At 36.9% G+C, this 72,089-nt stretch overlaps 2 protein-coding genes and 2 long non-coding RNA genes across 4 annotated transcripts; all 4 read right to left on the reverse strand.

The window, feature by feature from the left end:
- Window positions 1–25,677: 25,677 nt before the first annotated feature.
- LOC113096428 (uncharacterized) lies at window positions 25,678–27,321 on the reverse strand. Its single transcript, XR_003288504.1, has 2 exons — window positions 27,040–27,321; window positions 25,678–25,806 (listed from the first exon to the last, which is right to left on the reverse strand). It is a non-coding gene; the product is annotated as an uncharacterized LOC113096428 (long non-coding RNA).
- Window positions 27,322–30,521: 3,200 nt separating this feature from the next.
- LOC113096426 (fucolectin-like) lies at window positions 30,522–31,959 on the reverse strand. Its single transcript, XM_026261811.1, has 4 exons — window positions 31,914–31,959; window positions 31,317–31,355; window positions 30,840–31,098; window positions 30,522–30,672 (listed from the first exon to the last, which is right to left on the reverse strand). The coding sequence occupies exons 1-4, from the start codon at window positions 31,945–31,947 to the stop codon at window positions 30,522–30,524; spliced, it is 483 nt and encodes a 160-aa protein (XP_026117596.1). The 5' UTR covers window positions 31,948–31,959.
- A 10,522-nt stretch (window positions 31,960–42,481) lies between these two features.
- On the reverse strand, window positions 42,482–56,824 carry LOC113096427 (uncharacterized). Its single transcript, XM_026261812.1, has 7 exons — window positions 56,595–56,824; window positions 47,525–47,670; window positions 43,423–43,702; window positions 43,182–43,321; window positions 42,763–42,854; window positions 42,596–42,692; window positions 42,482–42,486 (listed from the first exon to the last, which is right to left on the reverse strand). Exons 1-7 carry the CDS (start codon window positions 56,822–56,824, stop codon window positions 42,482–42,484), a joined length of 990 nt encoding a protein of 329 aa, XP_026117597.1.
- Window positions 56,825–65,839: 9,015 nt separating this feature from the next.
- On the reverse strand, window positions 65,840–66,451 carry LOC113096429 (uncharacterized). Its single transcript, XR_003288505.1, has 3 exons — window positions 66,379–66,451; window positions 65,953–66,044; window positions 65,840–65,882 (listed from the first exon to the last, which is right to left on the reverse strand). It is a non-coding gene; the product is annotated as an uncharacterized LOC113096429 (long non-coding RNA).
- Window positions 66,452–72,089: the final 5,638 nt, after the last annotated feature.

The following is a 72,089-nucleotide window of genomic DNA, read 5'->3' on the forward strand; positions in this document are numbered from 1 at the left end:
CAGTCTCCAGATCACACAGATGGCCAGTCTGCCCCTGATCTCAGATATACACAACAGAATTCTCAACACAATAATAATATGAGAGTCTTATTTCCAACAATTCTGCTCTCTTCTCCTCCATCTCGTTACATTCTGATATTTCAAAAGATGCTGGACTTCAGGTGATGAATCTGCAGGTGCCTCTTTTTACACCCAATTTGGGCGCAGTCAAGTGCAAGGAGAGAAAGACAAATATAAACAGAGACAAATACAATCACCAGATGTATCAGATGGAAATTCTTGTAACATCTATGCAAATCACCAAGAACAAAGTGTAGACATCTGTAAAAACATGATTTTGTTATGGGTCAAATTAGTGTTGTCACGATACCAGAATTATTGTTTCGATACGATACCTAGTCAAGAATTGCGATTTCGATACTTTTTCGATACTTTTACTGAAAAGGGAAAATACACTCTCAAATATCATTGGTGTGCTTTATTTTAAAACCGGGACAACATTCTAATCATATAACGCACTAATAAATGAACATATGGAAAGCAGATATATTAAACATTAGAACAAAATATGAAATATCAAAATATAAAAAATAAATTAGAGCAATGGCATTCAAGTGTAAAGAAAGAATCAATTTAGCAGCATTATCTCAGTTATTATAAGAAACATAAGAGTAATAAATGTATCTTGTCTCTGAACTTTGAATAAAAATATGAACAGCGATTATATTAAACAATGTTTCTGAACTCAGAAGATTAAAATGTCAAAATATAAATAATATCAATTTAAGCAATGGCATTCAAGTAAAAAAAAAAAATATTGTAACTTATTCTGTCAGTTGTGCAACCTTTTCTTTCAGAGGAGAAAACTCAGCCAGTGAGCTTTAATGACCATCATCTTTAGTGAGCGTCATGTTTTTCTACAGTTGTGGACCGGCGGCCACAACAGTATCACTTGTGAACAGCTCTGTGAACTGTTTCATCCTGTACTCAAGATTGTGACGGAGCATGTGATTTGTTGAATGTAGTGAACGAATCCGCCCTTCAATGAACGAGATCGAGAGATCTTCTCATTCATGAACGAGTTGAATGAACTGATACATCTCGTTTATGAACGAAATGAATGAGTATACAGGGTCAATGTATGTAGCATGTAAATCTCGATCAGCAATCAGCAGATACAAAGCACCGTTATAGGTGCTGTGCAGATACGCTCGCTTTCATATTTAGCATACAAAACATAACTCCACATTTAATCGCAGATTAATGTGAATATTATATATGAACTGTCTGACCAAACAATTAAAATGTTAATTATGCAAGAAAACCTCGTGCTTTGTTCATCTGAACAACTTATTTAAACTATTTAATGCATTTATACACACATTTTAGTAAAGCCAAATCAGTTTAGTAAAGCCACTAATGGAGCATCTCGCTGTAGTGTTTTTTTCTGCTTGCGTGAGGAGAAAAACAGTCGTCCATAGGGAGGCACTGGAAGTGTGCGTTGCACACACCAACATGAAATACGTCTATTACAAATCTGGAACACAGTCATTCTTTGAAGTACCGATACTAATAAATTTAAGAATCGTGACGTTTTTAATTTCCGAGAATCGCGATACTTTTGAAGTATCGGTGCACCGTGCAACACTAAGTCAAATGATGAATTAGACTGCATGTCATAATATCTTCTGTATGTTGACTAGGGTTGCCACCTTCAATACAGAAAAATAAGGGACACCCCTTGGGGCCACTATTCACTTGTTAAGTCTGATGTCACATAGCAGTGCTTCCGTGTCCAAACGCTCTATCTGTTACCATGAGACAACAACAAAAGGTGCTAATTTAAACTCACAATGTGATAGAATACTAGCGAAAAAGTTATAATCTTAACCTTTAACTCCATACCGAAGTCCCAGATAGCCAGACAATGAAAATATAAATATAAAAAAAATATCTAAAAATTATTTGTGTTTGGGACGCTGTGAGCGTGGAGACTGTAGTGTATACCGTAAGTTTGAAAGCGTTTAGCTTAAATTATTAATATGAATAAACAGTGCTCATAAACGGCTGCTGAGGTCATATTCTCAAGTGAAGCGAGTTGAGGCCTGGACCCGGAAACAGCGCTTCTTACGTCATAACTTAACCGAATAACCACAGGTCTGATGACATGCCAGTGGTGGTAAATCGCAACTTAAAACATGTTTTCATAAAAATATTAATTGCTAATGAACTTTAGTAATTGTATAAGGTGGCATGAACACATATTTTGGATAAAATATTTGTCATTTTTTGCAGACAGTAACACCATCCAAACAGTGAAACTACATAATAAATAACCGATCTATAAACATTTCTAAATTCATGTAAAACACACAATTTTTTAAATTATTATTAGTAAGTTAATGTTTTTATATAGTGTATTGTTAATTCTACAGTAGCCTGTTGAAGCCTATTGCAATCATTTAAATTAGTTAAGTTGTTTATTTGCTAACATTAACAAAGATTAATAAATACTGTAACAAATGTATTTCTTACTCATTGTTAGTTCATGTTAGTTAATATGCCAATGTTTAATAAATGAACCTTATTGTAAACCGCATGAATGTTGTTCTCCCGAGGCATGCTATCGCACATCTGACAAGCCACCGTGCGCAACAGAAACACTCAACGATAAATTGTGAAATTGGCTTGATACACATTTCCGCGGACACTTTCCAGCCAAGTATTCGATTCGTCCCACTTTCGTCAGTACTTTTGCATCCGCTTTCGTTTTAGCGCTGGAGGAGGGGGGTATCTGGAGCAGCCTCCGCCATTCTTTCAAATCGCTCTCTGCCAAGAGACCCGCCCTCCTCTGACTCTGATTGGCTGTGAACCTGAAACAAACCAATCAATCCACTGATGGCAGCGAGTATTACCCAATCGGGGCAGAATAGGACGAGTCTTCACAGAATGTCGTTGGGATGATTTGTATGGGATGCTGCATCGAAGCAACTCCGAAAATATGGGACAAACCCCGTCCCGTATTGATTCAAAATGGGACGCGATATTTTATTCTCAAATACGGGACGATTCCGTATTTTAAGGGACGGGTGGCCACCCTAATGTTGACTTGACTCTGTGTCAGAACAAAACTCAGCAGAGCTCCGGCCCTCGAGGAATTGAGTTTGACACCCCTGCTCTAGATGAACCCACAGACCTTTAGTTCATGATTTCCACTCCATCAGTCTGATCACTGATCATTTCCATGTTGTTTTGTGTGTATTGAAATGATCTCAGGCAGGATGTAAATCAAGAGCTCCACAGGAGTCCATCATCTGCTCAAAGCTCAAACCAAGTGTCGTCACTTCACACAGATCTCAGACTTTACTGTGTTTTGCCTCAAACATACATTAGTATTCACATTAGTGTTCAGAAAAAAATGAACTGGAATGTTTTCTTTCAACATTATTTTCTTTCACATGACTGATATTTTCTTTTGTGAGGTCAATCGCACATCATTCAAAATATGTTTAGGTCTAAACTGAAGATTTATGTTTTTGAATTACAGTTTTAACATTAAATTATACACGTATTTGCCGTAAAGTTTTTATCTCTAAAAAACGACAACAACGTGGTATTGTTTATTATTAACTATTTATATATATTTGATCCAGTTAAATATTATGCAAAAAAAATATGAGTTAAAACTATTGTGTTTAAAACATGTTCATTTTATTAGTACGATTACAGAAATGTGACCTGTTTCATGTATGACCAACAAATATGCATTACATTAAGTTTGTTAATTTGTTAAAACAGTACAATTCAAATGAAGGGTAATTTTATATGCAATTCAAATACATAAATCTGTGCAACTTCATTAAAATTTTGATTGTTTTTTATAGTTTTATTAGTTCATACTATAACTAAAAAGCATAATTCTCATGCCAGCTTGTGCTTGTCTAATCATTTGTAGAACTATACTGAGGTTCTTCTCATGTCATCATTATCTTGTGTTGGAGTACTTCTCATTGGTACAGGTGTGTTTTTCATCCTACAATCAATTTCAGATGTAAAAGAGAACTCTTTTGAAGATATCCCAAGCATTTTTGCAGCTCATAATTAAAAAACATTGAGAGAAATTCAGTTGAAGAGCTGTTAGCATCAGTACAGTGTTAGATCCTGATTATGCATCATTTTAATGCATTTCAGAATTTCTGCAGCTAGAGGATTTCCCTGTGAAACTGTGTCACTAAATGTGCCTTGACCTGTGACCTTTCAAACTGAAACTTGGAGCAATTACGTGTGGACCTGAGGTGATTGTTTAAAGCCTGTGATGATCAATGAAGTATCTGCTGACACAAACAGAATCGTTTTCAGAAACATTTTTCTCATTCTGGAGTGAAATTGCTGACACTGAATTTAATTTAAGGAAAAGGAAAAGGCATACATCTTGTGTTTCATGCATGTCACCAGCAGTCCTTTTCTCAGCTTGCTTCTTAACTATCAATAAAGGAAGTGAACATTATTTACATAGGCAAAATAATTTGAGCTAACTTTTACATCCAGTCCAATGATTTGCACAATCAGGTGCAAAAAAAAAAAAAAAAAAGTGTAGGGAAATGTTCACATGGATGGTGCGGCCAAATGAGGACAAGATCACAGGAACCTTGTGATCATGCTGCATTTGATTACCTGTGCCCTGAAGGACAAAACAGCTTATTCAAATTTGATCAGAGAACACTTGAGAATGTTTGCTGAATATTATGTCATGTAATAACTAATCAAAATATATTTGGTAAAATACAAATACTCATTTCTGCACCAAAAACATTTCCAAGAGCCTTCAATTTGTTGCCATGTAAAATCTCATTAATATAACTGCTGATGTAAAAAAGAACCTGAAGGAGCTTGTAATTTTTTTTTTTAATTCATGCAAAACCCTACACACGCACACACACACACACACACACACACACATACACAATATAATATGCTGTTATACTCCATATAGCTTCATATACTAGTCAGAAACTAAGCTTTTTTGCAGGCCTATCTAAAGGGTTAATGGTCCACCTAGTGATCAACTGTAAAAATAAAAAAATGTACCTCTTCCCAAAAGGGAAAACCACCAACCATCAATAATGCATGATTTTGTGGTGTCATGGCTTTGCAATAAAAAAAATTGTTATAATGGAAGTCAACGGGGCAAAAACAGGCACGAACAATAAATAAAGGAGAAAAAATTTAAATCTAATGCTGCACAAAAACTAACAATGCATCAAAGTCAATATTGCTACTAATCTTTGACATTTCCAAGACTATAAAAAGTAATAATAATAATAATAATAATTTCCAGCCGCAATAACTTTTATATTGAAAATAAGTTTTTCAAATCAGTGACATAATTTATGAACTTTGAAATTAAAGAGTTAAAATCTTGGAAACATTTGGTAGTTTTGATCAGAACTGAGGATGATTAATATATTTATGAATATATATTTATGAATAAATATATTTATGAATATATATATTTATGAATATATATATATATATATATATATATATATATATATATATATATATATATATAGGTGGATCTTAATGCTGTTAGCAATTCTTCAATAGAATGCTAGAAGTCTGATTTCAAATGGTCAATAATTTAAGAAATTTGTGGCAGATATTAGTGATAAACCTCAGGTCATTTGTATTCTAGAGTCATGGCTTAAGCCTCATTTGAACTTTGTGTTAAAGGGTACTCAGTAGTTAGAAGGGATAGGGAAATTGTTACTGGTGGCGGAGTGATAACGTTTATAAAATCTGAGGTAGTGTATAAGAAAGCTGATGTGGAGGAAGAATGCGAGTCAGTAGTAGTAGACATTTGGGCAGGAACACAAAAAGATTTGAATAATAGATTTTGAATAATAGAATCTTTGTAAATGATTAAATAATGAAGCTTTGTGGAGATTTTAACACACACAACACATAATAGGGTAGTAGCATATAAACAGATAATAACAGAAGAGAAGTGGAGGAATTTTTGGAAACAAATATTCTGGTATGTATAAATGATGGAAGTGCTACTCGGTTGGATCTATCCAAAATGAAATATTCTGTTTTCGATTTAACAATTATGTCAGACTGTCTAGCCAAAAGAAGTATGTGGAACACAATTGATCACAACATCATTTTCCAATTAATTGAGTTTGAAATATCTAAAATGGATATTAACTTAATTTGTTTAATAGAAGATGTAGAGTAATATAAATATATCTGTGAAAGTCTTTGTAATGTTGCAGAGAAAGCACTAGGAAAAAGTATAGGGAGAATAAAGAAGAAAAATGTACCTTGGTGGACTGTTGAGTGTAATGAGGTTATTAAAATAAGGAATCGATGTGTAAAGAGAGCAAGGAAATCATATTCATTTGATATTTTTATATTGTATGAGCACTGGCTTTAGTAAGGAAAGTTTTACGTGAGGCTAAAAGAAAGTACTTGAAAGAATACTGTGCAAAATAGGTAAAAATATAAATATTTGTGAAATATGGGAAATGATAAGGAAAATGGTGGGAATGCAAAAATCGAATAGAATTCCTGTTTTAGTAAGTGGAAATAATCATATTATTAGTAATAAAGAAAAGGCTGAGGTGTTGGCAGAAGCATTTGTAAAGGTGCATAGCAATAGCAATGTATCAGATGATATGAGGGAATTAAGAGAGAAAAGGGAAAGAGATAATCAAAACATGTTAGATAAAAAAAGAATTATCAGAAGGCACTATGGATGCTGTTTTACATTATATGAACTCAAGCAGGCCTTGGAAGGAGTTAGGCATACGTTACTTGGAAAACATGAAGTATATTCTGAAATGATAAAAAAATATTTTAGATAACAGATTAAATGTTATTTAAAGACTTTATTATGAAATATGGAGGTAAGGGAGACTTCCTAGCTTGTGGAAATTAGGTCTAGTGGTGCCAGTAGCTAAACCTGGGAAAGATAATTCTGTTCCAACAAATTATAGACCAATAGCTTTAACATCTAATCTTTGTAAAATAATGGAAAAAAATGGTTATATCGTGTTTATTGTATATTTTGGAAACTAGAAAGTTATTAAAAGCATTTCAGAGTGCGTTCAGGAAAGGACGCAGTACGATTGGATTATGAATTTCTTAAAAGAACGATAAATACAGATAGAGTAGGTAAAGAATACTCTGATACCTACATAATTGATAACGGAAATCTGCAAGATAACATTTGCAGTCCTGTACTTTTCAGTACTATGATAAATGGTACATTTGAGGAAATAGGATCAGAAATAGCAAGGTCATTATATGCAGATGATGGAGCCTTATGGGCAGTGTTTGGAAAAACGCTGTTTAAAAGAACGGCATTAGGTAACGACGTTATTTTTCAGTAATGGAGTAATCTAATTAATTACTTTTCCCGTCATTATAATGCCGTTAACATTACTAGACGTTAAATGCGGTGTGTTGCTATGCATTGAGTGAATAAACCAAACACACCCCTGGCTCACACAGCTAGTGAGGTTAATAACGAGATAAGCAATTATGATTGGCTAAGGCAGAGTCATGCGTTTCATGGTAGCCAATCAGAGCCAGTGTTTTTACACACATGCCAGGACATGCGCCAGCAGCGGTACACACACACGCAACGGCTAAATAGTGATGGGAAGTTCGATTCTTTTCCGCGAACCGGTTCTTTCGGACGGTTAGATCCAATAAACGAAAAAAAAAACGGTTCTGGAGTTCTTTTACACTCAACGTAATGACGTCATTGTTGATGACGTAATGGCGTCACATCTATCAAACATTCAAATATATAAAGTTAGTAATCACAACTTTAGTCAGTTAAAAACCTCATAATCATGAAAAGTTTACATTTGAGTTTTGCAACAAAACCCAAATACAGTAACAGTAATAATGTGCATATGAGGATTTAAGTCTTGAAGATATAAAGTAAATAAATTAGGTGTCATCACCGCAGAAACCATGATCCACTTACTAAACATAATCCATTGCGATGTATTTGTTATTAAATGAACTTACGTTTCGCCAGATTGCCCTTCATCCAAGCCCTGATTACCCACGCTCATAACATTAGCACAGAATCAGAATCAATCACCAAAATAATCACTTCGGTTCAGACATGCTGTTTGTCAGTTGGCTTCACGCTGAATCGCGCATGCACAGTATAATCAGCTCCTCAGTTTTAGAATCGGACGCGTCCGAAAGGAATGGTTTTCGGTTGAGTGTACTGATGATCCGAAAACCGATGCAACCGGTTCTTGACTCGAGAAAGAGAATCGCTCTTACCGGCACGTGCTGCAGTTCAGTATCATCAGCTGCTCTACTCGTGTTCATGTTCCATTTACTACAAACTCAGTTTGTGAATGTGTCATCATTAACTATAAATACAGTACAGATATCTCATAAATCATCCCTTATTCCTATTAAACACAGTCTTTAGAGTCTTAATTATTGTCCAACTTCCTTGACAACTCATCTGGCCTATACATAATACAATATACAGATTGGAAACATTCATCTAAAAAAAAAAAAAAAATCACAATGAAATATAGTTTTTTATCACACTTTTCGGCTCGGTGTTCATCTTCAGTTCAGTCTTCACAGCAGTTCAGTCAGTGTACTGTTTGAGTAAATGAATTAAAATTGAACGATTCGTTCACGAATCGGCCATCACTAACAGACATTCGCAGCAGCAGCAGAGATGGCGAGTCTGGAGCAATCTGAAGAAAAGTTGGCATTTTCAAGGTGGAGATATAAGCAATAGATATTGTTGAACGCTGGACTAACCAGTGGGGATTTCGTTTTTCAGTAGCAAAGAATTGTATTTTTTTTCTCAAAAAAAGAAGAAACTCCTGAAGTAAAATTAAAATTGTATGAGCAAACTTTTAAAAGCACATATCTATTATTAGATATTTAGGAGTATGGATGGACTCAAAGTTAACATTTGGAACATATATTCAAAAGGTAATTGATAAATGTAAAAAGGGGTTAATGTACAGTATTGAGATGTTTGGCAGGACTGGACTGGGTTGCCACAAGACACTCACTAAAGAGAGTATATTGTGCATTAATTAGATCATCGATTGATTATGGTAGGTTAATTTATGGATCAGCATCAAACGCTTTGCTAATAAAAACGGATACAATTCTAAGTCAAGCACTAAGAGTTTGCTGTGGAGCTGTTAGATCATCTCCTGTAGCATCACTGCAGGTAGAGATGGGAGAAATGCCTGTGGAATTAAGTGAGCTACAGCTTAGAATGCTATACAGATCAGTTTTTCAAATCATCTAGTTAAAAATGTTTTGGGAGACTGCTGGGAATATGAACAATAGAAAAGCAAACTCAGGAAACAGGTATTAAGAATGTTAATATTAGTCCTACAGTAGCATTGACAGTATCTCCACCTTGGTTTTTCTCAGTGCCTTCTGTGGATCTCCAGATATTTAAAAATATAAAGGGTAAACAAAATCAAGTTCCACTTTTTACAAATATATACAGATGATTCCAAAGACCCAGTAACTGGAAGAACAGCTGCAGCTATGTATATCCCTCTTTCTAAGTATAAACTGCCAAAAGAATCACTAATAATATATCTGTATATACTGAAGAGATGGTGGGAACTTGTTGACCTCTTCAAAAGTTGCACTGTGGCTTAAATTCAGGCACACACACACACACACACACACACACACACACAAACACACACACACACACACACAAAAGAACAAAAAAATAGGGCAAGTAATACACTAAATCGAAGTATCACAGAAGTTTGATATTTTTATTATTATTTTCAAAGATTCTCTGAGATGTAATAACATTTTTCAGAGAATCATGCTTATGAATCAACTTGTTTTTGTTCTTTCTATTTATGACGAATTATGTTCATACCAAATAATATTGCCTTTTAATGTAAAATGGTAATTTGTAACATTAATATTTAGCACAATTCTCAACTTCTACCAATAATTCAGTAAAACTAAACAGTTGATCCTTATTTTTCATCATTACAAAAGGACAAATGTAATCAGTGTTAACATTAACAATATAGAACCCAGTAGGCTACCTCTCGCTATTGTGTTTTGAATGGTCCGTCAAACCAGCAATGCACATCAGGCTGAATGAATTGTGTCATACGGAGGATTCTGAATCCATTTTTAATGGTCTAGTATTTATATGCATTGTGAGTTTTTATGCATTTTTTATTGTAATGCTCATATATGCAATATGATATATTTTTGAAAAGGTGAAACAAACCTTTCCAAAGCTTTGAATCATTTGAACCAATTTCTTCACAAAAGGATTCACTTTGAGGAGATCGGATGATGACAGAGTGGCTGCTGACACCTGATGCTCAAAACAAAGAAAATGTAACAAAACTGGCTGAAAAAAAAAAAAATGCTTTTACAAACCAATTGAAATGTTTCATTTAAAGTATAATATACTACATGCAACCACAAATCATCAAATGCCATTAAATATGAAGTATCTGTATAATATGTACTATAGGGCTTGCTTTGTGTTAATGAGAGTTTGGTTAATCAGGCTAAGACTATTAACTACAAATCTTTTTTTTCATTATATATGTATCATTAAAATGCCTACAAGTTTATAGAAATGATCTAGGATCAGTTAAAAACCATAAAGACATTGGTTCATGGGTTCATAGAGATTGCCCTAGTGCTGAACTATTGACATGACATAACAGTTGTGTTTAGGAATTGTGGTTAAAATCTTCACACTCAATCGTTTGAAATGGTTTTGTGTTTATTGGAAGCACAAGTATCATGCAGACGTATGGAAAAGTATAAACGGCATGCAAACAGCTTTTCAGAAGACTTGGAATATAGCTTTGCACAGATTGCATGGAATCTAACTCTCTGTTAACACAATCTGCTTTGTGTAAGGGAAATATGACGTCAATTCTGTACTTATCAAGGCATATTACACAGTCTGGTACTAAACACTTCAACTTTATTAATCAAGAGTGATATACAGAGAAGCTGTAGTGATTTATGTAGCGTCCCACTGTGGAGGTTTGTGATAACTTGAGTGAGAGAAATCTATATTAATTTAAATTCAGAAAATGAAGTTCTTGTAAAATATGCATGGTCATTTATTGACTTTTATATTTACTGTCTTTCTTTCTTTATTTATTCAGCACTTTTACACAACTTGTCATTGAACAAAGTGCTGTACAAACACATAAGCAATCATAAAAACATACATCATTAACAACACATATAAATAATGAAATAAACTCTCAGTTTGATAACCTAAAAATGTAACTACTATACCCCATTGAATGCTAGAGCTAGGAGGTATTCTTTAAGCTTATGTTTAATAACAGTAAATGTACGTTCCAATCTGATAGAAAGGGGTAGATCATTGCAGAGTTTAGGAGCTATCACTACTTCTCGGCTTTGTTCTTGTAGTCGTTAAAACCAGCTGGTCAGCTGACCTCAAGGACTGTTTTGGTTCATATCATTCGAAGAATCACTTTGGAAACTTTTGTTGCCCTCTGAAGACATCTGTGCATCCAGGTTATTGGATTCTTTGACATAGACCTGTAAAAGAAGCATGTTAAGGTTTAAATAATTATGCACCAAATAATAATTATAAACCTTAACCAAATAATGTTTTTCAAGAGCTGGGTTGTATAAATGTGTTTACCTTGCTCAGTGTCCCGTTGCACCTCTTGCTTTGGAGGTTTTGTCCAGGACAGTTTGACATTTTGGATGCCTCTTACTTCCAGAGCAGACTGCAACTAAACAACAACAACAACAAAACCAAAAACATTTTCATTCATATTTTCAGATAAGTTAATTGTACTTGTCAAACATGCTGTATTAGGATTACTTCTAAAGGGCATTTATGAAATGGATCTGCAAGCAGCTGACCTCTGATTTTAACAGTCTGAGGTTGTTCAGTAATTTATTCAGCAGATACTTTTATTCAAACAAGGAACACTATGAGTAAAACAAGAGTTAAATATAGTAAGTGACTCAGTTAATGGTTGTGGATTAGTTAGAAGAGATGTATTCAGTTGTTTCTGTAAACTTTAAATGGTCTCAGCAGATCAGGTGAAGCAGCTTGTTTCACCACAGAGGAACAGAGAGAGTGCTGCTCCAGATGACCTGGCCTCCACAGTCACCGGACCTGAACTCAGTCCAGATGCTTTAGGGGTGAGCTGGACCGCAGACAGAAGGCAAAAGGACCAACAAGTGCTAAGCATCTCTCGGGGAACTCCTTCAAGACTGTTGGAAGACCATTTCAGGTGACTACGACTACCTCTTGAAGCTCATCAAGAGAATGCCAAGAGTGTGCAAAGCAGTAATCAAAGCTAAAGGTGGCTACTTTGAAGAACCTACAATATGACATATTTTCAGTTGTTTCTCACTTTTTTGTTATGTATATTATTCCATATATAATTCCACATGTGTTAATTCATAGTTTTGATGCCTTCAGTGTGAATCTACAATTTTCATAGTCATGAAAATAAAGAAAACTCTTTGAATGAGAAGGTGTGTCCAAACTTTTGGTCTGTACTGTATGTGTATATATATATATATATATATATATATATATATATATATATATATATATATATATATACACACACACACACACACACACACACAAACACAATATAATATAAAACATTACATTAGAACATTTCTGTAATCTATAGCCTACCAGTCAACAGTTTTTGAACAGTAAGATTTTTTATGTTTTTAAAGAAGTCTCTTCTGCTCACCAAGCCTGCATTTATTTGATCCAAAGTACAGCAAACGTTTTTAAAGTTTTTACTATTTAAAATAACTATTTTCTATTTGAAAATATTTAAAAATGTAATTTATTCCTGTGATCAAAGGTGAATGTTCAGCATCATTACTCCAGTCTTCAGTGAAATCAAATCATTCTAATATGCTGATTTGCTGATTATCAATATTTAAAACATGAGTACTTTTTTTCAGCATTCTTTAATGAATAGAAGGATCCAAAGATAAGCATTTATGTAAAATAAAAAAGCCTTTGGAACATTATACAGTATATCATTCAAAATATATATATATAGATATATATATATATTTTAGAAAATAACTTATAGTTATGAATACTTTTATTTAGCAAGCTTTAAAATCTCAATAAATAACATTTTGAAATATATTCAAATAGAAAACAGTTATTTTCAATAGTCTAGTAAAAATATTTCAGTTTACTGTTTTGCTGTACTTTGGATCAAATAAATGCAGGCTTGGTGAACAGAAGAGACTTGACTGGAAGTGGATACTATAGGCAACTTTAATTATTCTCTAATTTCTAGCTTTTAATTTGCTTAGAAATCTATGTCAAACTGCTTGACAATAACAAATAATAATATATTTTTTAATATACTACAAACACTTATCACATAATAAGGCAGAATAGTTTCTATACTGTAATAAATCTATGTCAATTAGCACTGTTTTGTTGATATACTTTATTTATCACCTGCTGGAGATTACTTGAAAAACCATATATTGTCGCAATCGTATATTAATGTCTTCGTGTTTCCAAAAGTTTCAGTTATTCTCTCACACCAGCTCTTGAAAACATCTATGCAAACACATTTGACTGAAAAAGTGCGGGGGACGAATTTCCATGATATTAAAAGTGGGGGGGGGGGGGCACGTCCCCTGCGTAATCTACGCCCCTGAATTGGTGAGCTTGTACGTTCTAACCTGATGGAGGAGTTTGCTCTCGGGGCCAGCTAAATCAGAAGTGGAGGCAAATTTCATCCTCACAAAGGTTTTTCTCACTGAAAAGAAAAAAAAAAAAAACACGCAATAAGTAAACACAAGTCGTGGAACAAGATTTTTTTTTTTTCATTTATTAATTCACTTTTATTTATAGAGTACTTTACAACTACACCTGCAGACCAAAGTGCTGGACAATCAAGAAACACTTCATTAAAACACACATCTTAAAACAACACACATCCTATTAAACAACAAAGACTAGTCCAATCTCTCAAAGGCTAAAGACAAGAAGTAGTTTTTGACTTTAACCTTAAAAGCATTTAAAGATGAGACCTCTCTCAGTTCCTGAGGAATATTATTCCACAGCTTCCGCCCTGCAACAGCAAAGGTCTGATCCCCTTTTAACTTTAAATGAGTAGGAGGGACAGTAAGACATAACTTATTATTCAATCTTAGAGACTTAGGTACTTGACGAACAACAACGAGCTCAGACATGTAAGCAGGGGCCAACCCATGCTGCTGCATTCAGAACTAATTGCAAACATGAAATAGTGTTCTGGCAGGACTCCACATACAACACATTACAGTAGTCCAGATACAAAACAATGGCATTAATAACCTTATCTAACCTTCTCTTTAAAAGATAAATAAATGAGATTCTGGACTCCTGTAAAGATGGACATCAAACTTAAATGAAATAAAGCCTGTGAGACATAGAACTGGGTCCATTTAGAGTTATACTGTTGTAAAGGATAACTTTGCTTCTAAATGTATGTGTACTTATGTTGAAGTAGTTATTGTGTATGTCTTCTACATGTACAACACAAAGACATATTTGTAACTCATAGCCTATATATTGTATGTATTTATTAATTTATTTATAGGGTGCTTTCCCGCCTGGCCCATTGTTTCGGAACCTGGCACGTTCCCCCCTTAGCTCAGTTCGTTTGGGCATACAATATGTGAATACGGCAATCATGCTCGGATCCGCGCCAAAACAATTGGTCCAAGATAGCCTGAATGAGGTGTTCTCAACTTGATGAAAACAAACTCTGGAGCAGTTCGGTTGCAGAGAGAAAGCAATCCAATCCAACGGACCAACGAACCAGGTTGTATTACAATGTATAAAGTGTAACTACAGTGAAACACAGTAGATGATGTCTTTGTTGAGCATGTCTTCGCTATTCAAAATCAAAGTGCGCCTTTTCCTTTTAGAATGCCGTCTTATTGCTCTTCGTAGTAGGTGCACTTTTTACAACGTTTTCCAGACAAATCCTAAACTCCTGCTCAAACTGATAAACTAAAAATGTATATAACGACAGCCATACACCCACACACACACAATATATATATATATATATATATATATATATATATATATATATATATATATATATATATACACACACACATCAATAAGCCTTTTAAGCTGTTGTAGTTCCATCAAAGCTGGTTCCATCCTGATGGATGAAGGCTGATTTATACTTCTGCATCAGACATACGCCGTAGCCTTAATGGCGTAGGCTAAGCGTCAGTTTTCATACTTCTGCATTGTTGTCCACGTCGACGTTATGTACACATGCAGACCGCTAGTCTGCAGTGTTCACGGGCATGTCGCTGGTGTAACCTGCAATACCATGACAAAGGCCAAAGAAGAAGCGGCTCTTCAGAGAAGCATTATAGCCGTGCCGGTGTTCTGTCAATTTGTCCTACGCTGTCAGATTTTCCTACCTCACACTAAAACAGTGGGTAGTACAATTCGACAGCGAAAAATGCTACTGTAAAGTTATGGTTTACACCTACCACAACCTAAACCTACCCTTAAAGTACTGCTAATACAGTTATTATGTGTTATATTCGCAGTTGTAGATAGAAGGGATACAGCTACAGGAAACCAACAATAAATATTCTTTTCTACCAATTAGATTGCATTTTTATTAAAGTCTACACCTACCCCAACCCTGAAAACTACCCTTACAGTAATGCAGATACATTAAATATCTTTGTTTAGCATGAGAAAAAGGATGTGATATTTATGTGCATATGCGCATTAAACCCGGGTAGGAAAATCTGACGGGTAAGATAAAATGTCAGCACACCGGCAGCAACTAAATATCAAATCATTATTTAAAACTACAAAAAGAGGACAATAACAGAACAGGAGAAGATATGGCATTCTTTCAATCTCCACATCAGATCAACATTGTACAGTATTGTTCAAAATAATAGCAGTACAATGTGACTAACCAGAATAATCAAGGTTTTTCGTATATTTTTTTATTGCTACGTGGCAAACAAGTTACCAGTAGGTTCAGTAGATTCTCAGAAAACAAATGAGACCCAGCATTCATGATATGCACGCTCTTAAGGCTGTGCAATTGGGCAATTAGTTGAATTAGTTGAAAGGGGTGTGTTCAGAAAAATAGCAGTGTGGCATTCAATCACTGAGGTCATCAATTTTGTGAAGAAACAGGTGTGAATCAGGTGTCCCCTATTTAAGGATGAAGCCAACACTTGTTGAACATGCATTTGAAAGCTGAGGAAAATGGGTCGTTCAAGACATTGTTCAGAAGAACAGCGTACTTTGATTAAAAAGTTGATTAGAGAGGGGAAAACCTATAAAGAGGTGCAAAAAATGATAGGCTGTTCAGCTAAAATGATCTCCAATGCCTTAAAATGGAGAGCAAAACCAGAGAGACGTGGAAGAAAACGGAAGACAACCATCAAAATGGATAGAAGAATAACCAGAATGGCAAAGGCTCAGCCAATGATCACCTCCAGGATGATCAAAGACAGTCTGGAGTTACCTGTAAGTACTGTGACAGTTAGAAGACGTCTGTGTGAAGCTAATCTATTTTCAAGAATCCCCCGCAAAGTCCCTCTGTTAAAAAAAAGGCATGTGCAGAAGAGGTTACAATTTGCCAAAGAACACATCAACTGGCCTAAAGAGAAATGGAGGAACATTTTGTGGACTGATGAGAGTAAAATTGTTCTTTTTGGGTCCAAGGGCCACAGGCAGTTTGTGAGACGACCCCCAAACTCTGAATTCAAGCCACAGTACACAGTGAAGACAGTGAAGCATGGAGGTGCAAGCATCATGATATGGGCATGTTTCTCCTACAATGGTGTTGGGTCTATTTATCGCATACCAGGGATCATGGATCAGTTTGCATATGTTAAAATACTTGAAGAGGTCATGTTGCCCTATGCTGAAGAGGACATGCCCTTGAAATTGTTGTTTCAACAAGACAATGACCCAAAACACACTAGTAAACGGGCAAAGTCTTGGTTCCAAACCAACAAAATTAATGTTATGGAGTGGCCAGCCCAATCTCCAGACCTTAATCCAATTGAGAACTTGTGGGGTGATATCAAAAATGCTGTTTCTGAAGCAAAACCAAGAAATGTGAATGAATTGTGGAATGTTGTTAAAGAATCATGGAGTGGAATAACAGCTGAGAGGTGCCACAAGTTGGTTGACTCCATGCCACACAGATGTCAAGCAGTTTTAAAAAACTGTGGTCATACAACTAAATATTAGTTTAGTGATTCACAGGATTGCTAAATCCCAGAAAAAAAAAATGTTTGTACAAAATAGTTTTGAGTTTGTACAGTCAAAGGTAGACACTGCTATTTTTTTGAACACACCCCTTTCAACTAATTGCCCAATTGCACAGCCTTAAGAGCGTGCATATCATGAATGCTGGGTCTTGTTTGTTTTCTGACAATCTACTGAACCTACTGGTAACTTGTTTGCCACGTAGCAATAAAAAATATACTAAAAACCTTGATTATTCTGGTTAGTCACATTGTACTGCTATTATTTTGAACAATACTGTAGGTCGCAGACAATTAGTGATATTTATGATATTAATTTAATTAATAAATTAAAAGTCACTTGTTATTTTGGAGAGTAGCACATCCGGCTATGCCATACTACACAAAGCCTACAGCGTAGGTTCAACGCAGAAGTATAAATCAGCCTTGACAGCTATGAGAGGAATTCTGGAAAATAAACCATGGAACTTTGACCAGAAGACAGTTTCCTCGCCCATGACATGTATTAACAGATTTCGTCCATTTAGAAACTTTGATCTGAGAAAACAAACTGCAACAAAAATAAAAAGCAACATTGAAATAATTTTAATTCCTACAGTATTTTGGAACAAAGCCATCGATCTACAGGCATGAAAGCACCCTTATATTCATAGTGATTTACCTGGAAAACCCCCATAGACTTCAACCTCACAGAGCGTGAGAATCTTCTCATCTCCAGGAATTACAATGTTCACGTAACGTCCCTCCATATCGGGACACACGTAGCTGTAGGACACTCCTAATGAAATATTAGCAATCACAGCACATCTAGAGAGAGTCAAAGAGATGATGGAAACTTGTCAAACATTTCAAACCTATTTAATGTAGAGTGAAATAAAGAACCACGTGGCTTTCTGAGCAAGTCTGAAAAACATTAGTAAAGGAGATAATATCTACTTAGAAAAATGAACTAAAAATAAATATGTCTGTAGTCCAGTACAGAATATACACAATGCAACAGCAGGGGTGCATTGTTAAGCAATGGAAACAAAAATAACTGCACTGACCGCGCTCATAAGACATTTTACATAATTCTCTCAAACCACTTATGTATTTGTATATCACAACAGCATTTTCATGCCACGTAATGCTACTTCTAATAATACGATTAAGATAATTAGTAATAAAATAAATACTATTGAATAATGTTTTGTGAATAAAGTAAAAATGAGGTTAATAAAACAAGCTATTTGTTATTTTTATTTTAATATGTGTGCTAAGCACACTTCACATCAACTCATCACCTCTTAAAACAGTTATGTTTATGGCTAAACAGAGTAAATTTCTCACATGGGATTGTTGTTGCCATTTTCTTCGAGGGAGTTTCCGATGTGAATCTCTGCTCCGTTGAGTCGTTGTGAACAGCAGTCAGCTCTGCCTGTGATGGTCACGCTGCTGATATAGTAATTATCCAACAGATCCAGCCTCCACCATGGATCCGTTTGTGATTGTGTATGAGTACAAAATGATGCTGTTCCCGGGGCATATTTTATTCCATCGACAGCACGATCAGCCCGAAAGTATTCAAGCAGAGAGGACTGAACAGCATGACCCCTTATTTTCACACTATCTGGAAAGTGATCAAGCTCTGTGTGAGTTTACATTTAAGTAAGTTAGCATAAAATTAAGCAAGCAGACATACACTACCAATCAAAAGTTTGGAATAATTCAGATCTTCTAATCTCTCTCTCTCTCTCTCTCTCTCTCTCTCTCTCTCTCTCTCTCTCTATATATATATATATATATATATATATATATATATATATATATATATATTCAAGGCTGAGTCAAAGCTGCATTTATTTCATCAAAAATTCAGTAAAAACAGGAAATATATTTCCACAAAATATGAGGCAGTTCAACTGATTTCAACATTGATGATGATCAGAAATCTTTCAGCAAATCAAGAGATTTCATTATTGTAAACTATTTTATTACGTCCTGTGGCATACTTTTTGTGTATCTTGGGATATGGTCATGTTTTTTTTTCTCTCCTTACTCTCTCTCTCTCTCTCTCTCTCTCTCTCTTTCTCTGTCAAGCAGCACTCCACATTCGCAGCTGATTGCTATTAGCGACAGAGTGGTTTCCCAGTTACACAGCATGCAACAGATATAAAGCAGCAAAGGGACACAACTCAGTAGTAATCCCTCCACTATCCCAGAGATGTTGTTTTATAGGCTGTTGAGCAACTTGTGAAATGTAAACTTAAAGTGTGATTGCAATTAGGGCTGTGCAGCAAAGCCTTTATCTGTATCAATCAGACAGGCTGCATTTACACTTGGCATTTGTGATCAAGCCGATCGGATCATTCAGTCAATCAGAACTCTGTACGTTTACACTTGGCAACATCAACTGACTTATTTTTTTTGACTGACTTATGACTACAGTTTTTTTTACTGGATAACTGATCGGATCTGTCTTTCCGCACAATATTACAAAATAAAATAAAAAATTGCAGAGTACTGTATATCACATACTCGGAATTGGTGATCTCCATTTAACCCATCCAGGCGCACACACACAGCAGTTAGTAGGGAACACTTACACACCGTGAACACGCAGCCGGAGCAGTGGGCAGCTATATATCCAGCACCTGGGGAGCAGCTGGAGGTTCAATGCCTTGCTCAAGGGCACTTCAGCCATGGGTATTGAGGGTGGAAGAGAGCGCTGTTCATTCACTCCCTCCCACCTACAACTCCTGCCAGCACCGAGACTCAAACCAGCAGCCTACGGGTTTCAAGTCCAACTCTAACCATTGAACCACTGCCCCAGTAAGTCTTCAGAGAATGGCCAGGTGCAAAGTCAACCTGAAGTGGCGGGTTTTCTTTTTAAAAGCATTTTCAGTCGCAGGGCATTTTACAAATCAAAGATAAGTGTAGGAGTCTCACTAGTCTCCACGGGTGTTCTCAGTCTTTTTTTCTGATGATTTCAATGCGTCCTCAACTACTTCTGGAGCAGGACATGCTGATCAGATAACATTTATAAACTCCTTGTTTACACTTTTCTTTTCAATGTGTTTCTGGAGAACATACAGATACAGGTTGCATGTTAATGGCAAGTGTAAAACGGAAATCTGAACGCTGTACAGTTACTTTATAAAACAATTAGACTATTCGATTTAGACTGTTCTTTTTGCGATTAGACTATTTTTACTTGTGACATACAATTATTTTATGATTATAGCATTTCTCTGAAGGGAATGAGACGCTGCGTCCGAAACGCTATGGCATGGACCGCCCGGCTGCGTTGCAGATATCCTGTATATACACACCTGACAACAAGGCCTTGGAGGCTGCCATACTTCTGTTCAACTGAGCCTTGACTCCCAATGGTGAGGGGAGATCATAGGACTCAAGGTTTTAGGATAGCATCTTGATCAACCACTTAGCATAAGCTTCTTCTGGCCGGAGGCCTCAGCCTCAGTGCACCACAGAGGAAACATATAACCAGAGGGTGTCTGTCCACTGAATGGTCACCAAGAGGGGTGCAGTAGACTGTAATGGCCGCCACATAGACCCTCAGGGTGGATTGGGTCAAACCTGGAGAGAGAGGGGTCTGCAGGAACTCCAGAACTGTCCCAACTGCAAAAATAACTGGGTCGTGCTGACAGTCTTCGCACCAGGAGGTGAAAGGTTTCCACCTCAAGGTGTACAGTTTCCTCATGGATGGAGTTCTGGATTGAAGGATGATCTCAGCAACCTCGGTTGAGAAACCAAAAGCTACGAGATGTGCCCCCTCAGGGGGCCACTCCCATAACTTCCATAGCTCCAGGCAGGGATGGAATATCGTGTCCTCCGCCTGTGAGAGGACACCCCTCCTGATGGTAATCTCCCATGGAGCGCCGTCGAGGAGAGAAATCAGATCCGAGAAACATACTCGGCCAACCCAGAACGGGGCTACTAATTGAAGATGGACCCTGTCCCAGCATACTCTCAGTGGAACTCCTGGGAGCAGAGCGATCAGGGGAAAAATGCACAGACGAAGCCTCGGCCAAGTCTGCACCATGGCATCTAGCCCCAGTGGAGCTGGATGAGTCAGATAAAACCAAAGGGGACAGTGCAATGTTTCTGAGTCACAAACAGATCCACCTGACTAAATATTCTCCATATCTGTTTCACCACCTCGGGGTGCTTCCATTCCCCGGGCCTCTTCATCTTCAGGCAGTTGATATGCTATGTCAGATGGCGGCCACTCCACAGACCGTGGGCAGGGTGGCAACTCATGACCGCACCCCAGCCGGTGAGAGACGCATCTGTCGCTAGCATTATGCGGCGACATATTGCCCTTCCAGTGTCAGCATCCCAAAGTCTTGTTGCTTCTTCTTTTGACTTGTAGACTCCTGCCAAAATGAGCAACCCAATGTAGGCTTGCAAGTCAGTCACATCGAAGTCTTTCCCCATACACACGCCTACCCTCTAAGTTTATAATTTCAAGTACATTCTTTTCAATTGATGTCTGATGAAAAGATAAAATGCTGATTTTATATCTTGGACATTGCTGACAGCATATCTAGTGGGCCCTGGAACCATTTTCATGACATTAGCAGCACTAAGTCTACCCTGTTGTTCAGTTGGTGAGCGGGACCATGATAACTTTCCATTTTTGTAAGGTAATGGGTTTGTGGGTGGTTGACAAACAACAGTAGGGTCAACATTAGAAGTCTCATTCTCATCTGAGGAGGATGCGTCATAATCAGGATCCTCAATATTATCATTAGTCTCAGACACATTCTCCTCTGTCACCTTCACTGTCAAAAACCTGTGACAAAACCTCATCGACAGAAAATCTTTGCTTAGATTTCATTTTCAAATGAGAGAGATGGAGAACATAGAGAGCACACAGAGCACAAAAAGAAATGGTTTATAATGCTTCTGTTCATGCTTTTATTATGTTTGCACAAATACACAGATACACGATACACAAATATTAAAATATCTTCTAATTAAAACAGTAAGGGTTCCTACACAGTTTAGAAATATGGAAATTGATTTAAGTAATTTCCAGGAAGTGCAGGGAAAAAGGCAATTTTAACACGGCTATTTTATTTGCGCCTATTTCATTCTTAGAGTTTACACTCATTTACCTCACACACTTGTTATTGTGTAGTAATTTTAGAGGTTTATGTAAATTAACATGTTTCCTTTGACTTACCAGTTCCTGCACAGTTTAGTAATTTGCAGGTCTTAAAGTATGAAAACATGACTGAATTAATTCAAGGCACACATTTTCATAACATAACTATGTCTCTTTAAAGCGAGTCTTTTTTTAACTGTATAATGACATGGGTATGACACAGGAATTACAAAGAGAGGGAGACTTATAAGGACATAACCCATGTCCCCATTTTTCAAAATGCTTATAAATCATACAGAATAAGTTTTGCAAAATGCAGAAAGTTTCCTGTGAGTGTTAGGGTTAGGTGTAGGTTTGGTGTAGGGCCATAGAATAGGTAAGGTAAGGTAATTTATTTATAAAGCACAATTAAAAACAACAGGTAGTTGACCAATGTGCTGTACAATTTGAAAACATACAAACATACAATACTATACAAATATCTAGCTACTCTCATAAAACAAACAATAAACTTACTCAGCTATTTGATTTAGACAGGAAAGCCAGAGAAAAAAGATGAGTTCTTAAAAAAGATTTAAAAGATACCACTGTGGAGGCAGTTCTAATATGCAAAGGCAGACTATTCCAGAGTTTCGGTGCCAACACAAAAAAAAAAAAAAACGATCACCCCAAAGTTTGCGTCTAGACCTTGGGACAATTAACATTTTCTGGTCAGAGGACCTAAGTGATCTTGATGGAGAATATATCTGCAATAGATCTGAGAGATAGGATGGTGCCAGACCGTTTAGAGATTTAAAAACAAACAACAAAATCTTAAAATCAATTCTATAGCGGATAGGCAACCAATTTAAAGAAAATAAAATCGGAGTAATATGGCTCCGCTTCCAAGATCCTGTCAGCAATCTAGCTGCGGCATTTTGAATAATTTGCAAACGTCTCAAAGTCGACTGATTAATTCCTGCATACAAAGCATTACAGTAGTCTAAACGTGATGTCACAAAAGTGTGCATTACTCTCTCTAGATCCTCAAATGACAAACATGACTTGACTTTTGTCAGGGTTCTTAAATGAAAGAAGCTTGATCACACAACAGCGTTTACTTGTTTGTCAAATTTTAGGGAGTTATCAAAAATTACCCCCAAGTTTTTCACCATGGATTTACAATAAATAGATAAAGAACCTAGATCAACCCAGGGTCGCTCAGATACATTAGAGGGTGCAAACACAACAATCTCAGTTTTACCTTCGTTCTGATGCAGAAAATTTGCAGCCAGCCAAGTTTTCAAATCATTCAGACATGTTAAAAGAGGCCCTAATGAATGATTATCTTCTTTTTTTTACAGGCATATATATCTGTGTATCATCAGCGTAGCACTGAAATGATATTTTGTGTTTTTGAAAAATAGCACCAACTGGAAGCATATATAATGAAAACAAAATTGGTCCCAAAATGGACCCTTGAGGTATCCCACATTTAAGAGGGGCAGACGAGGATGTAAATTCCCCCATGGTAACTGAGAAACTTCTGTTTGTTAAAAACGATTTAAACCAATTTAAAACAACGCCCCGCACTCCTACCAACCTCTCTAGCCATGAGAGAAGAATCTCGTGGTCTATAGTATCAAATGCCGTGCTCAAATCAAGTAACACCAAAACTGCTGCCTTTCCAGAATCTACAGTCAATAAAACATCATTAAGAACTTTTAAAAGTGCAGATTCTGTACTATGTTGTTTCCTAAAGCCAGAATGAAATTCTTCAAAAAGCAAATTTTCATTTAAAAAAGATTCCAATTGAAAAAGAACTGCTTTCTCTAGTATCTTTGAGAGAAATGACAATTTTGAAATAGGTCTAAAATTACTTAACTCATTTGAGTTCAGACTAGTATTTTTAATTAAAGGCTGCACCATAGCATGTTTAAAAATATCAGGCACAGAACCTGATAACAAACAGCTATTTATTATATTTAAAACACTAGGACCAACTGTATCAAAAGCCTGTTTGATTATCTTTGATGAGACTATATCAAGTGGGGAGTCTGATGGCTTTAACTGATCTACTATTTTTTTCAAACTAGGAAGATCAAGAGCATCAAAGTGATCAAACACCGCAGGAACAGGTGGTATAGCTGTGATATCATAAGTAGCCCAAGGAATTTGAGACCTAATTTTTTCATTTTTTTCAACAAAGAAACTTTTTAAATTTTCACACATATCCATTGACATATCTGGCACAATTTCATTGGATGAATTTATAATAGAGTTTATAGTACTAAATAGTACTCTTGGTCTAAAATAGTTTCTCTCAATTATGTTGGAGAAATACTGTACCTTTGCTGCTATAATAGCACCTTGATATATTTGCAGAGAGTCTCTTAATATATCATAGGACACTTGGAGTCTGTCTTTCGGCCATTTACGCTCTGCCCTCCTACAGATTTGTCTGAGTGCACGTGTATTATCGTTTAACCAAGGTTCTATCTTAGTTTTTACACGCCTCGCCTTCAAGGGTACAATATTATCTAAAATAGTTATGCATACACAATTAAAAGAAAACAACAAAGACAAAGGATCTGAAAAGGATAAAAGTGGATCATTCACATTATAGTTATTTTCAAACATCGTGGCAAACTCGTTAATGACGCTAGTATTTATCCTACGACATAGGCGTACACTTGGAAGAGGTTTATCCAGGGTATCTACACATTTTTTAACAGCAAATTTAATAACTTTTTAAGACCTTTTTAAGTCCTCTAAAAGGAAAATTTAAGACTTTATCTAAAAAAAACAGGAAAATGTTCAGTCCGACAACACAGATTGATGTGTTGAAGCATTAGTGTGGCACAACTCACCACAGCCACGCTCAAGACAGGTCAGAGGGGCGCGAAAACTTTTATACCAAGTGCTGATTGACCTTACAACCTTGACATGGTTGACTATGTATAAACTATCAGCCTTTAAGGTACTTCAGGTAATTTCTAAATTCTGGCCCCTCATAGCAGTTTGAAAAAGACATGGAAGACAGCCCCAGGACATTACAAAAGCCCACGTATTCATCATACTTGATCTAAATTATGGGTAAATGTTGCTGCCTAATAGTCTTGAGTTGGGTTTGGGGGTTCTCCCCCAAGAAAATGTTGTTCAGGGTCTGATTCGTGTTTTCTATGTCATTTCAGACACAGATAAATGCAAGCACATTCAATAATCTATGCATAGACCTAATGAATGTCAGACAATTGTAGGAAAGATCAGGATCAGAAATTTATTGCATGTTCCAGTTGTAGGAGATCCATGACTTTCCAATTTACTGTGGGTCCATCCATTGACACAGAAAGCATGTTCCTTAAATTAAGTTCCTTGGTGCCCTCCTGAAATTATAAAAAAATAAAATCAAAACAAAGTCCACCTCAAGAATGATAACATTTTCATTCATGTTCACTCAGATTAGATAGTTTGTCTAAAGTAGTGATTCTCAAACTGTGGTCTGGGGACCACTGGAGATATGCCAGATTACCAAAGAGGTCTGTGAGCAAAAGTCATCCACCAAAAATGACTGACATGGACTGTGACGCCGTTGAACATTTCCAATTCGCTTCTCATGACTTGTTTTCTAATCATGCACATTATCAGCAGGAGAAGTTAGCCATGGTTTCAGAAGACTAAAATGGCCTGCATTTTTACATGCATTAGGGATGATCATTAAGCCAAATATGTCAAGATTGTTTTGTTTTTTTTATTGACTAAGTGGTCCTTGATTTGAAAGAAAAAATGTTTGAGAAACAAGTTAAGCCATAATAGTGAATGCTCACAAATTGGGCCTATGTGATAGGGTTCAGTGTCAACATAGTTAACCTAAAATTTAGAAGCACAAAACAGATATTTGGAGTCTAATTATGAACTGGGCTACATCATTTAATTCAATTCAATTTTAATTTTCACATAAAAAATATGCAAGAAGCATAATGCATATTGAATGCTTTATACAGTAAAGTTATGTACAGCACTGCCTTCCGTCCATAATGCAAAAGTCCTATGCATAGATGTCAACCACCCACAACATTTTTTTAACTGATTGGCTGGGACAATATATCGATGCATTTTGAATCGAGAAATTATTCTGGATCGATTCCAATTTTTCTGAATGCATCGCGATTCTCTCTCGAAAACGATTCTTAGTTTAGTTTTTAACAACAGATGCCACTGCGTTTAGATGCCTTACACACACCACTTGAACCTACTATAAAATAATAATTAATAAAGTTTGAAAACGTTGAAGCGAAGTACAAGGGTGTTTGCAGTGGGGCGTTTACATTAATCTCGCGTCATAAAAGCAATATATCAATTACATTCTCAGACTCTGCAGAACGCGCGAGCGCTCTTCGTCGTGAGCATTTGAGTGTTCGGTTAAAAACTAGCCTAGAGCGCCATCTGCAAAAACTAAGCTCAGAATCAATTCACAAAGTATTCTGAAAAAATGTAAATCAATCCAACAATTGTGACGCATCTATATATTGTCCCAAATATTCATTAAGAAATAACAAAAACACATGAAGCATTTTAACATATTCAAATAATTTTAAATGTTACTTTTAGAGTCTTACCTTAAAGTGCTCCAGCAAGTCTTTTGCCGTTGAGGGGCTCAAAAACTGAGAACCAAGATAGGGAGACCTGACAATCGTGGTCTTGTCCACAGCTTTATCGTCTTTGCCCATGCTTGCGATTTCGCAAAATGCCGTGGTGGCGAACCATCAACGCAACGCGTTCAGTAATCACTTACTCGTATGTCACCTATGGAATGATGCAGGTTGCACCGACGAAGTGCTGCCCCCAAATGTTGCGCTGGTCAAAGTGCGGTCGAAAAAATAAATAAAAATGACGAGTCGGACATGAAATGTAAGACATTCATATGGAAAATTCCAGGATTCAAGACATTTTCAGACCTTAAAAATCGAAAATTGTATTTAAGACATTTCAAGACTTTTTAAGGACCCGCGGGGACCCTGTTATCAGTCTGGCATGGAAGAGAAACCCCAAAAATAACTGGTTTGTGGTCAGAAAAGACAGCATCACAAACATCCACATAACATACAGAAATGCCATATGACAAAACTATATCCAGTGTGTGTCCATGCTCATGTGTAGGAACATTTACAGATTGCACAAGATTAAAACAGTCAATGAGATTTAAAAAATCTTTCACCAGAGGGTCCGCTGGACAACACACATGAATGTTAAAATCCCCCACAATTAGAAACTTATCAAATTTCAATAATATTTCCCCTAAAAATTCAGAAAACTCCTGAATAAAATCTTTGTTATATTTAGGAGGCTGATAAATCAGCCCACAAAACACTGGCTCATCCAATTTAAGATGAAAAGTTTGCAGTTCAAAACTGCACACACAAAAAAGAGTTCAGTTTCCACTAGACGACAATGAAAGCTGTTTTTGAATACAGTTGCTAGACCTCCACCCTTGGCTGTAGACTGAGGAGAATTGATAAATTTACAGTCTGAGGGAACAAGGTCTGCAAACGGACTTAAGTCACCAGTAGATAGCCACGTCTCAGTCACAAATAAAACATCCAGTGATTTCGATGTAAGGAAATCTCTCAAAATAAACATCTTATTGAAGAGAGATCTCGCATTAACCAGTGCCAATTTAATTAATAAAGAGTCACCTGCTGCTGACTGTGATGCATAACACAGTGGTCGAAGGTTTTGGAAATTTACACCCCTACCTTAACGGAGATATGGTGTCGTATGTATAAGTTGTTGATTGGTGATGATTGTCGGAACAATTTGCCGAAGCGATACATATGCTGTGAAAGAATCGATGATCGTCCCACAAGCCACAGCCACAACAGTCAAAATAAGACCTACACTCCATCAACAGTTTTGCCTTGAGTTTAACAGAACGCCCACCGTGTTTCCCACGTCTTCTTCTTCGCTTCTTCAGCGGAAAAGCGCAGGGGACTGAGAGCCGATACAGCGCCCGTGGCACAGCAGACAGATCTGGATGAGAGTATGAACACGATCCTCCTCGTTCTTTACCCGCCGATATGTTAATAAGCATTTGCCGATCATAAACCAAAATAAGTAACATCCTGGACCAGGAGTAAGACGAACAAAATAAACACAAATAGAACAGGTAGCAGACGGCCAGCCACACACAACAGCGCCATCTTGGATGCACTTAATCTATACAGTTTGTACAGTGTAAAAACCATCACGCCTATGGGATGAACACACTTTTCACAAAAACAAACATGTGTGTGTGTGCGTGCGTGCGTGTGTGTGTGTGTGCACAGAAAAAAGAAAATAAAAGAAACAAACATTCATGTCTCATATTGTAACCATGGGCGGAGTTTGGGGGGGGGGGGGGGGGGGGGGTTAGACCAGAGCCAATTAATGCCTGTCTTGTGCTTTGATAAATAAAAATAAATACAGAATTCATATTTTCTTATTTTATTTATTATCATATAATGTTTGTGGATATAATGAGTTAGTTTAGAATTAATTATTTTGAATTACTATATTGAAAAAGAAGCTTATTTTGGTGGACTTCAAAGTATCGCGGTAAGATACGTGAGTGGACTCTCTTCTCGTTCTGTTCCCGCTTTAGTCTACATGATAAATAAACAAAATGGACATTCGTCATTTTTTTAATAAACCCACTAGTAAAAGTGTGGAGTTTTCTAACTCTGGCACTTCAACCATCAATTCCACTGCTGCTACTGACACAGCAACCGAGGCCGGTGTAGCAGTCGATTCTGTTCCCCTCTGAATGTCTGTTTCCCATCGGGTTGCCAGGTCCATGTAATAAACCCAACAAAATAGTTAATCAAACATTTTCCCAAAGTAGCCTAAATTCCACGGATTTGGCAACATACCCGCATGCAAATGCACCAAACACACCTGGATGTAGGAAACCAAAAAGTGACAAATTTCTTGCTACACTGCAGCATAGTAAAATGATTCTCACACTCCCGTTTATGTTTTTTTTTTATTTTTATTATTCATCTTGCAGTTATTCCGTTATTTTTGTCTTATGTTTTTACATTTAAAGTTGAAAAACCTCTTGTCTTGAATTTATTTTCAAGTTTAAGATTTAGGATGGTATTTTGAATTATTTGACTTGCCGTACATCCAGTCACGCTTCTTGCGCACGCTAGTTCTGATCGTACGTATAGTAACTCTGCAACTACGCAAGAATTGTATTATGTTTGCGTAAAGGGAAACAGACATTCCGAGGGGAACAAAATCGACTGCTACACCGCATCTGCCGGTAGGTTCCCCCCCACGCACAAAAGTGAAACTCCGCCTATGATTGTAACCTCTAATGTTTTAATAATTGCCTTTTAAATATAGTAATAGTAGAATGTGTATGATGTAGTATTTTAGTTGACATTACTCTTGCCAAGTTCTGATATCTGAGAGATGCACGGAAAGGCAACCGCAATGCTGTAGATTAGCTTTTTTATTCATCGAGTTTACATTCGTTCATTCACTTCACACACTCATTGCGTAACCTTTGCATAATTGGCTTCTGATTCATTCATAATGCAGATTTATTCTGCTATGGCTTTAAATATATAGCCTAATAGTTTTGTTTGCAAAATTGGCCAAAAACAGACATACTGTAGCTACTTTTCTGTAAGTGTTGTATAAAATCAATTTAGCATTTGCGTATAAAATCAATTTAGCATTTGCACCCGTTCTATCTGGGGAGAAAAAAAAAACGGCACTGTGATACTGAACTCGCTGCATGCGTGTTGTCATTTTCCTTGATAAAATTCCATGTCCTCAAAAAACTATGTGCATTCTATAAGGTACATCATGAACGGAGTTGTTGCCTTGCATCATGTTTTTCACTAAATAACTGTAAGTGAGTGGGACTTGAAGCGGCACTGCTCAGACCGATCTAGAGAGCAGACGTTCCATATGCTTTTCAATCGCTGTCATCGTTGGACTTTTGTCATATTCTAAGCGGTCTGCTTCGAGTCGATCACTTCTCGTGTGGAATGACGTATCTAGTGTTCAATAACTAATTAGATTGATTAGATTTTCTTAGATTTTTTAGGTGTCAAGAAGTACCGTTTATGAAGACTTCAACTTCACACAGAGAGAGATTCTTTGAATCTCCAGGAATGACCACATTCACATAACGGCCTTGCATTCCACCGCATGAGTAGGAAACAGACTGACGTGCTGAAATACCAGAAATTTCTGCACATCTGGAGAGAGAGAGAGAATATGAAACAATCATTCTACATGAGCAAGAGTCTCATTCTCGTTTTTTTTAAATCCTTTTATATAACATTGCACAATATGTTCCTATTTTACAATTAAATAACTGTTTTAAATTGTTACATTTATATATGTAAAGGCAAATTGTTATCACTTGGAATTGTTGTTGCCGTTGTTCTCCAAGGACATTCCAATGCGAATCTCTGCTCCGTTGATTTGTTCAAAGCAGCAGTCCATCCTGTTAGTGATGATCACTTTTTCAATGATTTGTAGGTCCATCATATCCAGCCTCCACCATGGGTTCGTCTCGGTTTTAGTGTGTGTGCAGTAAAAATCTATATCATCAATTGCAGCGTCAGCCTTTAAGTAATATGTAGATGACTGTACAGCCTTTCCCTTGGTTGCAATATTCTCTAGAAAGGATAACAAGAAATGCAAATACCCATATTATTCTCTTTTATAATACATCTGCACTGGTATTTTTAACATTGCATTACAAAATAATCATACTGTACATAATAAGCATAACATTCTTAGAAATGTATTAGTAATCTAAAATGCGTTGGTTTCTTCAGAGAGCATGTCCTTATAATAAATGTATTAAGCTACAGATTAAAGAAACGTTAAGTACCTTTCAAGTTGTTTGTCATGGCGTGAATGGCAACGGTGCCTGTTTCAGAAATAAATAGAAAATGGTTATATATCTGGAACATTTTTTACAGTAAAGTTTATTATTAATTAACTGAATATTATTATAATTTTTTTTTTCTTTTTTTTTTTTACATGACACATCAATGTACAGATAGTAGTAGACCAACTTTTATAAATGAATACTCTAAACAAGATGACATAATCAGTTTAAGGTGCATCTGTGTAGATTTATCCAAATTTGTTATAGTATTAAAACCAAACCTACGCTCAGGGTTAATCATCAGCCCATGCAAAGAAATAATTTGCTTAAAACCTTATTTGAAAAAGAGATGATAAGATTAATCAAAAGAGGCACAAGCAAAGGATGCACTCTTATTTTATATAATAGAAAATCTGTTGTGTTAGAATATGGACTGAGCTGTCATAGTAATAAAAACGTTAATTACTCAGCTTCACAGTATTAGTTTATTTTTTTTAATATTTTTTTAAATAAAAATTATTTAAATTAACTGTAAGTGGTTACCAGTCAAGACTTTAAGAGAAAACATTGTCTATTATTAGTAAAAGAGATACTCACCAAGAAGTAAAAACAGGTTTATCAGGATCAACATCTCACTTTTAAGCAGGACTACACTCCTAATAAGAAAGATTATAATAATTCATCTTTAATTCCAGTCAGCATGACCAATGATGTAGAAAGGACGCAACCTACCTTTTGTTTACTCTTTCTTATTTTGTTGGCTTAATTGGTTCCATAAGATGTTTGTCTTTATCTCTTCTCTCATCAGCTTTCTCTTCATGTCTGTATTTTATACTCTTCATCCTTTAACTCCGCCCTCCGCCTTCTTGAATTAGCTCAAGTGAAATTGGCCATAGCAAAAAGTGTCATCACGAGGGACATCTATGCAAACATGGACGAGTATTAGTCTATAAGGCCATTTCAGATGCAAAAGGTGCTCATTTGTAAAGCAAAATGAGCTGGGACTGATGTAATTGCTTGGATTCTTATTGTTGGTCATCATTAGTTTGTTTTACGGCTATCAGATGGGGATGTGAGTAAAGTCCAGCATGAAAAAAGTAAAAGTTTGCATTTTAATTGACTGCTATTAGACACTGGAGCTTTAAGGTTTAATTTGCTCTGTTGTATGTACTGATTGGAAGAACAATGTTACACTAGACTTTTGAGGGGTTGGGACTTTTTATAGTATATTAACCTATATCTGTAACCTGTATCTCATTGCCCAGGGATGTGGTGGTCTCAACTTTTACACCATCTGTCCTTTCAATCCTGAGCATTTCAGAAAGATTGTGTTGGATACTTAACTACGGAGCCTGCTATGGCCCAATTCTTTGGTCTATCCAGTTCCAAGGAACTTTCAACCAAAACCACAGTATATGCACTTATATTTCTGTGCATGACCAGGCTTTCCGAGACATAAAAGGGTTGCTCTGAAAATGATGTGACTGTTCCACCTGAAGGCCAAACATTGTATATGAATGGTTGTTAGTGATAACATTTAGGTCAAAAATCATCCTATTGATTCGTAGATTGAGTGTTGTTAAAACATATCTGCAGCAACTTACCGGGAACGTTCTCATAACTAAAGTTCTTGCAGTAACGTTAGTTGAATGTTTTCTTAATATTATCTGCCATTGATAAACTTTCAAAAAATATTAACATAAATAAAAACTTATCCTTGCATTGTAAGTAGAAAGTTTTAAAAACTTTAAAAACTAATGTTGCCAAAATGATTCTTACATAATTGTGTATCCAATGTCAAAAAATGACATAAATTGCATTTTTTTAAGTAAAATTGTATGTGTGTGTGATGTGTGTGCGCCATGTTAATCAGACTAATCAATTTATACTATTATAATTATATTACTCTATTTTCGAACTCAATAGCTCTTGTTGTAGAATCGCTGCTGTCTCTTTATGAATTAATGGAATGTTAAAGCCAGACAATGCAAAGTGATAAACTGCAGTGAATACTAAGCGCTAAAGTAAAAAAAGCTAGTGCTAAAGCGCTAAACAAAAAAAAAAAAGAAATGTGTATATATATATATATATATTTTATAATAAAATGTTTAACTTTTATTAAAATATGATAATTTTATAAAATGCGGAAGCAAAATTTTATATATATTAAAAAAATATTCTGAAAGCAGTACATGATATCCCATAATATTTTAATATATATTTTATTATAGCCTATAATTTAATTAATGTCATATTTCTTTATATATATATATATATATTTTTTCATTATAAATATGATGATTATCTATAAGGTGAACACCCAGTTTGATGCTTTGTCTCAAAAAATAAAATAAAATAAGTCAATTTTAGCGATTCTCATTTGCTTCATAAATCTAGACCATTTTAAAAACATTAAACATACCATCATACCATACTATATTTATTAAAGGTAGTGTAATAGATATATTACCTGTGCCTCAGTGGGCAATAATAGTATTTTATTCAACATATATTCATTCACAATTTTCACAGTCTTGAATTTCCGTTATCACATTTTTATGTTTCAGGTTGATATACACAGTCTGTATTTAACTGACTCTTCAAATATTGCTCTTTTCCCTGAGCTAAACAGAGATTTTAGCAGCTTGGACCTAACTGACTGAGGGCATTATGAGCTTCATGGTGATGAACTTCAAGGCCGAGTAACAGCTTTGAATCAGAGTAGTTTCTCATTTGGTCAAAGGGCTTCGAGTTCACCATTATGTGTTGTCCTAGCTCACATGTGAAGGACAAAAACACTGGGGGAAAGACAAACATTAGCAGTGCATTTGTAATTTTGAGGATCTTATTATTGGAGGCCAAACTTCCAAATTCATGTGGTGGAAAGGGCTTCATTTAGACAGTGGCAGCACAGTAGGAGTCTGAGGTTTTGCAGTGAAATTATTATACATTTCCTGCAAATGAAAAAGCTTTTCAGCTACCCTTGTCAAAACATTTTTTTGAAAATTTGAATATTTTATTTTAAGGTTTGTCACACTCACTTCAATTGCGTTATTGCAACCCAAATTTATTTTCAAAAATAAGTTTTGATGTAAGGAGGGATAAGTGAAAATATTACATGTCGTAATCTTTCACAACATACATCTTTGAATTCAAAATGCGTATTACATGTGGAACCCCTCTCAGATACTCTTAATACATTATTATTATTATTATTTTTATTATTACAGCTGTCGAGATTATTGAATCGTGGAAGTGTTGATTATAGCATCATTTTTTCGATCTTTTCCCATCACATGAAAGTCTGCAGTGATGAGCATTGAGTGGACAGAGTCTGTTTATCGAGTGAATGCAGTCATCTTGTTATTATTGCAACACGTTTTCTCTCATAAAATGCTTTCACCACAACTAACAGCAAACACAATATCGACATGAATACAGTAAGAGCTTTGTTGTGCAGCATAACCGCATCCGTCATTATAACAGCAGTTTGGGCAAGTGTGCAGATATCCTCGCGATGTGTGATTGACAGCTCCGAACCATATAAAGGGAGCTTCTCTCATCGCTCTCTGTAGTTATATCACAATTTAAATAACAGATTTGTTTCAAGCTGTGCTACTAAGAGAAACAACGTGAAGTTGATTGTTTAGTCACTGGCTTGATTCACTGATGCATAAACTGTATTAAACAACTAAGAAAGAAAGTCTGTGTGAACTTGAATGATTGGCTACCCATAAGAAATCACTGATCACAGATCAGGCATTAATGAGCACTGTTACTCACTGTTTGTGACGGTGCTGTCGAATCCTAAAAGTCTGTTTGTAACGCCTGTGCTGACATTGTGACAGAATTATATGTAAATATTTGGGTGGGCAAAGCAGAGAAAGGGGAGGTAACCTTTCCCAGTATGACAACATGAGTGGAAGATTCCAGATCTGCCCGTCTGAGCTCTCGTTTTCTTAAAGGAGGAGCAGGACACCAAGGGCTTGGTGTACACCTATCGAAATTTCTAACCACCGGGCGACCATAAACCATAAAAGGTTAGGTGAACTAGTATTAATGTTAAAACACCTCATAAAGTGAAATGTTCATGCCATGAGACCTTTAAAGCCAGTCTTGAAAGAGACAAAAGCTGATACAGGCAATAAGAAGTGAAGCATCAGTATGAAGAATGGGTGAATTGTGGGATCCTGACACTAAAGTTTGGTTTCTCAATATATCTCCTATAATCATAGATGTTTCCTGTCACCGATTACAATTACGTTTCCCTCCAGTGCATGTACTCTAGTTTTCTGAGTAATATGACACATCGTGCTCTACTTTTTATCCTTAAACACTTTTTTCTCTATGGTCCTCGAGAGATTGTTCGGGAACACCATGTTGAGTATTAAAGGGTTAGTTCACAGAAACATGAAAATTATGTCATTAATATCTCACCCTCATGTTGTTCCAAACCAGTAAGACCTCCGTTTATCTTCTGAACACAGTTTAAGATATTTTAGATTTAGTCCGAGAGCTCTCAGTCCCTCCATTAAAGCTGTGTGTACGGTCTACTGTCCATGTCCAGAAAGATAAGAAAAACATCTTCAAAGTAGTCAAATGAATGTACTAATATAATTCTATAAAAGGTGACTTGGAAATTACTAAGCATTTTATTTTATTTTTTTGTTACAGTCTGATGGCTGAACAGAAAACAAACCTGATCATGGGAGCAGATGAAGAAAGATCGCAAACATGTGGAATCATCTGAAAGCCCACCACGTCCCGGCTTATAAAGATACAAAGAAAGAGTGCACGGATTTGAGATATCTTTGTTCAATAAATGTTTTATTTAAGCAACTGTTTGTATCACTTCTTATTACTTAGCTGTAATTAACACATGTTTTTAATTACATAAGGGTGAGGAAATTAAGAATTTTCTAGATTACATATAGATGACATTATACAGTATGATTTACAAAAAGTTGGGACACTGTACAGATTGTGAATAAAAATAAAATGCAAAGATGTGGAAGTTACAAATTTCAATATCGCAACAGAATATAACATAGATGCATATTATTGATGGATGCGATGTTTATGTTTTTCGACCCTGCTTGAAGAATTCATCTACAGGTCAACTGAGAGAAGGCCCACTTTTGGAAAAGTGTGAAAGCCCTTAGGAGCGCAAACTGTTCTTTTTCTGAATGCTGTTTGATATAGCATAGTGTTATGTAATAAAGGCTTGATTTATTCATTTATTTCATTTCATTTTCTTAACAATTAAGATGCTGCATGTGTTTATCAGGTCTAATCGAGGTGTGCGTATGTCCACCGACTTCCCCACAAAAAATTACGGCCCCTCTACATAAAACTGACATTACTGAGCTATATGCGTTTAAAAGTAGCATATTACAATGGTACAATGGCATTGCTCAGTTCAACGTGTTGGAAAATCGGGCATTTTGTTCCGTGTCAGCATCTAAGCTTATCTAATATCGTTATTCTCTAAGTTCTTTAAATTACATTTCGCTTGTCACACAACATGTAGTTAAGATGTTGACTCCTAAAATAAAGGCTCATCACCTATTAACAGTGTTCGTACCTTGAAGGCCACCCTTTGTGAACACCCTCCAGAAAGAATGAGAAGGCAGTTGATCCCTTGTTGTTTTAAGCAGCATCAAGTTATAGGATCTATGAAAATAGGGGTTCAGGAGAAATATTTTAATATTTTTTAAATAAAACTTTCACTTTAAATATGCATTTTAGTGACCAGTGTTGTAAGCAGTATCACAAATTTTGCCCAGTTTCTCAGACAAGGCTTAAGCCTAGTCCCAGATTAAAATGCATATTTTACCTGATATATTATATTTTTGGGCAACTTAATGGATTGTTAACAGTTTACGAGGCTGTTGTATAGCAAATGTCTTTGCTTGTGTTTGTGTGTTGTTTACAAGGCAAGGCAAGGCAAGTTTATTTATATAGCACATTTCGTACACAATGGTAATTCAAAGTGCTTTACATAAAAGAAAGTAAAATAAATATAAAGAAAAATAATCACAAAAATAAAACAAGCAATTTAAAAACTTGAAAAATTGACTTTTAAGACAGTTTAAAAATAAACATTGATTTAAAAAGAATTAAACAGTTAAAATAGAAAATGATTTTACATAAAATACAGTGAATACATAAAATATAGTGCAATCAGTTCGGACATTGCACCGTGCTCATTCAATAAATGCACAGCTAAACAGATGAGTTTTGAGTCTAGATTTAAATGTGACTAGTGTTTTAGCACATCTGATCTCTTCTGGAAGATGATTCCAACTGCGGGCAGCATAGTAACTAAAGGAGGACTCCCCTTGTTTTGTGTGAACCCTTGGTATTTCTAACTGACTCTATCCCAATGATCTGAGGGCTCTGTTTATATTCAGTGAACATATCTGTGTATTTCGGTCCTAGATCATTGAGTGATTTATAATCAAGTAAAAGTACTTTAAAATCAATTCTATGCGTAACTGGTGTGATATGCTCAGATTTTCTGGTTCTAGTCAGAATCCTGGCAGCAGTGTTCTGGATGAGCTGCAGTTGTCTAATGGTCTTTTTGGGAAGGCCGGTGAGGAGCCCATTACAATAGTCCACCCTGCTGGTGATAAAGGCATGAACAAGTTTCTCCAAGTCTTGACTGGAAACAAAACATCAAATTCTTGCAACGTTTTTTAGATGATAGTATACTGATTTAGTTACTGCTTTGACATGACTACTGAAACTAAGGTCCAAAATCATTATTAACTTGGTGAAATGTTTGCTGCTATAGTGCTTGTAACACGCTATCACAGTAAAGGTGGATCTTAATGAATTAGAATGTTGTGGAAAAGTTCATTTCAGTAATTGAACTCAAATTGTTAAAATCGTTTATTAAATAAATTCAATGCACACAGACTGAAGTAGTTTAAGGGCCATATTTTAATCATCTAAATGCAAAGTGTAAAGCGCACGCCGCAGGTGCACTCAGGGCGTGTCGAAATCCACTTTTGCTATTTTAACAACGGAAAAACGATTTGCGCACCCAGACGCATGATCTAAACGGGTTGTCCCTATTCTCTTAATGAGTAATGGGTGTTTTTTTGGGCGTAATATGCAATAAACCAATCAGAGTCTCATCTTCCATTCCCTTTAAGAGCCCGTTGCGCTTGTGCCATTACGGATTTACTATTTACACGGCGGAATTTGGCAAGCGCAAATGCATTTGCTAATTAAATGACGTGACGCTGGATGGGAAAATGTGAACGGCACCGGACTGAAACTAGCATTGCGCCGGGTGTATGATAGGGCCCTAAGTCTTTGGTTCTTTTAATTGTGATGCATTTGGCTAACATTTAACAAAAAACCACCAAATCACTGTCTCAACAAATTAGAATACATCATAATGCCAATAAAAAAATAAAATAAAACATTTGAATTGTTGACCTTCTGGAAAGTGTTCATTTACTGTACATGTACTTAATACTTGTTAGGGGCTACTTTTGTTTTAATTACTGCCTCAATTCAGCGTGGCATGGAGGTGATCAGTTTGCGGCACTGCTGAGGTGGTCTGGAAGCCCAAGTTTCTTTGACAGTGACCTTCAGCTCATCTGCAGGTCTGGTGAGTTTGTTGGCCAGTCAAGCATGCCAACACCATGGTCATTTAACCAACTTTTGGTGCTTTTGGCAGTGTGGGCAGGAGCCAAATCCTGTTGGAAAATGAAATCAGCATCTTCAAAATGCTGGTCAGCAGCTTGAAGTATGAAGTTCTCCAAAATGTCTTGGTAAACAGGTGCAGTGACTTTGGTTTTCAAAAAAACACAATAGAGCAATACCAGTAGATGACATTGCACCCCAAATCATCACAGACTGTGGAAACTTAACACTGGACTTTAAGCATAGCTTGGGCTATGAACTTCTCCACCCTTCCTTCAGACTCTAGGACTTTGGTTTCCAAATGAAACAAAACTTGCTCTCATCTGAAAAGTGGACTTTGGACCACTGGGCAACAGTCCAGTTCTTCTTCTCCTGAGCCCAGGTAAGACATATCTAACGTTGTCTGTGGTTCAGCAAATTCCTTGACACGTCTGTGTGTGGTGGCTCTTGATATCTGACCCCTGCCTCAGTCCATTCCTTGTGAAGTTCACTCCAATTCTTGAATCCAGTTTGCTTGACAATCCTCATAATGCTGCGGTTCTCTCGGTTGGTTGTGCATCTTTTTCTTCCACATTTTTTTTCTTCCACTAAACTTTCTGTTAACATGCTTGTGAAGGGTGTTGATGATTGTCTTCTGGACAACTGTCAGATTAGCAGTATTTCCCAGGATTCTGTAGCCTAGTGAACCAAACTGAGAGACCATTTTGAAGACTCAGGAAACCATTGCAGGTGTTTTGGGATGATTTAATGATTGGCATGTCACCATATTCTAATTTGTTGAGAGTGTGAATTGGTGAGTTTTTGTTAAATATGATCATATAATCATCACAGTTAAAAGAACCAAAGACTTAAACTACTTCAGTCTGTGTGCATTGAATTTATTTAATACACAAGTTTCACAATTTGAGTTGAATTACTAAAAATAACTTTTCCATGATATTCTAACTTATTGAGATGCATTTTTATACAGCTTCAGCAGCCCTTGTTGTTTAAAATGTGTATCTTGATTTGTTTAAGTCTCGATCAACTTGCATCACATGTTTGCATTGATTTTCAACCGACTCAACCAATAAGTACATTGTTACATTCCTATTACTCACAAAAGCAGCATAGGGAAACTTTAAACCAGAGGTGTCTAAACTCGGTCCTTGGTGTCCACTCTTCTGCAGAATTTAGCTACAACTTACCTTGAAATTTTTGTTATGCCTAATAAGACCTTAGTTAGCTGATTCAGATTAATTTAATTAAGGATGGAGCTAAACTCTGCTGGACAGTGACCCTCAGAGCAAGATTCGATACCCCTGCTTTAAACCATCACTTTTTTATTCAAAATATTTAATGTTTCTTAATTTATGCATATTGAAGTCTGTCTGTGTGTAGTGTACACAAATTTTTCCTGATTTTATAGGCCCATAGTAAGACACTTCATACACACAAGAAGGGCGAGCAAGCTGGCCTACTAATACCAACACTACGATCATTCACTGCAGGACACCTTTCTTTTTTAAAATGTTCAAGAAAAAAAGTAATTGACTGTAATTGACAATATATATATACACATATATATATATATATATATATATATATATATATATATATATATATATATATATATATTTTTTTTTTTTTTTTTTTTTTTAAGCTTTTGCTCAGCGGTTGTTTCTCATGAGATATGAGTATATTTTCAACTTTGTATGACAGTTTCTTGGCACATTTTTGCAATTGTTGTGCCCTGATTGTATACATATACTGGCATATACACATTAGCATGCACAGGCAGGTTCCGTACTGTTCTTTATATTTAAAATCTTTTTTATAAACGCTCCAAGAAAAAAACAAAAAAAAACAAATGAATGTTTCAAAGAGGTGTTATAAAATAAAGTTTACATTATCGTTACAAGAAATTTAATGTAAAAACTTTTGAACTTAAGTTGAAACAGCAAATATTGTAAAGTCAATTTAACTTCAATAAAGCACTTCAGCACTCGGCAAGATTTAAATGAGTTGAAATTATTTGTACTTTTAAGTTGATTTAATATCAAATTTTAAGGCTGCCACAAAACGTTAAAATTACTATTATTATTGAAACGGCTGGAAAATGTTTATCAAGACAAATGATTAAATAAATATCTAATAAATACCTACAAAAAAAAAGTCTTCTTTCCCTGACAACCCCTACACACAACAGGTGTTTGAACTCTCAGTGACATTTTCCCACAGTCACATGACATCGCACATGAATGAACAGCACTCTCTTCCACCCTCAATACTCATGACTGAAGTGCCCTTGAGCAGGGCACTAAACCCCAGCTGCTCCCCGGGTGCTGGATATATAGCTCACCACTGCTCCAGGTGTGTGTTCACTGCTGTGTGTGTGTGTGTACTTGTTTTCTATTCTGGTGGGGACTTAAACCTGAAAACACACAGACTCATGGGGACTCGTGTCACGGTGGGGACCTAAATTGAGGTCCCCACGGGTAAACAAGCTGATAAATTACACAGAATGAAGTTTCTTGAAAATCTAAAAATGCAGAAAGTTTCCTGTGAGGGTTAGGTTTAGGTGTAGGGTTGGTGCAGGGCGATAGAAAATACGGTCTGTACAATATAAAAAACATTACACCAATGGAGAGTCCCCACAAGGATAGCTGACCAGACATTTGTGTGTGTGTGTGTGTGTGTGTGTGTGTTCACTGCTCCAGGTGTGTCTTCACAGTGTGTTCACTTGTCACTGCTGTGTGTGTGCACTTGGATGGGTTAAATCCAGAGCACCAGTTCTGAGTATGGGTTACCATACGAGTCAAATGTCATGACCACTGCAAAATGATCAATTTCTCTGGATTTATTATTTATATGAATTGTTTCAGTATCCTGCAAACGATTGACATTTCTTCCAAATTTCAAATAAAACAAATATTGTAATTTAGAGAAATTATTTCAAGAGAAACAGACGATCCAAAAGTGAAAGCAGGTACAGAAACAGAAACTTTATTGCTCAAAGAGAACAAAGGCAGTCTGCCGTTCACGGTGGACTCAGAACTAGAAGAAACTCAGGGTAAACTACCCGTTTTAGACTTACATTCTACTCATTTACTAACTACTTTGTTTTCTTAATACCCTGCTCTATTTTTTTTTTCTATTTTATCAGATTTCCTTTTATTAATTATGTAATAATAATAATAATAAAAACCTTGCTACATGTATTGTGTTAAGCTAACTGAGATTTGTAGTAGCACTTGCATATCATTGCTCTCTTGTTGATTTTGATGGCTTTCATTGTCCTCATTTGTAAGTTGCTTTGGATAAAGGTTTCTGCTAAATGACTAAATGTAATGTACATGTGAATTAACTTGTCAGGCTAAGTCAGTAGAAGAAAGTCTAGGGTTGGCAGCCACATGCAAAGAAATAAAGAAACATCAAAGCTGATCCGAAGAGAGTTGTAAGTTTAGGTTTCCCCATCATCATCATCATCATCATCATCATCATCATCTTCTCTTTCTTACAGCACATTAAACTGCAAATAAAAGAGTTCATTAAATCATAAAAACATCACTTTCCAGTTCATTTGAATTCAAAATCAACATTACTTTCCAGTTTTCCAGTGTTTGTGTGAACACACTCACCTGGTGCAGCTTCCTTCCGCATCACTTCCTGTTCTGGCGGTTGAGTCCATTGCAGCGTCACGTCAGAAAACCCTCGTTGCACCAAAACAGACTGGAGCTGAAATGAGCAGATCTCTTAAAAGTGCTCTCAGTGAGCTCAGATATCTGTGTTTCCTGAGCTCTCTCACCTGTGACAGGAGCTGGACTCTCACCGCAGGATCAGACAGACTCCAACTGGACTTCAGTTTCATCTTCAGGAAAGTTCTCTTCAGTAAAGGACCTGAAAGGGCACATGAGAGTGAACATACAGAGAAAGAAGGGAATTTTGTGTAATTAGAGGTTGTGTAGTGATCCCCAAAAATCTAGAACAAAAGTAATCTAAACCAATACCAACAAAAAAGACCTAGACCTAGATTAAATTAAATACAGGTACAATACAATAAGACATGGTTTAGTGACAAATAAATGTGTTTCATGTAGTGAACTAATGAAAGCTGAGAGCATGCAACTGTTGTAGTTTCACATTTTCAACTAATAAATTGCATAAAAAATAATAATAAAGCTGTTAGTAGCCGTTTCCCAAAACATTAAATCTGTTTGATCACACCTTCTCCATAGACCTCCACCTCACACAGAGTAAGAATCCTTGAATCTCCAGGAATGATCAGATTCACGTATCGACCCTCCATATCGTTACAAATGTAGGTGGAGGAAACACCAGCTGGAATGCTAGAAATCACAGCGCATCTAAAGAGAATCAAAGAAAACATTATTTAGACTTCTAGTCTTTCTTTATGTGTGTTTTCAGGGATTTTTATGGATATTAAGCCACCGAAAGAGGATCTCACATGGGATTGTTGTTGCCGTTGTTCTCCAGAGAGTTTTCGATGCGAATCTCCGCTCCATTTATTCGTTCAGGACAGCAGTCTAGTCTGTTTGTGATTACGACACTACTTACTCTGTACACAGAACTCAGATCCACCCTCCACCAGGGGTTAGTCTGAACATTGGTTGAAGAACATGCTGATGACTGTTTTATGATTCCTGGATTGAAATCAATGGCCTGTTCACTGATCCAGCTGCCATTGGTTGACGACTGTTTGACGTTTCTTCCAGTTGCCAAATTACCTGGACGATGTCATAGTGTCAAGAAACGATTTTAGTCTGCATATTTGATACTCCTACAATTCATTTTGGGGGGAGATTTTCTTCAATCAGTCATCTAAAGGCGGGCGTACACGGTGCGATTTTTGCTGTCGTACGAGTTCGCATGCGATTTTTTTTTTTTCAATCGTGTGGAAATTGCATATTCTTGTATGGTTGCAGCTTGTATCATTTGCGATGAATTACGAGTAGAGTGGCTTACGAGCACTTCCCGACCTCCCGATCATTTTTAAACATGTCCAAAAAGTTTGTGAGCTATCGGTTTGAATTTGTGCCATTTGTGTGGTTGAACGAGCCGATTTGTTGATTTATCTGAAGTTGACCAATCACAAACTAGGAAAACCACAGAAGAAGAAAGACGAAGACGGCAGCGCCACAGCGAATGTCGACTATTTACCAGGAGGATAAACTCGCTGAAGTCTGACAACAGCAAGCGCTGTATGATGTTTCTAGCAACTTATTCCAATGCCTTTTTAGTTCTCTCTGGCTCTCTCTCTCACACACGCATATGTAGTTTACAGGGACTCTCCATAAACGTAACAGTATTCTATACTGTACATCCCCGTACACTACCTCTATCCATCACAGAAAATGCATGTTTAAAATTTCTATTAAACATCGTAAAATATTTTTTAAAGCCATTTGGTTTACGAGGGCACAGTAATTGTCCTCACAAACCATGTTTACATTTTAATACCTATTTCAGATATATAAACCATATACAAGAACACACACACACAGGGTAACCAACCATCCCAGTTTCCTATTGCTGAAAAATAACCTGTACGTGTAGGAAACAGTCATGGCTCGTATCAATATTTTATATGCAGTTATGAGAGAGGGAGAGCAGTTATATTAGGTGCTTTCGACTTGAAGGAGCGCTGCACAGAATGATCACCTGTATGACATCAAAGTACCGCGAGAGCGATTCGAATGCATTGGGTATGTGTGCTTTCTTAACACTCTCGCGGTACTTTATTGTCATACAGTGATTCTTCTGTGCGTGCAGCGGTGCTTCAAGTCGAATGAATCTATCGACTTTGTGCAATTGCTTCTGGAATTCGCAGGTTGTAAAATCGTGTCGTATATCAACTCGTCCGTACGATTTTCAGATAAACTCACTCGTGCCGTATGCATGGACCTACGATCTTCCAACCATCCGAATTTGCACCGTGTACACCTGCCTTAAGACAAAGTACTATCTACCTGAGTGCCTGCCTGCCACACATGCATTTAAATAACATTTAAAATCAGCAATCTAACACGACTGTCCCATAAATGATGTGATATGCTCAAATAACATTATAAAAGCTTTTATTCCAGGCTGGTCCAGTCAATGTGAATGTGTATCCTGTCTCAGGAGTAAAGACAGATGCAGTGACGTGACGATGCTTATTTATGTGGAACTATATTAAAAAACACTTTAATGAAATGAGAATTTGCATGGAAAGGGTTTAGACAAGGGCCCTTAATCACAATAATAATAATAATAATAATAATAATAATAAAATATATGGCTGAGAGTAACTCATAACTCTCCTATGTAAGATAAAACCTTAAAAATAATAAAATAATTGTATTACTCCTAAATTTTTGCTCTAATTCACATTGATCATTTGCTGAAGAAGGTTAAATCAAAACTAGGGTTTTTCTATCGTTTAAAAAATTGTTTTCCCTATGAGGCCCGAAAGAAGCTGGTTGAGAGTACTTTTTTAACAATAATTGATTATGGTGATCTTGTTTACATGCATGCAGCTTCCTCTGTACTAAGGAAATTGGACTCTGTCTATCATGCAGCGTTACGTTTTGAATACCGTACGCATCATTGTATTTTGTATAAATCTTTATCATGGTCCTCTTTGTATCATAGGAGAAATTTACACATGTATGTATTTATTCCAAAGGCACTCCTTGATAAATTACCATCTTACATTACAAACTTTTAAACTTTTATACTAATGGTTATGGTACCAGATCGCAGCTGCATCTTTGTTTAAAAGTCCCAAGAGTATTCACTGAATTTGGAAAGCATGCTTTTTCTTTTTATGCCCCTAGGGTTTGGAACGACCTACAAAATGTATTGAAATTTGAGTCTTTGCCAACTTTGAGCACTTTTAAATTTATTCTGTATTCTACATTTAAAGAGTCTTGTAAATGCTTTTCTTGAACTTCGATCTATTTTTGATTTGTTGGATTTTTTGTGTTTTAATCATTTATTTGTCTGAAACTATGTGTGCTGCCGTTTTTGACCAGGTCTTCCTGGAAGAAGAGATTATTATATCTCAATTGGATTCCTGGCTAAATAAAGGATAAATAAAAATGAATAAATAATAAATGGTTTTTCACAAAGCATTTTAGTGCTAAAACTAGCTCCTAAATATGTGTAACGGTAGGAGAAGTGAAGTGAAAACTCCTAAGTCACTAAGACCAAAGCATAAACTATTCCTAAAATGGCTGTTGCCTTGGATTGTTAACATTTTAGAAACATTTGATGATAATGAGCTTTTAAAAGGGTATATCACTTTGAAGAGATACTCCACTGCAAAATGAAAATGTTGTCATAAATCACTTACCCACATGTCGTTCCAAACCTGTAAAAGCTTCTTTCATCTTTGGAAAACAATTTAAGAAATTTTGGATGAAAACAGGGAGGCTTGTGACTGTCCCATAGACTGTCAAATAAGTAACATTGTCAAGGTCCAGAAATGTATAGAAAGCATCGTCAGAATAGTCAATCTGCCATCAGTGATTCCATCGTAACATTATGAAGCGATGACAATACTGTTTGTACACAAAGAAAACAAAAATAACAACTGAATAAAGTTGCTATTTTTGACAAAACAATCATTTTGCAGTTGAGTATCCACCAGCCATTCCTCACTCAAGCCAACCATGTGTGACACTGTGTGACGCATTTTATGGAAGACTGTTTCCTGAATCTGCGGACTAGCCTACAGTGGGTCTGTGATCTAAGGCTGCTCTATAAAGTGGGGCAGTTCCATCTTTGCAAAGACAATCTGGCTTTTCTGGCTCACAGCCTGTAAGTACATTTTTTATTTAAAGAATTTACAACTGATGATTCAAACATGAGTTTTGGGCAGTGTAGTGTAGCACTGAGTACGGTGAGGGGTGTAACATTTCCGTCACATGCTTGAGGTATTCAGCAAATCAGAACACACCTCGCTTCTCAGAATGATTATCTTTGTAAAAATCAATGCATTTCAGAAAGGAGGGCCATAGAGGCACAAATGCACAACAAAATGTTAACAGCTCTTCTTGCATCCAGTTAGGTTTTAATTTACATTGCGTGTCTTACTATCAGCCATGATTATTCCACTCTGTTAATTAAAAGGCTATTCATATGCATATCTACTAATTGTTTAGAAGAAGCATACATGTAAGATGCTGTGAATTATCTGAACATATACTTGTTTAATTAGTGACACTTAGCCTTCATTTTAAAATATTTATTTGAATGTGACAATTAAAATTTTTATTTGAAACCTTTATTTCAATCTGGTTATAAAATATTGTGTTCTACACTATTTCCATGAATAAATATCACTATATGCATAGTTATTAAACATGCTGACAACATCCATAGCAATGAGGTCAACCCTTTCTTCCTTAATAAAAGTTTGTCTCAGCAGCTTTGTGAATAGGTTTTAAGAGAAAACTCTCTTAACTAGCTAAACTAGCTAAAAACCTTCACTGTTATTTAAGATAACTCTTTGTGGTAAGATAAAATGTTTTGTGAATACTGGTTGTTAAGTAGCTCTGAATTACCTGGAAAAATAACATAGACTCCCACTTCACAGGGAGTAACACACTTTGAAGGTCCAGGATTATTCACAATAATATAACGTCCCTCCATCCCATGACACGAGTAGCTGTAGGTAGCTCCTGTTGGAATAGTAGAAACTACAGCACATCTGGAGAAAGATGAAAGAGTGAGAAGGCTGTTATTCATTCTGTGATCATCACTGAATACCCGGTCTAGTGCTCTGAGAGAATTGCCTGTGTGACGCGATCTGACATTTTAGAAAGATATTACCCTAATAGCACACTTCCATCATATGGACGTACTGTAAATGCAGACATCAATAGGGCTGTCACAAAAATAAAGTCTAATTTCAAATATTTGTTGAATTAAAAAAAAGGCCAATTCAAATGCAAAACCTGTGCATTGAAATTTGATGTGTGTCAAGAGCCGTGCGACATGATGATGATGTAACTGTTGCAGTTTGTTGTAAGTTCGTTATCTGGTACAGCACGGTGTGGGTGCTATTGATAGGAGAAACAAAACATTTCAAAGCTTCAAATCAATTGAATGAATTGAATTTTATAACGGGCCAATGCATTTTTTAAATTATTATTATTAATTTGCAAGGGCTATTGTTTGTTTTCAGGAGAGTTTGTCTAAACATGCCCGTTAGAGATTATTAATTACTACTCCTCTTTTAATTACACAAATGTCTCATTTAAAATGTCTATAAATTGATCAGACTGATCCGAGATCATATAACCATAGACTCTGACACAGTGGTTCTGCGGGGCGATCTCAGTGAACTCACATGATTAACGGGTTCACAGAGATTGCCCCCTAAGGCGAAATAATGAAATTTCTAAACAATTGTGACGTGACGAAGTCTCGTTTATTGAAATCACGTGACTTTGACATTTTGATATGCGCTTGATATACCACTGTTTTGAAACAACTGATTCACAAAGATTTCGAAGTTTCATAAAGCAGTGTTTCAAAAGCGGCCATCATTATCAGGTGCGTTGTTCATTTGAAAAATGGCGGGAAAAGACTCTGATTCTGAGAGAATCTTGCTTATGCCAAAACATCTAAAAGTGTGTGGTGTTTTCTGGAGCATCAGAGGTGAGAATATTGACAAAACCACACCCTTTGTAAGTTGTGTAAGAAACTGTGCTAATTCACTCCACAACATCTAAAGCCCCCTTTCCACTGCACACAACATTCGGACACGATTGTCGCATTTCTCCCTCTAGCGGCAGTCGCGCAGAACTTTCAAACTGGTCGTGCAGCAACCGTTACCTTGGCATATTCACCATGGTAAAATTAATAATTTTAATGAGCATAGTTAATGTATGAATGCATCGTCACAAATCAGGTGACCCCCAAAATAAAAACAGTAGGTTTTATGGGGCTAATCAAAGTAAATAATGGTTTAATAATTATTAAATAATTATTTCTGCCATAAGTATTATAAACCACCATTTTACAGAAATAGTGTTTAAAGGATAATGTTAACAAAATATAGGTAATTCTGACCCTGCACCGATAGTTTTGATTAGAATACATCACATCTGGCGGGCATACGCATATGGTTTAGTCGCAGAAGTTCAAATATTTGAACGTATCCGAGGCTTCCGGTTTTGGAAAATGACTAAGTTCCACTTTATGTCGTCCTTTTTTTTTTAAGGTGTTCATGTGGAAAGTGCAGTTTGATGACGACATCGCATGTTGTTTACTTGATGTGCTTACGCGCAGATAGCTAAGTTAACAACACAGAGATATTTGAAGCAGTTTTACTCACCGCCTGCGGTTCCAACACACGATTGTGACCCTTTTTCGTTGGGACTGCATTCCCATTAAGAAATAAACGATATGCAAATCCGGCGTCAAACTGGGCCTTGTTTGTAAAACAAGCATCTTCGAAATGCAGGGAGTAAACAAAAACACTTGCACAACTCCGTTGATGCTCTGTAAAAATAAACTCCATCCACTGGTCACTTAATGCTGTTTTTTTGGTAATCTGTGCAGGGTTGTCTTACCCTGGCAACCAAAAACACATTTCTTTTGTGACAATTCGGTCTCTCACTCTGATCAGTGAATGTCTTTGCTCTACTATACGGGAGTGCGCGCTCTTCCGGGAGAAGTGCCCTTAGGACCCATATAAGGAAATTCCGCTCCATTTAACGTCACACAGACCCATACTCAAAAAAAACTTTCCGAAACTTGTGACAAACCGGAAGAGATATTTTTGGAACAAAAATACTCCTTCAAACGTACAACTTAATTTTTGAAACTTTGTCCATGTTTAGCATGGGAATCCAACTCTTTAACAGTGTAAAAAACTCACTATGCATGAAATAGCATTTCTACCAGAAAGACTTGGGAGATAAAATGTACGAAGCATATATTTATTGACAGCTCAGCAAGCACAATTATAAATTTCTTTGGTGGAAGGCCCGTCCAAGGTTCGTAATCCGAGGGTAGCGGATCTGCATTTCCTGCCTGAAGACGAAGGCAGGGGTGCAGCCGACCCCCAAAAGTAGGTGGATTATGAGACCTCCAGACGGGGCCAGCCTTCCCCCCAAAAATAGATGAAGTATACCCACCAGTTGTGAATCCTAAGGTTCCTGGAAGAAAATAAGAGAGTTAGCATGATCAGCATGATGCCGTAAGATTAAGCCTCTTATAAAGTTTTTTTTCATTTTTTTATTTACAGAAATAGCCGCAATAGGCCAGACACAGACAGCCACGATAGGCAGACACGGACAGCCACAATGGGCCGACACAGACAGGCCTTGATAGACCAAAAGAAATAGCCACGATAGGCAGACACAGACAGGCCTCGATAGACCAACATATGTAGCCACGATAGGCCAGACGCAGACAGCCACGATAGGCAGACACGGACGGGCCCCGATAGGCCGAACATAAATAGCCACGATAGGCCAGACGCAGACAGCCACAATAGGCAGACACAGATAGGCCCCAATAGACCGTACATAAATAGTCACGATAGGCCAGACACAGACAGCCATGATAGGCAGACACAGACAGGCCTCGATAGACCATACAGAATAGCCATGAAAGGCAGACGCAGACAGGCCTCGATAGACCGTACAGAATAGCCATGATGGCCAGACACAGATAGGCCTCGATAGACCAACAGAAATAGCCACAATAGGCCAGACGCAGACAGCCACGATAGGCAGACATGGACAGGCCTCGATAGACCGTACAGAAATAGCCATGATAGCCAGACATGGATAGGCCTCGATAGACCGTACAGAAATAGCCACGATAGGCCAGACATGGATAGGCCTCGATAGACCGTACAGAAATAGCCACGATAGGCCAGACGCAGACAACCACGATAGGCAGACGCAAGACAGGCCTCGATAGACCATGAATAGCCACGATAGGCAGACACAGACAGGCCTCAGTAGACCGTACAAAAATAGCCACGATAGGCCAGACGCAGACAGCCACGATAGGCAGACGCAGACAGGCCTCAATAGGCCGTACAGAAATAGCCACAATAGGCAGACACAGGACAGGCCTTTATAGACCGTACAGAAAAATAGCCATGATAGCCAGACACGGACAGGCCTCGATAGACCGTACAGAAATAGCCACGATAGGCCAGACACAGACAGCCACGATAGGCAGACACGGACAGGCCTTGATAGACCAAACAGAAATAGCCATGATAGCCAGACACAGATAGGCCTCAATAAACCGTACATAAATAGCCACGATAGGCAGACACGGACAGGCCTCGAAAGACCGTACAAAATAGCCATGACATATACAGCCTTAATAGACCATACAGATGTAGTAACACCACCACCAGTAATTGCATGAATTTACCTGATTAGTTACAGGAGAGCTTTCTGAGCTTCAAGAATGGTTTTGGAATCAGGTCTGATGTATGATTCGAATGCTGAGGAAGACCATCTGCCCATGATCTTAATAGCTGATGTAGAGATCCCTCGTTCAGCTGCTGAGGTAGCTGCACCAATTCTGAATGAATGGCCAGTATAGAGAGAGGGGGATAGACTGCAGCTTTTGAGAACAGTAGTTAAGTGAGATCTAAAACAGGCCTTAGAAAGGGGTGCTCCGTTAGGTAAAATAAAAAGTGGTGCATTTTTTGAAGTTCTAGGTCGGATTTTAAGATATTTCACCATGGCAGAGAAGGGACAGAATTTATTATTGATTTTAGAAATTGTTAAGGTGACACCAGAATCTAGCACATCGGTTTTTGAGTGCTTGAGGAAGAGAGTGAAGAATTTAGGTCCGAATCGTATATCAGAAAAGGAAATACCGCGAGCAGGATCAAATTGATTGGTTTCGGAAGTGAATTCCCCTACACGCATAAACCCATAGAAGGCAGATTAAAAAAACTGCTTGGAGAAGAAAATTGAGGTACACAGAGAGATGTCCATAGCACACGGAAGTAATTAATTTATGTAATATAGGCAGGGTAATAGGCAGACGTTTATCTTAAATTTTTATGGAAGATTTAGCTAGCCCTTTGACAAGTAATCGAATGGAATAATCAGAAAAAAGGCTTTGAAAATTGGGATTATAAAATTTAGCGTAGAATTGGATGCCGGCGAGGAGTCTGCGAATAGACGAAATTTTGAGATTGCGATTTTTAAAATTAGAGACGAGAAAGGAGCAAATGGTCGAAATTAGAATAGGAAAAACAGAAATTTGGAAGGAAAAACAAAACATTAGAAAAGCGGACCATGCAGACGTGTAGGCTTTGAGTGTGAGGGAGCGACGCCTTTAGAAAAGTAATTTCTAGCTGACGTAAGCAGGTCATTTAGTTCAGAATTATATCTGCTAACGGAGGGCAGATTAAAGGATCCGGGTTGGCTGAGGGGCACAGCTGTCTGAACGTCTGAAATCGAAATCGAGAGAGCGCATCAGCAATAACATTGAAGTGACCGGGTATATGTTCGGCTTTGATAATAAAATTGAAAACAACTGATTGCCAAATTAACCGTCTCAGAAAAGGCATGATCATAAGGCAAGAGGATCTCCCTTTATTAATGATGGCGACTGTGGCTTCGTTATCGCAGAGCATCAAGATACGTTTACATGACTATTCTGGGCCCCAGATGACAATGCAAACCATTGCCCTTGGAAGAACCCCCCGAAACCAATTGAAGGGGCCGCGTCTGTGAATAATTGGAGTTGGAGCGATGATTCGAAATCGTCGTTGTAGAAAAAAGAAATACCGTTCCACACATTAAGCAGTCTTTTCCAGAATTTAATGTCAGATAAACAGCCTTCGTCTAGTTGGATCTGATCGCTTAGTTTTTCCACGGAATGTGCGAGAGTTAACAATCGTGAGATAAAAGCCCTGCCTTAAGGAATGATTCTCATAGCGAAATTTAGGTGTCCAAGTAGTGAAAGCAAATCGCGTTTTGATATGGAATGTAGGGAGGGAAAAGATTCCAAAAACGACCTAATTCTTGTGAGTTTTTCGGGGGGAAGAGAAGCTTGCTGTAGCACTGAATCTAGGGTAATCCCCAGAAATTCTAATGAAGTAGAGTGTCCCAGAGTTTTCTCAGCGGAAAGGGGAATGCTGACGTCGCTAAAAATATTTCTTATAACGTCCAAAACGACGGATTGAGAAGATGGATAATCAATCAACAGAAAATCGTCGAGCAGATGTAAAACGAAAGGGAGCTTGCAGATATTCGGCAAAATCCAGCACATCGCTTCGGAGAGGCTATTAAAAATGTGAGGGCTACTTCTACACCCAAATGTAAGCCTAACGGCAAAATAGAATTTAGAATTCCATTTAACGCCAAAAAGTGGCCAGTCAGAGGGATGGATTGGCATAGTTTTGAAAGCATCTGTGATATCAGCTTTCGCTAACCAATCACCTTGACCGGCTACCTTGATTAAATGAATGGCATTATCAACCGAGGCGTAGTGTAAAGAAAAAGGTGCTAAAGGTATGCATTCGTTCACGCTCGCTGTGTAAGCGGAATGAGGGGAAGACATATCGAAAATAAGACGTTTTTTACCGGAGTATTTCCGTGTTGCGACGCCGATGGAATTGATGCGAAAGGGCGAAAAAGGAGGGGAATCAAAGGGGCCAATGACGTAACCTTTATTTACCTCTTTCTCTAACAGATTAGAAACCACATCTGGTTCAGTAATAGCTGATTGCAGATTTTTAGCTATAAAGGAGGTGGTGAGATTAGAAAGGATGCCCACCCGAAACCCTTGAGACAGACCAGTGATTAGATAATCGACAAAATTCGGATCGGGATGAGAAGAGAGGTAGTTAGAAAGAATGGAAACATTAATGGGGGTAGATGGGTGGCTTTTCAGAATTTTCTGTGAAATGGGGCTTTTCCTCGGATTGGAGGTTTGTATCGGCGTGGACAGACAGATTTTGGGTGCGGATCCTTGCAGAAGCTGCAAAAGAAGCGTGCGGCACTTGGCTGGCAAAAGCTTTGGGGCAGAAAGGCGCCGAGTGTCCGTGAGCGCTACAGATACTACAAGCCAGCGTTTTAGCGCCGCCGAAATGACGAACGATCAGTTCGGTGTCCGTCACGGACCAGTCTAGTCTGGTGTTAAACAGTGAAATAAAGGAAGCGGATTTAGTGGAGAACGATTTATGATATTCGTAGAATAATGTGCCCCCATAACGTTGATTAAAGTCTGCCATCATGGCTAAATATAAATCCAGTTCTTCCCTTCGATCTGGGAAAGCTTGGCACAGAATGTCTCTGAATACGCTAAAAGTGATGACAAACTCTGCGAATGTAAGATTCCTTTGTAACCTCGGATCGGAAGTTTTAAGCAAGACTGCCACGTCACCACAGTCGACCACCTTCCTGTCAGCAGCAGACGAGGGAAGCAGAAGTAAAGCAAGGTTTAAATCCTTACCTTGAATGATGTTTGTTCTGATATGGGGAGATATCGTAGCAGCGGCTGGAGAAACGAAGCGCCTACCGAATAGCTGGCCGGGGGTTGCTGTAGAAAGGTTAAATAATGGGGTTTCGGTTGGAGCAGGGACATCTTGGAATGGAGTCTGAGCCGGTTGGTGAGAAGTTGGCAGGGCTGAAGAAGTAGAAGCGACGCTCGAGGGATCGCTTGATCCACTGGCAAGAGGACGGAATTGAGGAGTTACAGCGAAGGTGACAGCCGGATCCGGGCCATTGGAACTAGCAGCTGACTGTTTGAATATTGCCATCCTTGATTCCAGATTTTTTACGGTTTGGGAGAGGCTTTGAACCGCTTGGAGGAGTTGAATGTTGACTCCGTCAGGTTCAGTGATGTCCGGAAGAACAGGTGCCCGAGCATGCAGCGTGGTTCATTTGGCTGGATGTGGTGACGATGATTTCGCTGTTCTCTTCCTGCCGGCTTGTTTTGAGTGGCCGGGCGCTGGAGGAGTAGCGAGATTGGAGACGGACTCGGGTGGGTAACCCAGGGTATTTTGAGCGAGAAGAAGAAGATCCTCTCTTGACAGGTCATGGCTGACGGGAATGCCAGCTGATTCCAGAGTACTGTACACGTCTTCCGTAGACCACGTAGCCCATGGCGATTCACGATGTTGGAGGCGTGTGCTACGTCGAGTTGGACGAGGAGAGGGCGGGACAAACTCGTCATCAGAGTCTGAGTAGTCACAGACGATTGGAGTTTTCTTGGACATGGTTGTTAGCAGTAACGCGAGCAATTGTTGTTGCGTCGGCATCTGCGAACTCAAACATGTGTAAGTACGATCTTTTATACATGAGTATAAGGACGTGATTGGATAGTGATGAAGGTAATTGGTGACGAAGTGATTGAGTCTTCCTGGCAGAACTTAGGCTAAAGCTTCCATTTCACCCCCCCCCCCCCCCCCCTTAAGGAAATTATATTTAAAGAACAAATGTTTGAAAAGTTATTCACATACAAAAGTTAATGTCATTAAATTTTAATAAAAGATGCTTGATTTGGTTTATAATTGCTTATTGTGCTCACATGTGCCCCCTTGTGATATTATAGTTTGTTTAGGGTTAAGAGTTACACTGTCATTTGTCTTTTGAAAATTTGTTGTGACAAAAATTGACAGATTGTTTACCAGTTTCACATATTTGTGCTGTCGAAATTAATGCTATTAATGCACACATTTATTTACTTTATTTATTTATTCTTCAGTTTAACAAGTTAAAAATAGTTGTTATTGGTTATATTTGTTGTCCGTTAATCAAAGTACAAAAGAAGAAGAAAAAAAGAGGAAATAAATAACTTTTGTAGATTAAAAGATTCAGTTTCTGTATATTTCCTACTTGTGAAGGGCACAGGTAGATAACTATGTGAAAATTAAGTTCGCTTAAATTAGAAGTTGTTATTATTTAAAGTCAAATACATTTTTTTTAAATTGATAGCTCTCAATTAAATTGTAATGTTGAATGGCTAGTCAAGACATCAGAATTGGTATTTGTGATACGCGGATTAAAAAGATGCCATTAAACAAATATATAAAATATACTGTCTTTGTTTTTTATGTATTAATATGAAGACTGATTGTGAAATTATTGCAAAAAAGTATATTTAAAAACTTGAATCTTAGGTTGGATTCATCAATTAATTTAAGAAAAACGTCATAATCGTTTTACAGGACAAAGTACATATATATTCAGTAAAGTTTTTATCCATTAAGTTAATTTATCTTTACTACTGTAGGAATTTTTATGAATACCTTCTATCTGATTCATCCTTTGCTCTTATTAAAATAAAATACATATGAGCGGATATCAGATCTTAAAAGAACTAAGGTCAGACTTCTATCACAAGAGTACTACTGGGGGTGCTACAGGGGTAAAGTAGTGCTGGTGTTGTCCAGGGTTGAGCTCCGGCGCACATAACAGAAGGCTCTCTCAAAATGTTATATTTTACAGTTTGTCAATTGACATACGATTTTGTAGGATTTGTAGACATGTGCACCCCTCGAAAGCCTGAAAGCACAGAGAACAAGAACCCCCACCCCCACCCCCACCCCACATAACAGATCCCCTGTATGTGTATGAAGCTACTGACCGACTGACCAAAATCACAATATAAGAATAAATCAGAGAGACTCACACTGGGTTGCTGGAAACATTTGAAGAAACATTCCCAACCCGAATCTCTGCTCCGTTTAACCAGCTTTCACATGAGGTACAGTCGGGTTTGCTAGTGATGGTCACTCTGTTCACACTGTACGTCTTCATCAGGTCCAGTCTCCACCACGGGTCAGTTTGCCACGGAGTACTGCTACAGGTGTAGATTGACCCATCCAGAGCTTTTTGGGCATACCAGTCAGAATATAACATCGATAGCTCGGCCGTTCCCCATGTTGCTACATTCACTGGAATAAGTTCAAAGGAAAACCTTATTTGCAATTGCAATTTAGCCCTGCTGGGATATTTAAGTCCATGAGTTTTCTAAAAAAAGTTTGTCTAAAAAAGTTTCACAGCAGTACAAACTCACTAACAAAAGATGAAATAGTGTTTAATTCACAAAATCTCACCTTCTTTTTCTGCCTCCGTTTGAACTGAGAAAAAGCCTTAAAATGAGAAACACAGAATGATAAGTATTTTGCAACTTAAATAGATTTTTCTTATGAATATAAACGTGTTCTGTTAGATTTATACTTTACAAATATTTGCCAGTTGAGTAAAGTATTGTATGACTTCTAAAATCACGTATTAATGTTTTATGTAATTAGCTTCTCAATAAAAAGGGTATTGTTTAAGGGTATTTATATAGCATTAAAAAAGAACAACAAATTCAGTTATAATTGAGGGTCTTCTGTTAAGTGTTTCTGAAGATGAAGGTTAAAGCAGACTGAAGGTTATTAAGATATTAAACAGATTGTGTTTTACTTACCCAGTAAAAAACACAGACTCTTGGAGAAGTCCCTCATGTTCATTTCAGGTGGTTTGTGATTCTTTCTGCTTTCATTTGAGGAAGTTTGAATGAATGTTGTTCCTGGGAGACATATGATACTGTTTTCCTCCCACTTTTCACTCTGAATGGTGCTGGAAAAATGTTTGCACACACAAACACACACAAATCAGTAGTTTGCATCTTTTAGCTACAAATCAAGTGAATGCATTTTCACTGAAAATATTGATAACTTGCAACTTCAACTTAGTAATTAATGATATTAAAATGTTAGTGTTGAAATTGTGGTGGTCACTTTTATCTGAAGCAAGTCAAAGGAAGTTCATGTTGACATGCTTTCATTGAATATTACGTGTAAACAGCAATAGCAAAATCCACCAAACAGTTTGTCAGCTGTCCTCTCCTGAGAGAAAACTGAGGGACAATCTTCCTGAAATACATTAGAAAACTGAAACTGTGTTGTTATTCCATATCATTCTTACTTGTATGACATTATTTTAGTGAAGGATGAGGTTTTGAAGTGAATGAGAACTGAAACTGTCAAGTTCTGAAATAACAAAAAAAAATCCTAACAGTGCCACAGAAGTGGTTCATATGACCATTTCTCCAGTCTAGATCTGTCATACTGCATGTTGCTCCACCTGCCATGTTTCATTTTGTTTTTTCATTCACATCTTATGAACATCTTAAGATCAACGAACATTTGCATTTAGTTTTTTATGCATGAAAGCTGCCTGTCAAAACTACCTGAAATCACACGAACACAGTCCTGCATCTGTTCTGACATGATGAGAAGATCTGTCTCTGATCATTTTTAAACTTTAGTTGTTCTTATAGCAATTTAATAAATCTTTGCCCCTCATTACCATTTGCCTCCACATCTATTGCTGTTCACGTCTTAGAATCTCACTGGTTTTTCTTATTCACTTAGTTTCTTTGAGTCGTTTGCCTAGAAAGCCTGTTCAAAAAACCATGAATATAAATGTAAATGTTCTCAAATTGCTGACTCAAGAACACAAACATATGAGAAAGCGCACTCTGATTGCATCGGTACTGGCGTCTTGAGCTTTGAAAGCAACAGCTCATCATTTTTTACTTTTTCATGTTTAAGCTTCACCATTATTAAATTTGCTGCAATTCATACTTGCTTTTTTCTACAAATGCCTGCTCAGTGTTTTTCTTGGCGCTGATGCACTTGTTTGTGAAATTCATTTGACTAGGCGTAGATTATTTTGCCTATGTAAATCATGTGGATGCCTTTTTTTTTGTTATTGTTGAAAGAAGCTGAAAATTACACTTGATATAGATCAATGAAATGTGATATTCTGATGGATCAAAAAGGAGCAGTGAGTGTTTGCAATCAGAACAAAAACTATTTTTGGATGATAAACTTTTAAGTTGATCCACTGAAGGATTGGTTTCAATGGCCCAGAGTTTTTTTTTTTTTTTTTTTTCTGTTTGTTTTTTCAAAGTGGGCATATCCGGTTTCGCCTGACAGCAGGCCTGTGGAGACCCACATTGGCTCACATTTGGTGTCAAAAGTGGGATGGCTACTCGTAAAACAGCACAGAGAGGCAAGAAGCCTAGGGCGTATAACAACTGAATGTTTATGAAACATTAGCCAATAAAACATGTTTTTTAAACAACGGAACCATACAACATGTGAATAAATAAAATGCATACTTTTCATAATATTTCATTATTCATAAAATGCATAACGTTTCTGGTGTTTGGATTTCTACTTCGAAATAATGAGCTCCAAGTTTAAGAATAGCCCTGGACTAGTCTCTCTTTCTCTCTCTCTCTCTCTCTCTCTCTCTCTCTCTCTCTCTCTCTATTTAACAGCATTAGCTCAATGAAATATTTCTTTCTTCCATTAGAATGAATGTTTTCCTGCCTTGCTAAATTTTGGGCTCGTGATCAATAAGTTGTATTCGCCTCAATCTCATTCAGTAAAGTCAAACCGCAGACAGTGAAGCTGCATCACTGAGCGTGAGTCCCGTGCGCTGTGAGGCGGGAACAGAGGATTCCGCTTGGTCTAAAAGCCTTCTTCAAACATCCACGATCACAAATAACAATGATTTTCATAAAATAATGATTAATTATTAATTGATGATTTGTTATTATAATTATGGTCTTGTGAAAATAATAATATGTGCTGCGAGAAAATAATGAATACAAAGAGTAGTGCTGCTGAGTGCAGGCATGTTACAGCCCAGTAACACACCATGTTCTTCAGAGCCAAAACACAGACCGAATTCAGTTCAGCTGGAGGGGGTTTGGTTTTTGGGGATAGTTATGTATGACTTGGTGGGGGACGAGATAAAGGTGTGAATTGCTCTTTCATATGGACAGTGTCTTATGAGGCTTTCACTTGCTTAACTGGTTTATATAGGACTGTTGTTTTGGTTATAGAAAAAAAAAAATGGTCTGCCCCTACATACTGTAAGATTTTTCTAGTTCTAGTCCTTCCTTAGTTATATTAACTAATCAGAGGTTTATATTAAATGTACATAATCAAATTTTCCATTTCTGAAGGAATACCTCTCCAGAAACACCACAGGGATGACAGCTTCCTTTACATCTTTTCAGCTAAAAAAAAAAATAATAATAATAATAATCAAAATAAGAAGGGTGGGGGGGGGGGTTAGAATAAAATGTAATTATAAACAGAATTTTAATATTGTTTTGTGAGCAAAATATTTAAAATATAAACTGATATGAATGAACTGCAAGAGGGGAAAAATGTGTCCTTTTATTTATTAACTTTTTTGGATTGCTGCTTTTTTTGGAATCCAGGATTCAGATTCGGATTCGGCAAAATACTGGGCTTTTTGATGGGGTTTGGTTTCGGCCGAACCTTAGGGTTTTTTTTCCACCGAACCGAAGCCTAGGCTTGCGTTACGCTGGTCGACGTCACGTGGCCGTTGATTGTGTGAAGGTGTTTATATGAGGAGGAACACGGCCCGACAGTTCGCTCTAAACTAAACTGTCAGGAATCTTGAGACGATTTTTATACCGTAGCAATACAGAGCCAGCCAGTCACATCGGGTGCTGACGTGGAGCTAAGCGTTTTTTTTCGGTGAGCCTTTGATTCCTCTAAGAGAGGATCCTCTTCAGTGGTGGAAGACAAACCAGCAGCGATTTCCAATTCTGGCAAAAATGGCAAAAATCTAACTCTGCAGTACTGAAGACTTTTCAGTACTTCTGGGGACATTAGTTCCCACACTCACAACCGGCTGTCACCTGTTAATGCAGAGTGTCTTGTTTTTTTCTAATTAAACTCTCATTTAATGTGAAAGATTAGAGGTTTTACTTTAATTTAATTATGATGCAGGAGATGTGTGTGATCTTCCGTAATATTTTTTGTAGTATTTGGCTACTGTTCTAATCATAGCCTATCCTACTGTTATAAACGAAAACTAAACTAGCCTACTATCCATGTTTATTGAGTTAATGTTCAATTACATTAATTTTAGTTAAGTCACCAAACATATTCTGATTTTTAAAAAGAAAAGAAAAACACTTTTCTTTGCATTGCTGCATTTTTTTATATTTAAATAAAATAAAATGAAAAATACATTGCTGTGGACATTGTTTACTTCATTAATGTGTTTTACTGTGTTAATGCAATAAGGATGCGACTAGGATTTGGTTTTCGGTTTCGGATTCGGATTCGGCCGAATCTTAAACAGTGGATTCGGTATTCGGTCGAACACCAAAAATCTGGATTCGGTGCATCCCTAATAAAAGGACATCAAAAACGACCATTACAATTGTACAACCATAGTTAGTTTGATGATTATTGTATTGCTGTATTGGTTATTAATATACCATAGTAAAACTACAGTTGTGGTAAAAACATGGTAAATGTCCCGTTCCTGGGTTTTAACTTCAAATTAAATTTGTTACTATTGTACGTGTCGTGGTTACCATGATTTTACTACAAATTTACATCTTTGAACCTGAAATTAATATATTGAAAGTCTATGGCACGTCACGTGACCGACAGAGTTTAATCACACTAGTTAGCAGGTGTGTTCATTTAGTTAAACGCAATGAAACTCAAAGACAGCCTCGGATGACTGATATAATACAGCGAGTAAACAGTGCGGGGCTAATCTGATTAATAAAGAAGACAGAATAAATTTTATAACAGGCATTCAAAGAGCGTATTTACATTTAGCCTACTCACCGAACCTGTGGCACATGTATACTGAGGGCAAGTATCGCGATGTGTGCTGAATGAGACTTCTTGAACGTGATTTCATAGTGATAAACTATGAATAAGCGATAAGTGAGAATGGGTTGTAAGAAAACGGTTAAACTGCTTACTTGCACGTGCCTTTGAGCGTTTTTAAACTCACCTTTTAATGGCGTTTTCCCTGCAGTTGAGCGTTGCTTTGGTCAAACTCACCAATGAATGCTGTTTTACCTGCAGTTGAGTGTTGTTAAACTCACCACTGATGAACGCGCTAAGCCTTTGCACAGAAAGCACTTTGATATCAGATTGCGAGAATTTTTAAACACACAACATTTTTGACACACACCGATATGTTTTTGACACACACATTTTACAGTCATAAATGCATTCAGGGATGATTTAAAACATATTTCCAAAAGAAAACCAATTAGAGCTTTATCAAAAAGTTGTAACGTCTCTAGAACAGACATAAGTCAAAATAAGTCAGGATTTCCTTTGAGCTGTCACAAAACCAGACGTAATTGCTCAGATACGAGCTGCTCTGTGCGGAGAGAGTGTGCGTACTTAAAACGTGTCTCCTCTCACTTAAACTGCTTCCTGTGCGCTCACAACTCTCTCTATGCTCATGTGTTATATTAATTTTTGTCGCACGTTTTTATTTCTAGCCTTTTACCGCGTGCAGTGTGAACACTCTGATCCGTTAACATTGGCTCAGAAAAAAAGGCGCATCACAGACAGTATGTGAACCTGGAGTTAGGCATATGCCCAGTCTGTTCTGTTCTGTTCCTCGAGCTAGGCACAATGCATTATAAATGGATCGGATAGCAAACAAGCATACTACGGGAGGTCAGGGCCGTGGAAAATCGTGCTATGAAGTGATTTAGAAATCGTGCACACTCAAATCGTGATTTTATGACAATTTCGATTAATCACACAGCACTAGAATGGACTGTAAATGAACAGAAAATAACTCAGACTGGCACCGCTCAGCAAAACGGGAAAACCAGATCCAGGCAAAGCTCGGCAGCGGGTAGACAGTCAGCGGAGCAAGCAGTCAGGAGGAAACACAACAGCCATTTATGCATGTTTGAATTTGTTGTTCTGTAGCATATGCAGCAATAATATCTAAGATAATTTGGTGTTTTATTCTTAAGCGAATAAACCACCAATCAGCGAGCTCAAATAGTGGAAGCATAGTAACAGTTTAATATTTCTTTTTTGTTATTTAATTATATATATGAAATGATGTTATGTTATGACTTAGACACTTTTACATATATTAACAATATTATTTATTTTAATAGTAATTGGTGGCCCACCTGCAATACCACAGGTTGACCACAGGTTGAAAACCACTGCTGTACGCTGCAGAATGGGACCAAATGTGATATCAACACGTCTCCCCCAGTAAACAAAACAAGCATTTATTTATCTGGGTTTTTTTTTTCAGTTTTTGTTGTTGTTGTTGTTGTTTGTTGTTGTTGTTGCTTGAAACATTGTTTTAAAGTGTCAATTATTGCATTATTGTTTCAGTCAACCCTATAAAACCCTTTGTTGCCCCAAACTACATAAAAGTCTAACCAGTGGCATAAAAGTAATCAAAGCAGCTACTGAATCCTTTGCTACTCATTAACACTTGCCCTTTAAATAATGTGGCATTCTGCCCTCTATGAGTTATGCTGTTCCCATTACATGCTGTTAGAAGTGATTTAATTGATTCAGCATTTCGACACCTCTGTAAGAACGCATCAAACTCAACAAAGTGGTTTAATAAAGAATGTATAAATATCGTGAATAAGCAAATTTTACTATACCAACATTTTTTTAATTGCCTGTTAAAATTTAAATGGGGAAATTACATGATACACTAATCCTTTAACAGAGCATTTATGTAAAAATGCACACCTTCTGGACAAACTTCGCAACATGATTTATCAACTGCCACAAATACTGCTTAAACAAAGTACTGATTCTTCTGCACTTTATTTACTGTACCAATGTTTTAAATTGGCATTTGAACTTAGCTTTATTGCATGGCATAAAAAATAAAAAAACTTTGTCTTGCCAAAGCACTGAGAGAGCCCATTGATCTAATGGCACTGATAAGTGCTCCAACTGCAACCTTCACTCGACAATCAGGCAGCGATTGACAACTCTCTTGGGGGATCCAGTGGGGCTGGCAGTCATATTTCAGGGTGACCATGTCACTCTTTATCACAACCCTGCTTATATGTAGCAATGTAGTTCCAGAGCCGTTTTTCTTTGCTGCGCCTCAAGCACACCTGTCATCTTTCATGTGTTACAGCTCTATAAATAAATTTTTTAGATCTAATCGTTGTATTATGGAAAGTTTGGGCTCTTTTTAATCGGGAGCATTTTCTGAAAGTTTTTCAAGATACATGCATGTTTGATGAAGTCACGAGCTTAAACACGACAGGACTGTGACCTCAGATTTTTTTGTGAAGCTGTATGACCTATTTCTTTGGGCCCTATTTTAACGATCACAACACAAAGTGTAAAGCACACTGCGCAGGTGCACTCAGGATGTGTCCAAATCCACTTTTGCTATTTTAAGGAAGGAAAAACGATTGGAGTCTTAATGGTCTTAATGGTTTGTCCCCATTCTCTCAATGAGTTATGGGTGGTTTTTGGGTGTAACGTGCAATAAACCAATCAAACTCTCATCTTTTGGTAAGCTCAAAGACAGAATGCGTCGCCAAAATAAAACTGAGCTGTTTTTTTTAATTTTTATTATTAGTCTATAAACAAATTCTTATGAAATCCTTTATTTATTTATTTTTATATTTGGCATGTTGTGCTGCTGTGCGTCTCTGTGTTTAATAAGCAGCATGTATGCGCATTGCAGACCAACCTATACTAACATGCTATTTAATTAACAAAGAAAAACATTGTGCCAGTCTTTAAACCAGGTTTGAGTTGGTCTATGGCGCAGTCTATTTGCAGCTACTTAAAATAGCATTGCGCTAGCAAAACACCTGAACACACCTCTTATTTAAACCAGCACGACCATGGGCGCTAAAATGGGTGCAAATACATTTCCTAATTACACAACGTGGCGCGGGACAGGAAAATGTGAACGGCGCCGGACTGAAACTAGCAAACACACTTTTGCTGAGCATTGTGTCACATTGCGCCGGGTGTGTTATAGGGCCCTTTACGTGTTATAGCTTTCTGAGAGATACCTTTAGATCTAAATTTTATGGTGAGTTTGGCCTCTTTTTAACCTGGCTAATTTTCTACAAATATTGACGTTTTCTATGATATATTCATGTTTAATGAAATGATGAGCGAAATTGCCACATGACAGCTACCTTTGATTTTTTTGGGCTAAACTACATACTGCCTGTCCAGTTTTATGTGTGTTTTAAATTCAATAGAGGGTCTACTTAGCCCTCATTAAGATTTTGATCGAACAATTAGATTCATTAAAAAGCTGAGATTCTAAGCTTTAAAATTATACCTATGTTGTGTTATTCCATTCAGGTCCTTTCTTAGTAATTTGATTTTGAATTTATTTGTGGTGGTGGTGTCCCACCTCGGGCTTAAAGGGTTAAAGCGCATGACACCTTCATTCTGCTCAGTTTTGCCATCTCTGATCATTTGGTCCTCAAGTCTTAAAGACATTTGTAATCTTTACACTCTCAAGATACTGAATTGAAATGAACGTTTAAAGTAAGCATTGTATTTGACAAAAAAGAAAAAATAAGAAGTCTGTGCATAGCTTCAGATGAAGTCCTGCAGTCACCCATGCCAGATCATGCATATACAGTACTATTCATATTCTATATTCTAGGCAACTTATTCTAAGACCATGCTGTAAACCAAGTAATATTTTATCATTAATAAACTGTTAAAACACAGCTTTGCAGAAATCAGTTTGTATCAGTTTTTATGTACACCTTTATTGTGATCAACATTGAGGACGGGAGAACATTCAAGCTTGTAAATAAAGAAACATCAAAGCTGAACTGAAGAGAGTTTAGGTTTCCCAATCATCATCATCATCATCATCATCATCATCACCATGATCATCATCGTCTCTTTCTAACAGCACATTTAGCTGCAAATAAAACAGTTCATTAAATTATAAAACATCACTTTCCAGTTAATTTATAATATATACATTTCCTTTACAGTTTTCCAGTGTTTGTATGAACACACTCACCTGCAGCTTCCTTCCGCATCACTTCCTGTTCTGGCGGTTGAGACCATTGCAGCGTCACGTCAGAAAACCCTCGTTCCACCAAAACAGACTGGAGCTGAAATGAGCAGATCTCTTAAAAGTGCTCTCAGTGAGCTCAGATATCTGTGTTTCCTGAGCTCTCTCACCTGTGACAGGAGCTGGACTCTCACCGCAGGATCAGACAGACTCCAACTGGACTTCAGTTTCATCTTCAGGAAAGTTCTCTTCAGTAAAGGACCTGAAAGGGCACATGAGAGTGAACATACAGAGAATGAAGGGAATTCGATGTAATTAGAGGTTGTGAAGTGATCCCCAAAAATCTTGAACAAAAGTACTCAATCTAAAACAATACCAACAAAAAAGACCTAGACCTAGATTAAATTAATTACAGGTTCACTTGCAATAAGACATAGTTTATTCTCAAAAAAAAAAAAAAATGTAGTGAATTACTGAAAGTTGAGAGCATGCAACTGTTGTAGTTTTTACATTTTCAACTTATAAATTGCATTTAAAAGATAAAAGAAGCCATTATTTAGATTCCTGAAACATCAAATCTTCTTGTTTGATCACACCTTCTCCATAGACCTCCACCTCACACAGAGTAAGAGTCCTTAAATCTCCAGGAATATTCACAGTAACATAACGTCCCTCCATCCCATCACACGAGTAGCTGTAGGTAGCTCCTGCTGGAATAGTAGAAACCACAGCACATCTGGAGAAAGATGAAAGAAAGCTTTTGATGCTCATTATTAGTATGACATTAATATTTTCTTCTCTTATCCCTGAGTTTAGCCTATTTGTATTATAAGTTCTTTGTTTTGCAGTGTGTTATGTCATTTATAATTTGATATTTTCCCCAAGTTATGTAAAATACACTTTTTTTTTCAGCTAAGCAAATGTGAAATTATTACGTTATATATAAGTTATTATTACACGTACAAGTTAACAGTACTATCGGGGATGCATGTATACAATTAAATAATTTATAGGCTAAAAGGGTAAATTCCTTAAGGCAACTGATTTTATTTTGTGGTCTTATACCAATATTAACATAGTATAAAGACCTACAAATAGTAAATATATGGCTATGTACTATTTGTGACTGCTCACCAAAAATAAAAAATAAAAATAAATAAATAAAACAAATAGCAAAAAAGGCTCTTTAAACTTTAAGCAGGGTTCAAAGTCCAAGGTGCAAGTAAAATCTTGTGCCCGTCAGTTGCTCAGTCACATTTTTGAGTTTTTACAAGGCATGTGACAATGCGATACATACAACGTATTTGTCATGAGACTTATTTACAAGAAATGTGCTATTGTAAACAAAAAAGAAGCCTTCCTGTGCGATTCCACAAAAATAGAAGTTGAGAAAAAACAAGAACTCATTAGTCATAGACTATACAGTATGTATATGCTTATTAATGACTGTTTAATAACAATAGCATGCATAAGAGCCTTTTAATAAAGGTCTTTCTTTTAATTTTTGATGCGTAGACTGTAGCCTAAGACTATCCCACATTTTGAAATTAACTCACTGTAAATTTAGGAAGAAGTAGGCAGGAACAGGCAGACATTCAAATAAATCTTTAATAATAAAATAAACCCAAAACAGCGTGACAGCCCCTCACGGACGACCCTCACGGAAACCACTCGTCGCTCCTCTTTTGTATCCTTCTGATCTCCTCCGTGGGACTCGAGACCGGTGAGTGGAGCAGGTGCCGCTCATTTCCCAATCACTCCACCGGACTCGCTCCGTTCCCACGGCTCTCAGCCCCACCCCACTCGTCACGAGCACATTTATGCAATATGAGAAAACAAAATGCAAAATACATGTGGAAAAAAAACTTTAAAAACCATGTTCGGCTTTGGCAAAGAATTTTCATTTTGGTGCATCCCTAACATATATACTGTCAGAGAGACTCACACTTGGTTGCTGAAAACATCTGAGGAATTGTTCCCAATCCGAATCTCTGCCCCGTTTATCCTGCTTTCACAGCAGACGGCTCTGTTAGTGATGGCCACTCTGTACACACGGTACATCTTCATCAGATCCAGTCTCCACCACGGGTCAGTTTGTGTTGCAGTGTGAGTACAGGTGTAGCTCAACCCATCCAGAGCGTTTTGAGCATACCAGCCCTCAGAGTCTGTCGACTGAAAGGCTGTTCCCCATTTTGCTATGTTCACTGGAATATGTTTAATGAAAAAGAAAAAAAAAAAGAAAAAAAAACCTTAAACTTAAGATTACAGTTATTAACAATATGTTGATTCTGATTGGGATTTGTCATGCAATATATTATAAACAAATGTATGTTTAAATCTACAGTAAATGTTCCCCTCTTCTCTCCATGTCTCATCTGCATCACCTTTTAAAGGTTTGGGCTCAGTAAGATTTTATTTTGTGTTTTTGGAAGAAGATTGTTATGTATTGTTATTGTAACTTGGCTGCATTTATTTGAATAAAAATTCAGAAAAAAAGTAATATTTTGAAATAATAAAATGTTTTATCTTATAATGTAAAACAATTTAGTCTTCTGATGCAAACCTGTACTTTCTGCATCATCACAGTCTTTAGTGCCACACGATCTCTCTCTCTCTCTCTCTCTCTCTCTCTCTCTCTCTCTCTCTCTCTATATATATATATATAGGCTTTATAGGCCTATTACTCATTCTGGTTGTCTATCTACTGTAGTAATAGTAGTATGAAAGTATGGCGTTTCAAACACAGCAACAGGCTCCAGTCGGACTCGGCCGGAGATACTAGTAAACTGTCGGCCTGAGCTTCTATAGGGCCTAGGTTTGAGGCCTGTGCAGGTCTATACAAGATTTATGCATTTGGAAAATGAATGTTGTGAATCAGGGTTTGTTTTCCAGTTAATTGAGAACATTCTTAAAGGGGTCATATGATGCTGCTAAAAATAATATTATTTGGTGTAATGAAATGAAATGTCGTTTATGGTTCTAAAAACACATTATTTTCCAAATACTGTACATTATTGTTTCTCATCTATGCCCCGCCTTCTGAAACGCATCAATTTTTACAAGGCTCATTGGTCTGAAAAGTGAGGGGTGCTTTGATTGGCCAGCTTCCAGTACATTGCTTCAAATACCTCATTCATGTGACAGAAATGTTACCCTGTTTAGCATATTGTGATGCCGTGTCCGGCCGGAGCAACGAGACTTAAACATAAAACCTATTATAAAAGTGATATAAACATGGTTTCTTGGCGTGAGGGCGAGTTACAGCCGGCTTGAGTGAGCAGAGGTGGGCAGGACTTGAGAATGGCGCTGTGGTGGTTTCTACGAAGGAGCGTCCCTTGGGCTTGCGGAAACCACATGTAACGACCCCGGGCTGGACTCCACTTCATCCACAGTGTACAAGTTGATGTATTTAATAGTTCAGCTCTAGGCATGACGAAGCGGATATCATCCTCTTTTGGAAGGCAAAACAAAGTAGTTTCGCTTTCACAGTGAAACACACAGCATCTATATGGCATGGCGGTGGCAGCAGCAACATTAACACAACAAGAATAAAAGGTACACCTTCTTTCTTTGCATGAACATCTGGGCAGTGTTATGCAAATATGCCCACATTGATGTAGAGATGTGGGGGTGTGGACGAGTCTTAGCTTTTATAAAGAATATCTCTTTGGATTTGAAACTTTAGTCTTTGCAACTTCACAGAGCTTCTTTATGCACCAAGAGCTTGTGATAATCCAAAGAGATAGGAACCATTTAAATAGCTTCATATGACCCCTTTAAGTTGTATTTTGTTGTGTAATTTATTAATTTTGTATATTTTGCAGATTCCACCAATCTCTTGCACGCCAAAACTCTGTATGCTAAATTATATTATTATCAGTATAATTTTATTTATTTATTTATTTTTAAACATGTTTTAATTAATACAAAGGAACCATAAAAAGTGATCAATGTCTTAATTCAGAGACATAATTTTCGGCATGGCATGGGCTCTGTAAACAGGAATAAATGTATTAAAAAAGGCCAGATATGACCTGCTAAAATATATCAGCAAATTATTAAATTTAAGTTTCAAGCCTTTCAGAACTTGTGGCATTAATGTATGTGCAAAATATGTGTTAGAACAAGGCTTACAAGCCTATAACACTTATCAATAAGCATAATTTTCAGTCGTTTTATATATTTTTTTTTTATGGCAACCGCTAATGCTCACCTCCTTAAATGTAATGTAAACATTCCAAGTTAATATGAAAGTGACGTGACATTCAGCCAAGTATGGTGACTCATACTCAGAATTCATTCTGCATTTAACCCATCCAAAGTGCACAACACACAGAGCAGTGAACACACACACACACCCCGGAACAGTGGACATAATTTATGCTGCGGCGCCCAGGGAGAAGTTGGGTGGTCAGTGCCTGGCTCATGGGCACCTCAAGTCATCGGTATTGCCAGCACAAGACTCAAACCCACAAGCTTAGGGTTTTGGAGTCAAACACTCTAACCTATAGGTACAAAGACCAAGATATATAGGCTTACCGTATAACCCCCACATGCCTCAAACGCAAACCACTAAACGTTCATTTCAAACTTTATTTTAATTCAGTTAAGACCTTTTTTAAGACCAGTGCATGAGGATACCTCATAAAAGGGCATTCGTCTGCAATCTGTCTTTCATCAAGTTGTTGTCACCATTTCTGAAAATGTTTCACAGCAGCACAAACTCTCTAACAAAAGATGTAAGATTAATGCATGAATCCTCACCTTGTTTTCCTGCCTTCGTTTGAACGGAGAAAAAACCCTTGAAATGGAAAACACATGACGATGCTTAGTATTTTGGCATCTGTATGTACTGTATAAATAAAATTCTGTATGATCTCTAGAATCATGTAATAATATTTACACAGTTTAGCTTCCTCTGGTAAAAGTGTATTGTTTACAGCGAGTTTAGATAACATTATCCAGAATCAACACAGTCATTATGCTTTAGGTTCTTCAGTGTTTATTGTTGTTTAAAGATGAAGCTAGAAACAGACCTTATAGATATTAAACACACTCTATATTTTACTTACCCAGTAAAAGTGACAGACTCTTGTAAAAAGCCCTCAATCTTCATTTCAAGTGCGTATCTATTTCTTTCATTTGAGTAAGTTTGAATGTTGTTCCTGGGAGAAACACATAAGTTTTAATTTACATTAAAGTCACATGACACTCTTTCTCCTCCCACTTTTGTCCCTGCCTGGACCTAGAGAAAAAAAAAAACCTACATTAAGGTTTGTATTCTTTTTTGTATTCTAGTGGTTCATATGACAGCTTCCACAGTCTATATCTGTATACTGCTCTTGGGAGTCTACTACACCTGTTGTTTTTACAGACTTCACAAACTTTGCATTTTGTTGTTTTATACTTGAAGGCTCCTCTCAAAACCACCTGAAAGCACACAAACATGTCCTAGATCTGCTCTGACATGAGGAGGAGATCTGTTTCTTCAAGACTATTATACAAAAACTCTTAAAATATGAATATTAGGATTATTGTTTTCATTTGCATCACTTCCAAAACCATCATTGTTTTTCTTATTCTCTTTCCCCGTTGTTTTTATAAATCTCATATGAACATGTTATGTATTCCATGTTAATTTGTTTATACAGTATCATGCATGTTTGATATAATGTCAAATTTAAATGTTGTCATTTTAACAGCTCCTACATCACCATTTAAGCTATTGATTTAAATGCATATTATAATGCACTTAAATCACTTATCAGGATGATCGAATTGTCATTTGTGTTTGAAACCATTTTGGACATGGCCTTTAACAGTGAGGAAGCACACTATATGACTCTCTCCATCCCTATAATTATTGGGCCTTTAAAAACGACCAGGTTGTCACTTTGTGATTTGCATTTTCATGGTACACCTACAATGATAATCTGGCACAAATCGTATTTGCTTATTTCTGAAATTGTCTGCTTGTCCCAGATGCACTTGGCTGTGCAGTTTGTTTTGACTATGTAAAATATGTAAATAATGTTGTAAATAATGTTGATGGCATTTTTTTCTTGGAAAAAGCTTAAGAAAATGAATGTTGATGGAGATTTATGAAATGTGACATGTTGCTGGAACAAAACAAGTTAAGTGAATGTTTCCATTCAGTAGTTCCATCAATATCCATATTCCATTAATAGATTACAAATGATTATTGTTCAGCAATTTATTTCATTTCTTTTAGCATATTCAAAATAATAGATAAGGAAATAATTCCCTGTGAAAATAATAAATAATAATAATATAATAATAATAATTA

This window comes from Carassius auratus, unplaced genomic scaffold, assembly GCF_003368295.1.
Source record: "Carassius auratus strain Wakin unplaced genomic scaffold, ASM336829v1 scaf_tig00215914, whole genome shotgun sequence".
In the NCBI taxonomy this organism is placed as follows: Eukaryota; Metazoa; Chordata; class Actinopteri; order Cypriniformes; family Cyprinidae; genus Carassius; species Carassius auratus.

Bases quoted from the DNA above. Each gene is read 5' to 3' on its own strand.
- LOC113096426 (XM_026261811.1), bottom strand. From the start codon at position 31,947: ATGTTGATCCTGATAAACCTGTTTTTACTTCTTG. The intron at 31,356-31,913 runs GTGAGTATCTCT...TTTCTGAAACAG, and splicing joins AAACCTGTTTTTACTTCTTG to GCACCGTTGCCATTCACGCC. The intron at 31,099-31,316 runs GTACTTAACGTT...TATCCTTTCTAG, and splicing joins CATGACAAACAACTTGAAAG to AGAATATTGCAACCAAGGGA.
- LOC113096427 (XM_026261812.1), bottom strand. From the start codon at position 56,824: ATGTTATATTCTGACTGGTATGCCCAAAAAGCTCTGGATGGGTCAATC. The intron at 43,703-47,524 runs GTAATTCAGAGC...GACATCGTCCAG, and splicing joins AGTCTATGTTATTTTTCCAG to GTAATTTGGCAACTGGAAGA. The intron at 43,322-43,422 runs GTGAGATCCTCT...GATTCTCTTTAG, and splicing joins AACGGCAACAACAATCCCAT to ATGCGCTGTGATTTCTAGCA.